This window comes from Sycon ciliatum, chromosome 13 (genome assembly GCF_964019385.1).
Source record: "Sycon ciliatum chromosome 13, ocSycCili1.1, whole genome shotgun sequence".
NCBI classification, from domain to species: domain Eukaryota; kingdom Metazoa; phylum Porifera; class Calcarea; order Leucosolenida; family Sycettidae; genus Sycon; species Sycon ciliatum.
In genome coordinates this window covers 12,690,357-12,755,356 of record NC_088655.1, presented here as the reverse complement: position 1 = coordinate 12,755,356, position 65,000 = coordinate 12,690,357, and the positions used below count along the sequence as shown (strand labels likewise).

At 48.4% G+C, this 65,000-nt stretch overlaps 2 protein-coding genes across 3 annotated transcripts in view; one reads left to right on the top strand and one right to left on the bottom strand.

Annotated features, from left to right (window-relative positions):
- Positions 1 to 7,201: 7,201 nt before the first annotated feature.
- Positions 7,202 to 41,828, bottom strand: LOC135829026 (uncharacterized). The gene is made up of 15 exons (XM_065341428.1): positions 40,712 to 41,828; positions 38,547 to 38,731; positions 31,341 to 31,448; positions 29,743 to 29,847; positions 28,770 to 28,865; positions 27,880 to 27,954; positions 26,968 to 27,394; positions 26,313 to 26,530; positions 25,405 to 25,611; positions 23,711 to 24,805; positions 22,729 to 22,831; positions 19,181 to 19,241; positions 17,255 to 17,334; positions 14,517 to 14,779; positions 7,202 to 8,437 (listed from the first exon to the last, which is right to left on the bottom strand). Coding segments are annotated over exons 1-15 (3,042 nt in total). The 5' UTR covers positions 40,713 to 41,828; the 3' UTR covers positions 7,202 to 8,419.
- Positions 41,829 to 60,424: 18,596 nt separating this feature from the next.
- LOC135829570 (uncharacterized) overlaps positions 60,425 to 65,000 on the top strand; it is a 22,354-nt gene continuing 17,778 nt past the window's right edge. The window contains exons 1-5 of one of the 2 annotated variants that reach the window (XM_065341965.1): positions 60,425 to 60,943; positions 61,356 to 61,436; positions 61,653 to 61,793; positions 64,246 to 64,321; positions 64,933 to 64,969. In XM_065341965.1, coding sequence (XP_065198037.1) covers positions 60,906 to 60,943; positions 61,356 to 61,436; positions 61,653 to 61,793; positions 64,246 to 64,321; positions 64,933 to 64,969 — 373 coding nt within the window. In that variant the 5' untranslated portion in view covers positions 60,425 to 60,905. The remainder of the gene's footprint in view (positions 60,944 to 61,355; positions 61,437 to 61,652; positions 61,794 to 64,245; positions 64,322 to 64,932; positions 64,970 to 65,000) is intronic. The other variant, XM_065341966.1, reaches the window with a different exon arrangement.

Here is a 65,000-nt window from a genome sequence, read left to right as displayed (position 1 = left end):
CGGCACGGTCCCAGACGTGCGCACTCTCGATACAACATAAATTCACGTGCATGGTATGATCAAGCGGTAGCTGTAGCTACGCAGTTTAGGCCAGTTTAGTCCTACATAACGTAAACCTCGGCATAACGCACGCTACGGCGCAGTCCCCGACGTGTACACTCTCATTACAACGTAGATTCACGTGCGCGGTACAATCTAGCTGTAGCCGTAGCTAGCCAGTTTAGTCCTATGTGCATATATTCTGCGGCATTGATGGTATCTGATGTCGATGGTGGCACAGTGTTTATATGTTTGCACGGTTGAACCTGCCTTGTAATACCCTTCATTTTGAGGTGCATCTTGTATTTTACACACGGTTTTCTACATAACATATCTCTCGATATAACATAATGTTTGCGTGGTCCCAGAGATTACGTTATATGGAGAGTAGACCTGTAGTTGGTGGTACGAGTGTTCAAACCCATTTGAACTTCATACTGTTCGTCTTCTTTTTGACATGCTCTCTTTCCATCGTCCTTAGCTTTTGTTTATTGAGAGCTGTTTTGGCTTTCTCCTATACCTCTGGGGTATGCCAAGTGATGGTTTTGAGAGGCTGGTGATGGCTGTGAGCGAGAGTTTGCCGATCGGCGTCGTCCTCGCTATAGCGATGAAAATACTAGTTACTGCGCACCTGGCAGATACCACAACACGTCGGAGCGTCCAGGAGCAAAGGAATCTTGGATTTTCACTGGAATCTAGTTCCTCCAGCATCGTGTAGCCCACCGTCGGTGAATGGCGGTCCAGAAAGGTCGAACCTGGTCTTCTGCAGCATCTCGCAGTCCTGCGAGGCACACTGAATACGCCTGTCATGTATTCTACAAATAAAAATCACGAAGTAGTGGACTTTACAGTGATGAGTCTATCCTGTATGCTGCAAAAGACGCAGGAAATGTGACTGGTGTCTGTACACTCAGTGACTGGACGCCAACACCCCAGTCTTCTCCTGCAGGATCTGTTTGACATTGACATTATGTAGTAGGTCGGCATTGACCTGGTTTGGCAGCTATCGTAATAGTATCTGCCTGGTTGGATGTAGCAGGTTGGTGTTTGCTCGTCGTCCAGTCCGGAATTTTCTTGTAACTCACGGTGAAGTACGCGCAGGGTTTGTGATCATTCCTGTTCACTTCAATATTATCAAACACAACGTTCCCTTTGTCACTCATCTTATCCTGAGTACTGAATTTGCTGACAATATTGCACCACACTTGTCACAACCTACCGCCACTGCTGGCGGTGGCGACTGGTTCGTCAATGGCGGTGACCAGGCTGACTGACTAGCTTCGAGACAGCGGCCTCGTTGTCAACCCCGCGGCAGCCTAAAGCCGGGTTGATTTTATCGATCCAGCCTCAGCGCCATGTTGACGATGCCCTAGTGACTGTGTGTCATGGATTGCCTTGCCATCAGCGGTCATTGCCGTCCACCTTGATGCAGCCCTCAACAACTGGCTCAGCCCATGGGAGTCTCAAGTGGACAAAGTTGTTGCCAAAGTAGCTCAGAAGATTGGTGCATCGTGGTGTAGGTGAGCACATAACTAGGACTTCCCAGCGCCTATTTGTCCAGGCTGCGATACTATGTGACATGCTGTACTGCACATTCTTTTCAGCACTGCAAGGCCAGCAGCTGGACCGACTGCAGGGGCCGCGCACATGCAGGCCGCCTGTTGCCAGTGCAGCATTCTGGAACGTTCCTTCTGAGATCCGTGGAATAATAACTTTCTTTGCTTCAAAGCAAGTTGCTTACCTTTCTGTTGTGCTCCCAGTTTCCTTACAACAATAACCTACAGCAATGTTTTATTTTCCTTTCCATTCCCCAACCAATGAATACTACGATGTCGATTCTATTTCTGAATACTTTAGTGTGTGCCCGCGCACACACACGTGTGTGTGTGTGTGTGTGTGTGTATACCTCACTCGCCACTCGAAGTTCTGTTCCCCATCACTGGAACACTGCCTGTTCTTTCAGGACCTGCCATCATCTGCGGATGGGCATTCAATGATTGTATTGTGTGTGTGTGTTTCATTCAGAATCAGATCCGCCATCGTTGCTATAAGAGAAAATCTGTGGGTTCACATCCAGTGCATTTGTAGATTTGCGTGCTTTTCTCGCCACGGGCGCATACATGGGACATTGTGTGTGTGTGTGTGTGTGTGTGCGTCTGTGTGTATGGGGATATTGTCTGTATCGGCTTTTGGTACTAATGTTCAAGTCTGTGCTTGCATGTGTGAACATGAAATTGTTCGGTTCTGTGCATGCTATTGCTATGTTGTATATTATTGTATGTATGTGTGCATTTCCACGAACAGTGTAGATGATCGTGGAGAGTGCATTCATCCCTCATCAACCACTTCCCCTTGGGCTTACGAGAGTTTTTTCTGCGTACCTCTCATTTTTGTTTGTTTCTCTCTGATACTGTATTGATGCCGGTACCTGTACCTCGATGTGTTCCTCTATATGCAGTCGCCTTTAACCTTCGGTCAAGTTAACGTTTATTGTGCTCTATTTATCGTGCGAATCAAAATAAACAATAATAACACAAGTCGTGCTAGAGTGACGACAAGTGCGTGTAGTAGGGTTGATGCGATGGGACGTTATAATTAGGTGGAACAGAACACACATTGGGCAGATTGATTGGGCATCATTGATTGTGCTCAGTCTAAACAGTGAACATAATAATTATCTCCAGTGACAGACTGTAGCGGCTAGCCTCCAATAGGTAGCTGGCACTAGTCGCTACTGCTTGTTTGACAGGTGCCGCCAGAACCCCTGTTGTGTCATGCTATAGACGCATATGCCCTATTCTGGGGCATACTGAGGTACTTTGATTTTGTTGACTGCATGTAGACAGCATCCAATAGTAGTACTCGTAGACCTTGGCTCTTTGTAGGTCAACCACCATCGCATGGACCGATCGATGACTATGCACTTGGAGGTTAGAATAGCCCGCGCTGAACAGATCTTGCCATGGCCCAGGGAGTGAACTCGCATACTCGACTATCCCGGTTTTAGTTAACCAGCATGAGTGGTGCAATTTGTCCATACCATGTTGTGAGCTCACAGTTGTTTGGGCAGGTTTTGAGCTGCACCACGAAACAAAGCGAAATAACGGCGTGACTGTAGAGCAAGGAAGCGGCGAGACGGCACTTCCAGGACGAGACAGGCAGTAGAGATGTGTTCACAGCACGAGCAACCTCTCAAACCCTGCCGGTACTCCACAGTTACAAGAAAATGTCGGACTGGACGACGCGCCAATGCAAACCTGCTACATCCACCCAGGCAGATAGCTGCCAAACCAGGCCAATGTCAACCCACTGCATACCGGTATGTCAATGTCAAGCAGATCCTGCAGGAGAAGACTGGGATGATATTGGCGTCCAGTGTACGGACACCAGTCACATTTCCTGCGTCTTTTGCAGCATACAGGATAGACTCATCACTGTAAAGTCCACTACTTCGTGATTTTTATTTGTAGAATACATGACAGGCGTATTCAGTGTGCCTCGCAGGACTGCGAGATGCTGCAGAAGACCAGGTTCGACCTTTCTGGACCGCCATTCACCGACGGTGGGCTACACGATGCTGGAGGAACTAGATTCCAGTGAAAACCCAAGATTCCTTTGCTCCTGGACGCTCCGACGTGTTGTGGTATCTGCCAGGTGCGCAGTAACTAGTATTTTCATCGCTATAGCGAGGACGACGCCGATCGGCAAACTCTCGCTCACAGCCATCACCAGCCTCTCAAAACCATCACTTGGCATACCCCAGAGGTATAGGAGAAAGCCAAAACAGCTCTCAACAAACAAAAGCTAAGGACGATGGAAAGAGAGCATGTCAAAAAGAAGACGAACAGTATGAAGTTCAAATGGGTTTGAACACTCGTACCGCCAACTATACCACTTTCAATAAATCGTGACGCCATTTTGTTTTAACACGCATACGGTCCATTCATTTCTTATTTTTAGACGGAAGAGAAGAATAGAAAGTCAGCAAGCAGGCAATGGCAATGGCAATTAGAGAGAAGCGCAGGGTGCATCGTTCTGGCTGCCATTGGAGATGGAAATAATTACACGTGCTCAACTGGACTACGTAAGCAGTAACTGTAAGGTGAGCAACAAAATTGTGTCAGAAGGTACCAGAATGAAGATTGCAATGGTTATAGTGAAATCAGAATTCTACTCGTCATAATCATAATGGGGTATTCACACGATAGGCAAATCCACGTGCACCGGAAAGTTGCTATGGTATTTTACCTGTGAACGAGAAAAGTGCCTGAAAGTGGCTGAAAAGTGAAAGCGAGCTGGGGCCCACTTTCACGATAATCGTGGCGTGCACGAGTACATTTACACCAAAAAGCGCGAAACAAGACTTGATTTTTTACGCAGCTCTTTAGAGCATGATAATTATCGTATGTGTGTTTTGAAAATTTGAAATACCCATGGCTACTGGTCGGTGAAGCATTCAAAAATGCAAACGTGCCTGTCGTCGAGTGCAGCTGTGTGAATCCATACAGTCACTTTTCTCATACGTCACTCCCTGTAAAACGTGCAAGTGCCTGTCGTGTGAATACCCCATAATGTTCAGTCCATACTTCTGAAGTACATGTATGTCACTCACATTTGGGAAAAGAACGAACCTCAGGCTCCCCACAAGCAACAGTTTCCAGGCGGTGCGCCGGTGCCCTTCAAGGGGGGTTTGGGGGGGACCTCCCCCGGAAATTTTTCAAAAAATGAAGCAAAATCCTGCATTTTGAGCGAAAAAGGGGGGGGGGGTTCCGGGCAACCATACAGGGCACGCGCCTGATTTAAAAAAAAAAACAGACTGAGAGGTACAGGTGGAATCCTGATAATTCGAACCTCAAAATGCCAGGAAAAAACTTCTGATTATCCGGACATTCTAATTATCCAAACATGAGCCGACAACACAATATGCATGTCAAAGTGCTCTCAGGGTCACGCAGAGTTGTGCTATGGACCTTAGACACAGATTTCACGGATACTGAACTGACCAGCACAGCCTGCTCATGCAAACTGACTTGACCAGTACAATGTACTTCAAGTAGATCTACAGTGAACTTCGAATTACACTTTGCTACTAATATACTTCGAATTATCAGCACAAATCCCACGCATTTTCTATGTAAGTGGAATCTGTGGGACTTTTAATTAACCGGACATGTCCAGTTCGAGGTTCGAATTATCAGAAAGTTTTATGTGGGAATCGTATTGATAGAAATAGGTCCTTGAAAAACTTCTAATTAAGCGGTATGTTCGAATTAAGCCATATTCGAATTATCAGGATTTCACCTGTACTACTGTACATGTACTGTACTTCCAATACAATGCCATTTTACCTTCTCATCAGGTGGAATACAGGGAAAAAAGAATTTGAGCTAGAACAATGAATTTAATACAGCAGAGAGGTGCCAGAACAGGACAAAATTAATATGAGAAGCCAGAAACAACAATGGTGAAATGCGTGACCTCGTGCACAGAAGAAAAGACAAAAAAGGTGCAAGTTAAGTGTGAAGAAACCCAACAAGCGTGCTGATGGAATAGACAAGCAATTTAATACAGCAGAGAGGTGACAGAACAGGACAAATATGAGAAGCCAGAAACAACAACGGTGAAATGCGTGACCTCATGCACAGAAGAAAAGACAAAAAGGTGCAAGTGAAGTGTGAAGAAACCCAACAAGCGTGCTGATGGAATAGACAAGCAATGCTTGTTTGCTTTTCTATTTTATCACAAATATGCAGTGCTACAAGTAGTGCTAAATCATTGAATGTTTAGAAGCTCTTTAAGAGCTTTGAAATTTTAGAAGCTGTTTTATTCACACAAAGAACTAATGCAAACAGAAGCAAATCAAATTCCCACTTAGGCCGTTAGGTGGGTTGTCGAAAATTCTGACTCGTTAGTTGTGTCCATTGCTTGTTAACTTGCATCATTTTTTGTCATTCCCTTTATGTGTATGAGGTCACGCATTTTTACCGCTGTTGTCTTTTGGCTGCTCTAAGTCTTTTTTTTTGCGCTATTCTATCACCTCTCTCCTGTATTGTTCTCATTCAATTCTTTTCTCCTGCATTCCATTTGATGAGGAGGTATTGAAAGTATGATCCCCGAAGGTATGATACTGAATTTAATTTTTCTTCGAAACTGTTACTTGTGAGAAACCTAATTTTTGTTCTTTTCCCAAATTTCTTAGATATAGTTAGTAATGCAGCACTTCCAACTCGAAGTCATGATGGAGGAATCAGCCGGCGACACTGTTACTGGCCATGTGTCGCATGCATTGGTTTAACCCTTGGTCCTCCCCTCTCTGTCGACTTTATGTAAGAAGGTTTATTTTCCTGTTCGAAGCAACAATACAAATATACAACAGCAGCCAAGTACATGTACGTGTGAACCATCTATTCCAGAACTGTACACAATGCCTATTGCCAAGAGTACATCCTCGTAGGCACGGTCACTGCAATAGCTCAGTGCACAACATGCACAACGTGCAAAGCCGTTCACACACGTCTACTTGTAGGGTGCCCGTGATCTCGGCACAGCTAGCTGTCTTGACCTGGCTAACTTAGGTCACGGTCATCAGCGGAGCTCAGGAGGAGTCAGAGTGACTGGCCGAGCATTATGATGAAAATTAATGTACATTGTACAGCACATGTACTCTTTAAGGACACAATAAGAGAGAGAGAGAGAGAGAGAGAGAGAGAGAGAGAGAGAGAGAGAGAGAGCTATGTGTGAAGTAAAATCACAATCATCGGGCACTGATGCCTCTAAAAAACAGGCAGCCTGGACATAAGAGGGAACGATACATGTAAGTCGATAAGTCTGTGTGACTGGGAGCTATCCAGCTGCAGCAGCAGTTCTTGCACAATAGCAGTATAAATGGCATAAGAATGCAACAGAAACTCAAGCTGGCAACCGTAGGTGCTAAAAATGACACACACACACACACACTTGTACTTGCTCACTGCCGAAACTGGTCACGTGGGTCTTCCTGGGAGAGGGGAGAGAGATACAAAAGGAATCTTGGAAAGATGGCTCAATTGGCTATTGAACTGCCCATCGGCCAACCCCCCCCCCCCCCTAAATACCCAAACTATGGGTGGACTTGGGAATGATCCCACTTATGGGACACACACACGCACAGAGGACTCTTGAATCTTGATCTTCAAGTATTACCGGTAGTATCAATTTGGAATGAGTGGTATCAGATTATCAGTACAGTGTGGACCAGCAGGCAGCATTATTTTGTCTAAGGGGTCGTCCACAAATATCGATGTTTTTTTAGAGAAGATATTCGTTCGTTTGGGGGGGGGGGGGGAGGGGGTTTGGGCCCTGTTCGTCTTGTCTTTGCAGAAAAAAATATCGAACTCTATCTATGGACGGGCACTGTTCGAACATGTAGTTTATGACCTACACAATGTGAAAGTCAACCTCGTATCATGTGCGTATCGTGAGCATAGCCATGGCAAGGTTGTGCGACCGTGGCAACATAAACCTAGGTGTACGGTGAAATTAGAGTGGCAGCTGGTCACGTTTCATGAGGAAATTGAACTTCATTAAAAATATCGAACCCTTGCATAAACATGTGTATGTTCGTTTTGAAGGGGGAGAAATGAACAAATATCGTCTTGAAAAAAACATCGATATTCACGGACGGCCCCTAAATACACTCTGAATTCAAAATAATTCAAACTTGAAAGTGAACTAGAAAGATTGGAAACTAGAGCTGGGAGAAATCCTCCAATCCAACCGAGGAGCAAGATGGCCATAGAAAGGTCGAGGTAGAGAGGAAGGAGAAGCACGGCGGCCATTAGTGCAGCCAAGTCCCCAGGTGGATAAGAATCACTACTACCACTTACTACCCAAATACATGTATACACTTGGCTGTACACACTGCAATAATTTATTAATTTCATCTTCTGTTGATGAAGTTTTGAAAGTTCTTCGAAATAAGTGAAAGAAAGCTTGTAAAATGTAAATAATTCTCAGCAAAGTATGACAGATTGTAAACGCTGTAGTAGCATTTTTCAATGATGAAGACAGACAAGCAATTTGAAAATTTCCACGATTCTTTCCTTTGGATTGGTCAATTGGCCACATGTATGCATTCCACCAAAGCCAAGACAATAGCGGTGCTAATGTTGTCAACAGCCACATAGATGGAGGGCAGCAGCTTGGATGAATGCCTCCGTAACACCCTAACCTCTCTCTCTCTCTCCTCTCTCTCTCTCACTCACTCACTCCTATCTCCTTTTGCGCTGCTGGGTCTGACGTTCCTCGTTGCTAGTGGAGCATTTCCTATGATTTGTTCGTCTCCGCACAAGTCTTCCATTCCGGTGCACCGCTCGACCCTTCGATCTGAACAGCTCTGTCCTCAGGTCTTCAGCTTGGCCTGTATCGTTTCAAACGGCATCAAACGTACAGAGATTTGTTTATTTATTTATTCAACATCTCTTGACTCGTCGTAAGACTGCCAATATTTATGAGAAGTCGGGTTGCATCCACCATATGACCAAAACTGCTGTAACGGCAAAGCAGCCACTACTCACACAACAACGTTCCTATTTGATGCATCACACAGTTGCATCTAAGTCAGTGCCGTGGTATGACACACACACGCACGTGCGCGCACGCACACACACACACATACCCACACATACCCACACACACCATGTACCATGTATACGCCCGTCGCAAGAGAAGCACGTAAATCTGCAAATGCACTGGATGTGCACTCACAGATTTTCTCTTTATAGCAGTGATAGCAGATCTGATTCTGATTGAAACAGATCAAGACAAGCGCCAGATAACTGTCTAATCCACACAACTGGCACACACACACACACACACACACACACACACACACACACACACGCACACACACAGATAAGTGTGCATGTGTGGTACGTGTTGTGAGGGGCCTGTGGAGTGACAAATACGTCACCTCACAGCTCAGATGGTTGGAGCATTACTCATGACAAGCGAGGTCCCAGGTAAGAGTGCTGGTGGGGTTGGCATTTTTCCACTTTTCTGACAGTCCACTTCCCTGACAATGTCCAAGGGGGGATGTAAAGAACTATCTTGAGGATCCTGCATTCATGCAACACCAGCCATTCGACGCCAGGTATACATGACCTCGGCTATACAGTACTATTATGAAGAGTAGATACTAGCAAACAAGAGTAGATGCTAGCAAACAAGAGTGGGTCGGCCAACGGCGGAATTCTTTCTTGATGTAGTCTTTTCTACGACGCACGTTCTGCGAGTCTTTTGGGAAGTTTCGCCTCCTGCACTTGGCCGGGCTTTACATTACAAGGTCGGTGCCCGGCACGTGCTTTCACACTGCTCCGCTGCAAGATGCGCGTGCTTCTGAAAAAGGTGACGTCAACAGAAAAATTCCACCGTGGGCCGGGGTATCTGCAGATTGTGCAGGAGAGATGCGGAGTTGCACACCCTTGTTTATCTACTCTTGGTAGTATGCTTGTGGTCCTTGGAAGTGCAGTTGTGCTCACTGAAATCCGACCCAAAGTGCAACCCTGACGCCCTGGACCAGTTCCGATTACATCATTGTACTTGTACATGTGTACGTCCAGCTGCATTCGTACCTGTGAAATTATCGACCACAACTAAAAACTACGCGGTCTTCAGACCCCTGTTGTGGCACGATTTCCTGGCCTTTTCGTGGAGACAACTAGAAGACTGTATTTACTTATTGGTTTCAACCACACTCTCAAATCAACCAGAAAACAAAAACAACAACAACGATCGCCAAATCGCTGTCATCAGCAAAACGTGCCCGCGTGCGTGCATTGGCTTACGTGTAGTCTACGTGTACATCAGTGTGCGTGCATGCATATCGAAGTGTACGAGTAGAAAAGAAGAATGATCATGCGCATGATGCATCGATGAGTCATACCACCACGTAACCATGGATATAAAATTAATAATGGCGACGCGATGGTGACAGCAAAGTTCCGCGTACAAAAGCGCAGGTGCAACAAGGAAAAATCAGAGTGCAGAACAAACAGAAATTCAAATCGAAAGGAGATAAATATTGTGGAGATGAAGCAAATCAGTTTGGTCTGTCAGAGGGTGCTTGCGCCCAGAGACAGGGTGACAGCAAACCCTGTCAGAGAGAGTCAGTGTACAGAATAGGAATACATAGAACGCAGCACGCAATGGAGTTGCTGTGGAGAGCGAGAATGCAAGCAACAACGTAAGTATTATCTATGCAACTGATTATATCGGCGTATCCGACAAACACGCACAACAAACACTGTATTGTAACAACACACTCGTAAATGATATCACAACAACACTCATTCTATTTCAGCGCAGTGTCCTGTCCAATCACACTCAAAATCACACTCGTAAATCTCGCACACTCCCTCCTTGACAACATGACAACTGACACTCATAAATCTCGCACACTCCCTCCTTGACTATTCAATAGTCAACTACATTACAACACTAGAATAGAAAGATGCGACTGCTGGTGCACTGCCATACTCACAACCTGTTGGCACTGATTAGCTGCTGTACTGCTCGAGATGATGTTTCAGTGTGGCGTTGAGGAGGAACGGACTCGACGTGAGCCCGAACATCACGCGAGCGAACCGGTACACCTGCACATGTCGCTCATTCGAGAACGTCCGATCCCACCACAGGAACCGCAGTGCATTCCGGTCGTGCTCGCATACGTTGAGCATGAGGAACGCCTTCTCAATGTCCCCAGTCAGGGCAACTGGATAGCACCGAAAGCGGAGGAGGATGTCTGGGATGTGCTCCAGCAATTTGCGGAGGCCCGACAGATCATGCTCATTGCTGATACCTGGCAAGTTCAGCAGGGCATCCATGTGCGCACTGATTATACGCTGCGGATCTCCGTACCGCTGCTCTAGACACTTGACTGCCGCTGCGTAATTCGCCTCTGTGAGGCTCAAACCACTGATCACTGCTGCTGCTGCTCCGTAAACACTGCTACGTAGGTATGTGAACTTATCCGTGTCTGTCAAGCCGCTATTGGAGTGGATCAGCGACTTGAACACATCAAAGAAATGCTGCCACTCCATTGCGTTGCCACCAAACTTGCCGAGCTCTAGTTTCGGCAGCTTCACTCTGGCAGAGCTGCCACTGGCCGACACTGACGACAGCGTACTCAACTGTGAGTTGGACGCTGACGCCGCCACAACACTCTCTTCTGTAAGGGCAGCAAGCTTCTCAGTACTAGTATTATCACTCGCGGCAACCTCAGTGATCGGGTTGACTGCTTTTCGCGAGTCTGCAGTCCTCTCTGAACTGTCTCCCAGTGTACTGGCGCATCGGTCATCACGGGTACGTGCTTTTTCCTCTGCTGGGAAATCCAATATACGGTCCAGTGTGCTGCAGAACGTCTGCAGCTTCAGTGTCCAGTCATCCGCCTCCATGACTTCCTCCTCAACGTCTCCATCACTGACGTCACACACTAAATCCAAGACCTCTGCGTCCAGAGCGGCCAGCAGCTCCCTCTTGCACGCCAGCAAATTGCGTGCATGACGCACAGACGCACGGACATCGTCGGCCAACACATTCAGATATCGAGCTTCGTCCACAACGTGCTGGAACTCGCCCATGCATCTCGTGCACGATCCCCGATGGCCCCCACGCACCCTGCGCTTCTTGCGCAAAACAAGCTGATCCTGCGTCTTTGCCGACGCTTCTACTGCTGGTTGTCTTGTCCCAGAGCTAGTGGTCTCACTCGTCTCTCTGGACTCCTCCTTCTCCTCCATGACTGACCAAATTTCTCGATTTTAAAACACTAATCGACTCTCGATCTCAAGCTCCACGATCCGGCTCGAAGGACCATGTGAAATTATCGACCACAACTAAAAACTACGCGGTCTTCAGACCCCTGTTGTGGCACGATTTCCTGGCCTTTTCGTGGAGACAACTAGAAGACTGTATTTACTTATTGGTTTCAACCACACTCTCAAATCAACCAGAAAACAAAAACAACAACAACGATCGCCAAATCGCTGTCATCAGCAAAACGTGCTCGCGTGCGTGCATTGGCTTACGTGTAGTCTACGTGTACATCAGTGTGCGTGCATGCATATCGAAGTGTACGAGTAGAAAAGAAGAATGATCATGCGCGCGCGCATGATGCATCGATGAGTCATACCACCACGTAACCATGGATATAAATAATGGCGACGCGATGGCGACAGCAAAGTAATTATTAGTTCCGCGTACAAAAGCGCAGGTGCAACAAGGAAAAATCAGAGTGCAGAACAAACAGAAATTCAAATCGAAAGGAGATAAATATTGTGGAGATGAAGCAAATCAGTTTGGTCTGTCAGAGGGTGCTTGCGCCCAGAGACAGGGTGACAGCAAACCCTGTCAGAGAGAGTCAGTGTACAGAATAGGAATACATAGAACGCAGCACGCAGTGGAGTTGCTGAGGTTGCCGCGAGTGATAATACTAGTACTGAGAAGCTTGCTGCCCTTACAGAAGAGAGTGTTGTGGCGGCGTCAGCGTCCAACTCACAGTTGAGTACGCTGTCGTCAGTGTCGGCCAGTGGCAGCTCTGCCAGAGTGAAGCTGCCGAAACTAGAGCTCGGCAAGTTTGGTGGCAACGCAATGGAGTGGCAGCATTTCTTTGATGTGTTCAAGTCGCTGATCCACTCCAATAGCGGCTTGACAGACACGGATAAGTTCACATACCTACGTAGCAGTGTTTACGGAGCAGCAGCAGCAGTGATCAGTGGTTTGAGCCTCACAGAGGCGAATTACGCAGCGGCAGTCAAGTGTCTAGAGCAGCGGTACGGAGATCCGCAGCGTATAATCAGTGCGCACATGGATGCCCTGCTGAACTTGCCAGGTATCAGCAATGAGCATGATCTGTCGGGCCTCCGCAAATTGCTGGAGCACATCCCAGACATCCTCCTCCGCTTTCGGTGCTATCCAGTTGCCCTGACTGGGGACATTGAGAAGGCGTTCCTCATGCTCAACGTATGCGAGCACGACCGGAATGCACTGCGGTTCCTGTGGTGGGATCGGACGTTCTCGAATGAGCGACATGTGCAGGTGTACCGGTTCGCTCGCGTGATGTTCGGGCTCACGTCGAGTCCGTTCCTCCTCAACGCCACACTAAAACATCTCGAGCAGTACAGCAGCTAATCAGTGCCAACAGGTTGTGAGTATGGCAGTGCACCAGCAGTCGCATCTTTCTATTCTAGTGTTGTAATGTAGTTGACTATTGAATAGTCAAGGAGGGAGTGTGCGAGATTTATGAGTGTCAGTTGTCATATTGTCAAGGAGGGAGTGTGCGAGATTTACGAGTGTGATTTTGAGTGTGATTGGACAGGACACTGCGCTGAAATAGAATGAGTGTTGTTGGGATAACATCATTTACGAGTGTGTTGTTACAATGCAGTGTTTGTTGTGCGTGTTTGTCGGATACGCCGATATAATCAGTTGCATAGATAATACTTACGTTGTTGCTTGCATTCTCGCTCTCCACAGCAACTCCACTGCGTGCTGCGTTCTATGTATTCCTATTCTGTACACTGACTCTCTCTGACAGGGTTTGCTGTCACCCTGTCTCTGGGCGCAAGCACCCTCTGACAGACCAAACTGATTTGCTTCATCTCCACAATATTTATCTCCTTTCGATTTGAATTTCTGTTTGTTCTGCACTCTGATTTTTCCTTGTTGCACCTGCGCTTTTGTACGCGGAACTAATAATTACTTTGCTGTCGCCATCGCGTCGCCATTATTTATATCCATGGTTACGTGGTGGTATGACTCATCGATGCATCATGCGCGCGCGCATGATCATTCTTCTTTTCTACTCGTACACTTCGATATGCATGCACGCACACTGATGTACACGTAGACTACACGTAAGCCAATGCACGCACGCGAGCACGTTTTGCTGATGACAGCGATTTGGCGATCGTTGTTGTTGGTTGTTTTCTGGTTGATTTGAGAGTGTGGTTGAAACCAATAAGTAAATACAGTCTTCTAGTTGTCTCCACGAAAAGGCCAGGAAATCGTGCCACAACAGGGGTCTGAAGACCGCGTAGTTTTTAGTTGTGGTCGATAATTTCACAGTACCACTTCCAGGGCGTCAAGGACCGTTCAAGTTAAAGGCGCCACAAGTGCACTCTGGGTTGGATTTCACCCAGCACAACTGTAAGTTTGAAATTTGTGTCGACCATTGTGCATGGCAATCGAGTCGGTTCCCAGTTCAAGGAACTGGGGTGCATGCAGCAAGCGCCGGAGGCAAAAGGTCACTCGCGGCAAGGGCGCAAGCGGGAACACTGTGAGTGGGAAGATAGAGGTCAGCAGTGCAGTAAGCGAGGCAAAAGGTCGGCAGGGAGTGCATGAATGGGTGTGTGTACAGCGGTGTGCATGTAGATGTGTGTACAGGAGTGTGTGCATACGGGAATGTGTACGGGGCTAAAAGGGGCTCATGCAAGACTACTCACCGTGGCTATGAGCTGATGACATGCCTGACGCGTTGCCACGCTAAACGTACTCTCCTCTATGAAGTACACCAAGTGGAGGCTAGTCGGCGGCAGGCACACGCTCTCGCGCATCCAGAACGACAGGATGCCGTCGATGTTGTCCGCGCTGACCGGCCCGGCACTGCCACACGTGTCCGCGTTCTGTGTCATGTGCTCCGTGATGACTTTGCGATAGTTCGTACTCTCATCCAGTATGTCCGTGACAACGCAGCGAGCCAGTTGATCTAGGAATGAAGCACAGTTTGCAGAATCACACAAATACAGTAGAGGCGCGCGCCGAAGAAAAAGAAAAAAAGAACATGGAGCCCAAGAACGTTCAGCCTGAAATGCTAAGAACGCCATAGCCTCAAGTTGAGAACGGAAGTTTGTGTTTTCTGGTAGCTTTGAAAATACATACTGAAGTAGGATTCAGCACGAATTGTTTCTAAGAATGCAGCCAGATTGCTGAATATACTGTAATGGGGTATTCACATGACAGGCAAATCCACGTGCACCGGAAATTTGCAGGGAGTGACATACGAGAAAAGTGACTGTATGGATTCACACAGCTGCACTTGACGACAGGTACGTTTGCATTTTTGAATGCTTCACCGACCAGTAGCCATGGGTATTTCAAATTTTCAAAACACGCATACAATAATCATGTTCTAAAGAGCCGCGTAAAAAAATCAAGTCTTGTTTCGTGCTTTTTGGTGTAAATGTACTCGTGCACGCCACGATTATCGTGAAAGTGGGCCCCCAGCTCGCTTGCACTTTTCAGCTACTTTCAGCCACTTTTCTCGTTCACAGGTAAAATACCATAGCAACTTTCCGGTGCACGTGGATTTGCCTGTCGTGTGAATATCCCATAAGTGGACAAATTTTCGGCCCATTCAAATTTCGGCCTCCCAGGGATAAAACACATTTCGGCTGCAACAAATTTTCGGGCTGTACTGCTGCTGCCTGTATACACTGTCCCACTGAACCTTGCAAAATTTTTTTTCGGCTGCAACAAATTTTCAGCCAAACATGATCAGGCCAAAAATAGCCAGAAATTTGTGGACGTACAGTAAGAGCGTGCCAGGCTAACCCCTTGGAAACAACGTATTTGGGAGCGCACCTCTACTGCACTCATGCTGGTGTGTGGACTGACATGTTTGTAGGCATCGCGTGGAGCTGTGTCCTCCTTAAAAAAGTTCCAGCCGCCCTCTTTCAGAATCGAAAGCACCACTGTACGCTGCATGGTTTGACTCACAAACACTGCACAGCCGTCTTGTACTTGTCTTGTGAAGTTGGATTTACACAGCAAGTAAATGTGTGGACAAGTGCCACACACTCACCTTACTGTGAACAACATGCAGAGCGCAAAGCAATACAGTCAGACCGCGCTTATCCGGTCCTCTTTTCTCCGGATCCCTCGCCATCCAGAAGAAAATAGCTGGTTACAGATTTACAGCATACATGATGCATCCACCAGTGTTCGGTTATCCAGCTCCCTCGCCTATCCGGATATTTTTTTGTGAAAAAAATGATGTGTGCGGTTAAGCGAGGTCTGACTGTACAGTACTGCCGGATGCCGGAGAACGCAGCGCAGAAGAACGAACAGGCTAGAATTTCACCAAGCACAGCAAACCAATGTATGCCGTAAAGTCGCGTATTAAAGCCGGGCGTATTCCTGTAGAAGCCAATGTCAGGGCTAGGCTTCTATTCACACCAGGCTTCTATTCAAACCAGGTGTTTCTATGTGTATCAACACTAAAACCAGGCGTATGTGCTGACAGCGTATCTTGGGAATCAGGCTTCTACTCAAAACACTACAGTACCTGTACGGTGACTCAACTGTGCATAGACACCATAGAGCATGAACGTAAAACGGCCTAGGCTCCGAGGCTGACCCTCCAGCTCTTCAGTACCCGACAGCACTGTATCACAGCAGCCTGACACTGCTGTGTCTGATGGTTGGAATGGGTCTCAGAGTCAGAGCGTGTCATTAGAAAGGTTAAGATGCACGTTATTTCAGGCGTGACGCGAAAGTTCAGCTCGCGTTATTTGGCTCGCGCGTCGGAAAACAACGCGAGTGACCTGCAGCTCAGGTCGAAATTTGTGAGTTTTACGCCAAATTTGACGTGATGTTGCGCGTCACGTCGGAAATAACATGCCTCTTAACCTGTCTATTGACGTCCCAGTGAATGATGTCTTCCCTTGTGTACATGTACAGGGGCAACATGGACCTAACACAGTGTACACTGCTGCTGGCAACTGAAATCCGACCACTGAGCGATGCGTTCACATTCTAGCGGTCTCTATTTCGTAGTTTTACTATCCCGTGTGGGGTCTTTGCGATGTGAGCGCACCGCTCAGGGATCGGATTTCAGTTGCCAGCCGCACTGTACATTCTTCTGCAGCATGCACGCCATGTGGACCCTGGACCACGCACACATCATGCTGATCGGCAAATCTCTGCTCAAAGTGTTACGCACGCAACACAATCGGATGTGAATTTATAGCTACCGTAAAGTCTTGTATAGAAGCTGCCCTCGAATAGAAGCCGCAATTTTGGGCCCATCAAATCACACATAAGCCTGGTTTTAGTGTTGACATACATAGAAATACCTGTCTTGTATAGAAGCCTGTCTCATATAGAAGCCTGCAAAATTTCACCAAGAAAGTCATAGAAGCCGCGGCTTTTAAACAAGACTTTGCGGTATGCATCGTCTTACCTCGCTCTGCTTCACTCAGGAGCTGGGTGAGGGCCGTGGCAAAGGACTTGATGTCCGCTAAGCTGGATAAGTCAAATTCTCTGCAAGGGAAATACAGGGAAATGCAGAAAAATTGGCTTTAAGTTACTTGTAGCGCAGGGCAGCGTAAGTGTGCTCTTTAGATGCATTGAAGGCTCAAAACCCAGCATGGGACAAGTGTGTATCTGATGTACACCGTGTGTTTCAAACTGTCAGTCGAGAGAGAGAGAGAGAGAGAGAGAGAGAGAGAGAGAGTGTGTGTGTGTGTGTGTGTGTGTGTGTGTGTGTGTGTGTGTGTGTGTGCGGAAGCGGAGGCTTGAATGGCTTGGCCATGTGGCCCGCATGTCGGATGTTCGTGTGCCCAAGCAGCTGTTGTTTGGCTTCCTACCGTCGCCTCGGCCTGCGTGTGGTCCCCGTCGTCGCTGGAGGGATGTGACTTCGGCTGATCTTCGGCACATCGGCATTGAACATCTAGCTTGGTATGGGATTGCTCAGGATCGATCTGCCTGGCGGGTGTCTGCCGTTGGGCCGAGCCTCGGCGGTCCTTCCCATGACCAATCTCAACGGGTGGACTGTCTTATCTGCCACCGTTCGTTTCGTCGGCCAGGTGACAAAGCAAGACACAAGTGTAGCGCAGAACGAAGTCTCCCCATCCAGGAACAGCGTGGTGCTGTGCAGTGTGGTACATGCAGGAGGTGGTTTCACTCTCGTGGTGGCTTGCGTGTACATCATTGTTTGCCCCTGGAACCATCGGAAGCGTCCGCGCCGGCATCACCTATTCCGCTCAACGTCCCAGCTTCTCTCTTGTGTGTGACATGCAATCGGCAGTTCAAGTCAGTGCCTGGTTTCAGACGTCACAAGTGCGACCGTGGCCATCGAGCAACCAAGTCTGATAGAGCGTCGTATGGTGTTCGCTGTTCTCGCTGCAGCCGTCAGTTCCGTCGACAGAGTGACCTGAGTCGTCATCTCCGTTTCTGCTCCTGACAATGACTCTGGCTCCTTTCGGAGTGGTGTGGCCCTTGTGGCAACCAAGCTACAGTAGTAGTAGTAGTAGTAGTAGTAGTAGTAGTAGTAGTAGTAGTGTGTGTGTGTGTGTGTGTGTGTGTGTGTGTGTGTGTGTGTGTGTGTGTGTGTGTGTGTGTGTGTGTGTGTGTGTGTGTGTGTGTGTGTGTGTGTGTGTGTGTGTGGTGTGTGTGTGCCCAGCACAAATCTAAAATGATCGGAAATTCAGCAAGTGCAGGGTGGCAATGTACATGCATGTGCAAGTGTGTGTGAGTGCCAATTTACTGGAAGAGTGTACATGTAAGTGCGGGACATTTTCTTTTTGTTTACGAAAATCGGGATCATGTCCCTCGGCAACAAAGAATGTCGAACGTTACGGGATGATGATGACGAGACTAGTAAGACCATTGGATAAACCAGTCTAACTACAACTCGAAAACAGTTCTTCGCTTCCCCTCTCTTCATGAATTTGTACATACCTTTGAGCCTCCTAAGTTGGGTAGTCCGTTGCCTTGCGTTTTCGAGTTGTAGTTAGACCGGTTTATCCAATGGTCTTACTAGTGCCGTCATCATCGTCCCGTAACGTTCGACATTCTTTGTTGCCGAGGGACATAGCTCGGCCACATCTTCGTGGCACATTCCTTTCCCTCATTGAAACTTTGTGCCTCTTATAGCCTTCGAAGTTGGAAGGTTGTTGGTTTGCGCTTCGTAGATGTGTTGGAACTAGGTGTCAGGTCGTCGAATGTCTCAATATCCTTGTCAGTGTTGTGCTTTGTTGTTGCGCTAGCAGTAGCTGACTGTATATTATCTCGTTACCTTGGTGGACTGTTAGTCATAACTAGTAACTTATAGGTCCTTTCCTCTCTACATAAAGTTTTATTCATTGCATTATTAAGACCGGCGTACCTCAGATTTCCATGCTGGCTGCTTCCATCAGGAGCATCATCAGCAGCATCAGCAGTTGCACCTACACGAGCAGCAAACAAGCGCAGAGATATCAGTGCTCAACCAAGCAGCCATTGTGATGTTCAGCCTCGCTTACTGTATAAGTACAAAGTTTCTTTTGGAATTAACTTTCGCTATATTCGTCAGGGGGCACGAAATAACTAAAGTTCGTACCAAACTATTTTTTTCTGATCGTTCGGGGTGACAGACCTCGACCAAAAACTAAATCTAGTACGAAACGAACATGCTGCTGGTGGAGTGATCTAACGAAAGATTTCGTGAACGAATTGTTTTACTTATACAGTACACATAGGCCCAGTACGGCTCCGCTGGTAATGGGTATGGGCAAGTTAAAATGATGAGTCAGCAGAATTCCGGAACAGATGATGGGTGCTAAGTACAGCGGTACCACTGATGGGCGCTAAGTACAGCGGAACCACTGATGGGCGCTAAGTACAGCGGAACCACTGATGGGCTCTAAGTACAGCGGAACCACTGATGGGCGCTAAGCACAGCGGAACCACTGATGGGCGCTAAGTACAGCGGAACCACTGATGGGTGCTAAGTACAGCGGTACCACTGATGGGCGCTAAGTACAGCGGAACCACTGATGGGCGCTAAGTACAGCGGAACCACTGATGGGAGCTAAGTACAGCGGAACCACTTATGTGCGCTAAGTACAGCGGAACCATTGATGGGCGCTAAGTACAGCGGAACCACTGATGGGCGCTAAGTACAGCGGAGCCACTGATGGGCGCTAAGTACAGCGGGACCACTGATGGGCGCTAAGTCCAGCGGAACCACTGATGGGCGCTAAGTACAGCGGGACCACTGATGGGCGCTAAGTACAGCGAAACCACTGATGGGCGCTAAGTACAGCGGAACCACTGATGGGAGCTAAGTCCAGCGGAACCACTGATGGGCGTTAAGTACAGCGGAACCACTGATGGGCGCTTAGTACAGCGGAACCACTGATGGGCACTAAGTACAGCGGAACCACTGATGGGCACTAAGTACAGCGGAACCACTGATGGGCGCTAAGTACAGCGGAACCACTGATGGGCGCTAAGTACAGCGGAACCACTGATGGGCACTAAGTACAGCGGAACCAATGATGGGCCCTAAGTACAGCGGAACCACTGATGGGCGCTAAGTACAGCGGAACCAGTGATGGGCGTTAAGTACAGCGGAACCACTGATGGGCGTTAAGTACAGCGGAACCACTGATGGGCGCTAAGTACAGCGGAACCACTGATGGGCGCTAAGTACAGCGGAACCACTGATGGGCGCTAAGTACAGCGGAACCACTGATGGGCTCTAAGTACAGCGGAACCACTGATGGGCGCTAAGCACAGCGGAACCACTGATGGGCGCTAAGTACAGCGGAACCACTGATGGGTGCTAAGTACAGCGGTACCACTGATGGGCGCTAAGTACAGCGGAACCACTGATGGGCGCTAAGTACAGCGGAACCACTGATGGGAGCTAAGTACAGCGGAACCACTTATGTGCGCTAAGTACAGCGGAACCATTGATGGGCGCTAAGTACAGCGGAACCACTGATGGGCGCTAAGTACAGCGGAGCCACTGATGGGCGCTAAGTACAGCGGGACCACTGATGGGCGCTAAGTCCAGCGGAACCACTGATGGGCGCTAAGTACAGCGGGACCACTGATGGGCGCTAAGTACAGCGAAACCACTGATGGGCGCTAAGTACAGCGGAACCACTGATGGGAGCTAAGTCCAGCGGAACCACTGATGGGCGTTAAGTACAGCGGAACCACTGATGGGCGCTTAGTACAGCGGAACCACTGATGGGCACTAAGTACAGCGGAACCACTGATGGGCACTAAGTACAGCGGAACCACTGATGGGCGCTAAGTACAGCGGAACCACTGATGGGCGCTAAGTACAGCGGAACCACTGATGGGCACTAAGTACAGCGGAACCAATGATGGGCCCTAAGTACAGCGGAACCACTGATGGGCGCTAAGTACAGCGGAACCAGTGATGGGCGTTAAGTACAGCGGAACCACTGATGGGCGTTAAGTACAGCGGAACCACTGATGGGCGCTAAGTACAGCGGAACCACTGATGGGCGCTAAGTACAGCGGAACCAGTGATGGGCGTTAAGTACAGCGGAACCACTGATGGGCGTTAAGTACAGCGGAACCACTGATGGGCGCTAAGTACAGCGGAACCAGTGATGGGCGCTAAGTACATGTATTAGATTGAGAGCGTGTCGCTAGTACATCGCTAGCAGGCTGTACCGCGACATTGCCCAAGCATCTTAACTGATGATGTAATCGCATAACCTCTATACCATCACCGTCGTGGAATCTCCATGCAGTGTGCAATTTACTTTATGGAAGTACAGTCAGACCTCGTTTATCCGGATCCCCCACCATCCGGAAGAAAATCGCTGGTTACCGATGTGCAGCATATGTTATGCATACAACATAACCGGACCTCGCGATCCGCATACCGGTGCATGATTTTGTGTACAAACTGGTTAAAATGTGTACAAAATGCTTCGTCGTATCCGGTTGCATGTGGCTGGCTAGCGCTTGCAGAAGCTAGTATCAAGGAGTTGTACAAGCAAATGAGGTACTTGACCTGCTGGGTGTGTGCGGACAGCACTCAGTTGCATGCACTTGTCATTTTTCTCGCTTGTTTTACATACTGGGCACGCTAGTTGTACTGCATAGGACCTGTCTACATGTGTGTATGATGTCACTGCTTTTGACATGCCACATGCATGTACAGTATGTGTGTTCAGTTATCCGGTTACCTCGCCTATCCGGATGTTTTTGTGGAAAATAGATGTGTGCGGTTAAGCGAGGTCTGACTGTACTAGTATTAGTAGGCCATCCTTAGACACTCTTCACTAGAGTCATTCCCTCATAAAATGTATGTTCTTCTTGTTCTGCAAGGACTACAGTCAACTTCGCTAATAACGACTGCGGATATAGCGACAATTCGCGAATAACGACAGAATTTCCATGCCCAGAGCAAGTCCCATCTACTTCAAAGTATCTGTAGTACATAAAATAAGACTTCGCGAATAAGGACACTTTTCTGATACCCCGCTGAGTGTCGTTATACGCGAAGTTGACTGTACTGCACTAGCGGTGTATTGGTTGCCAGCGGAATGTGTAGGTGAAACAATCAGATATGATTCACGGCCCGTTAGAGATGCGTCCTCTTATGGTACTGAGATTAGTGGCCCTGTAGCCGACTTAGGTCATGTCTTCCCTCAGCCTCGGAGCTGCCTCCACTGCCTAGATACTTACAGGCAACGAACTCATGCAAACGCACTTACTACAGAATGTCAGGTGGCAAACAGGAAAACAGGGGGAATTGGACTCCTGTTCTGATTTGAACAACAGTTTCCCTACAGGAGTCTCTGAAATGAGCGTGGCACAATCCAGCGAGCACGACAACAACCAGCCCACAATGAATCATCACTGCTTAGTCTTAGACACCCCATCGTGGCTTGTCCAGCTTACCACTATCACTACTGGCAGTGGATAACATGTCCGTCTGCACGTCCATGTACCGGCGACGATGGCGATTGTCTTCTTCAAACTCATTCCCACTACCTTCTCGACTCTGGGTAGGAAAGAGGAGAAATAGGGACCAGAAATCAAATTTAGAAGTAGCGACTTCGGCGGTATTACAGTAAAACCTGTGACTAACGACCACCCCTTGGGGCCAGGGAAAGCGGTCTTTAGTGGCAGGTGGTCCTTAGTTAGAGGTTTGCACCGCACAACCACAATATGAATATGGGACCGTCCGTCCGTGCCTGGCGAAGTGGTCGGTAGTACCAGGCTGGTCGCTAGTCACGGTGGTCTTTAGTTACAGGTTTTATTGTAGTAAGGAAGTTGGTTGCTCCTACGCGGAACACACGCTTCCTGCCAAACTTGACACTTGACACTCGTGTGCTCCGGATGGCAGTCGTGAGTCAGTCAAGTGTCAAGTTCAGCAGGAAGCGTGTGTTCCACGTTGGAGCAGCCAACTTCTAGAAATCAACTGTAACCGGAACTGGTAGTTTTCCACTCATTGTCATGCACGAGTACCGTGAAGCAAGAAACTTTTTTTCGCTGCATTCAGATGTTTCATTTTCAAAGAAATACAATGATTCGCGATGAAATTGTTTCCAACTTTAATTATTACATCTTCACTGGGATCACATCCACAATCAAAGCACAACACAGTTTACATATCAATTCGCAAATTCGTAATGGTCACGAAAATAACAAAATTTGATTTCTATTCCACTTTACAGGAGAAACATGGATGCAGTGAATGGGATTTCGGTCTTTGACCACTTTGTGGTGGGTCTGATCTACTCACCTCCCACCGCTTAGGAGCTGCATCTGCGCCTTGATCCAAGAGGGTGGTGGCGTTCCTGCGGATGCGGAAAACTGGGCCTTTGGCCGAGTCTCACGCGAACCGTGAAATTTTTTTTTTTTACAGGAGTTTGCTCACCTTCTTCTGTTCAGTTTTCAGCACCTGTATAACGTCTTTCCAGTCTTCTGTGTTGTCCCGTAGCTGATCTAACATCCAGGATGTTGTCGCGCAGTAGCCTTGTGATGTTTTGACTTGGTCCAGAATCTCCTCCGCAATCTGTTTGTTTGAGCTGCTGTCATCTCCGGTCTCAGGCGTGGGTTTGCAGGCGAGTTTCCTCAGCAAGTCACCAGCATCGCTTAGCTCGCTGAGCGCATCAACAAGTGCTGCCTTTCCCTCAGTGGACAGTAGATGAAGGTGATCACTGGGCAGGTGGAGGAGATCCAGTGCATTGTCCGCCGCTGGGGGTTGAGCACCGAGCGGCGTGAGCGGTTTGTTGCCAACTAAACAGCTTACGACGTCATCGGTTGCGTAATGCGTAAACGACAGGGGTCGCTGGCCTGTACGAATGTGCTCGGCAATAGACTGAGAGCTGAGCACATACTCTGCTACGATGCTTCCTGGGCTGAACACTGCTGTTAGCTCCAGGAGGGTCTGGCGAAGAATAGCCATTAGAGAGTGCATGGCAGCTTCTCGATCGGCTTCACCGCGCACAATCACGCTGGCTTCCAGCAGACCCGGGTGGAAGGTGACGCAGCCAAGAGTAGCGCTGCCAAACGCCCGCGCCTCGACCGTATCGCGCAGCATGGTGCACTCTATGCCAAACTTCTCGTGGAACTGAGCGCGCACGGCAATCTGCACCTGCGTCGGCAGGCCGGAGGCGAACGGTGTGCGCGTGTCACAGACAAACAGGCAGCCAGTGTGTCTGCTGAGATCGTCATCCTTCACCCAGCCGCCGACGAGGGACGATCCGCTCACCGGCTGCTTGAGCCGCGGCGGCAACATGATGGTGGAGCGATCGACGGCGCACAGCCGCAGTCGTATCAGCACCTCCACTATGTCCACGCCGAACACGGACATAGCATGGCTGAGTGGTGCACTGCCAGAGCTGTTGAAGGCAACGCGTGGTGGTGGGTAGTGAGGAGGTGAACACAGTGTACCGAGGATGTCAGTCAGGAACCAGGAGGGCTCGTTGACTATGGTTCTCTTCAGGCCTTCGTGTTCAAACAAGATAACCTGTGATGGAGAAAGAAATAGAGATGGTGAGGGAGAGAGAGAAAGAGAGAGAGAGAGAGAGAGAGAGAGAGAGAGAAAGAGAGAGAGAGAGAGAGAGAGAGAGAGAGAAAGAGAGAGAGAGAGAGAGAGAGAGAGAATGACACAGGTAGATGGGGGGGGGGGGGGGTAATAGAAGGAGGGAGATGATGGGGAGGCACGAGGGAGGAAAAGCCACGCGAGGTTGTTCATTTTTTAAACTACGCTGTATGCTTTACATTCCCGGGATACTCCCGCCATACTTGAAGCAAGTTTAGAGTGAATACAAAGATGGTGTCAAAGCCCACCGGTGTGAAATGTTCTTTGTCATCATGTCGCAAAAAGACTGCCCTTCGTTCTCACACCGTAACCTTCGGGTTGTGATTCATCCTAATTCATTAGCGCATTGTGAGTGACAGCAGTCAAACGTTATAGCATATACACCCAATGTGGACCAAATCTTTGATAACACAATGTCAAGTTATCCGACCCCCCCCCCCCCCCCCTCTCCAGCATTCATCAAGATGACCCATTGCATGCAGTTTGAAGATGATAAGGGTGGAGCGACGTACTCGTATCATTACCTCGTGACATGATGCTAGAATGTCCAGTGCATCTTGCAGCATGTGTTGAATGTCGTCTGGTTCCACCAAACAATCCACATACTTCATGTGTGTCATAAATGCTCTGATAAACTGAGTCTTGCTGGAGATGGGTGACTTGAGAATGGAGCGGATCTTTGGCAGTGCGGACCGAAGCTTCTCCAGGACAGCGGGATGGAATGCTGACATCTGGAGCAGACATACACAAGGTGGGAGATGTTGACTGCAGCATGCGACAAATACACTTTTGGTTGCCTATTACCACCCTCGATAGCGGGACGGTCCCCGGCCAAATCGAGCTGGTAGGCAGGTATGGCACAGGCTTCTGCTGGCACACAAAAGGACAATCAATTCATTCTACCCATGACCAGTTCCCGTACTGTCCTCCTCATCACATGGAGTTTACTCTAATTTCAGAAATTTTCGGTGCTCAATAATTATCTTCGGTGTGAGAGCAAAAGGCTAGGTTAGGTGAACTGAAATTTTCGGTACAGGGAAGCAGTTCCCCATTGGATTATACGTGTTAGTGTTTGTTCGGTGTATTGAAATTTTAGGTATGAAACAGATGCACCGAAAGAAAATAAAAGTACACCGAAAATTTGTGAAATTACAGCAGTTTGCACAAGGGACTTTCTAATACATTTCACGGTTTGGACGAGACTCTGGTTGGACTGAGTTTTTCGCATCCGTAATAACGCCATCACCCTCAATGATCAAGCTGCAGGACTTTCTAAGCACTATGATGACTTCACCCCCCCCCCCCCTCCTCCCAATTTTACGGTTTGCTTGATGCTCGGTTAGACTGAGTCTTCAGCATCCATAGGAACAACACCACCCTGTAAAGATCTAAGGCGCAGGTGCAGCTCCTAAAGCGGTGTGCGAGGACTCACCCCAACAGCACGGGTTATTGCTTCGGAGAAGGCCACGCGGAAGAAGCACATATCCGTGTCCCAAGCTTTTAGCGTGTTGACGAAGAATGGCTCCTGTAGGTTGAGAAGTGAGGCATAGTCTGCTTTGACTTCCTGATGGACAAGCGTGCCATTCTCTCGTTCTGACATACTGGCCAAGTCTGCTCGCGAGAAGATGGTGAACGTCAGCAGTCGCTGATCTGTACAGGGAGTTGGTGTGTGTGTGTGTGTGTGTGTGTGTGTGTGTGTGTGTGTGTGTGTGTGTGTGTGTGCGTGTGCGCGCGGTGCGTGCGTGTGTGTGTGTGTGTGTGTGTGTGCATGTGTGCGCGCACACGTGTGTGTAAAATAGGAGGAGTGAGACAGACAGACAGAAAGACAGACAGACAGTCAGCCACACACAATCAGTTTTGTATGATCACTGACTCCTGGCTACAACCAGAACCCGTTGGCGTTTATGCAACCTCGGCAAGTGCAACGGACAAACGTGCGGCAGCTTCATATGGTCAAACACACAGCCAACTGGTTCTGGCTATAGTCTAGATCCCTGTCTCTTGCAATGAGGCTTCCACCCTGTCACTTCACCGTGCTATGTCACACGCCAAACACAACACACCAGTCACACAACAGCGATCCGAACCTTCAGCGGGGTTTCTTCTTGATAGAGTTGCTAGCATCGAGAAGCTATGCTTGAGCTCCAGAGCCACCTGTGTGCGTGACTGCATACATGAGCACACCACTATGGCTATGCTGGGAACGTCCGTCGTCGTCTGCCGTGCAAACAGGCAGTAGGCGGGAGAGAAGGCATTGTTGCCGGGCAGCTCCACACAGCGCATCGTCATGCCGTCCATCTTGAAGCTGCCAACGGCCATGCCTCGCGTTCGCTTGCCGTCCTCGTCCGACCACGCTGCGGCCTTCTTGTCGCCGTGCTTCAGCGTCCAGCGGGACGTGGCCATCGACTCGACGAGAGTCGTCTTGCCGCTGCCAGGCGCACCCACAACCGTCAGAGAAACGTCGTAGATGAAGCTCTGCTCGCCGCAACCTAGGACTCTGTACAGCCATGATTTCTGCAGTCAAAACAAGATACAGGACACATGTGAGATGCAGACATTACTAGTAGAGGGTAGGGTTCTAGCAGAGGGTATTGTAGGAAAGTGCAGCACCCACTCTGATGGACTAGTTTGACAGGCTGTTTGACCGGCCATTCAATGAGCTAGACATAGTTAAATGGAATTATGGGGACATGATGACAACATCAGGCCACGATATGACATCATCGGGTGACATGATGATGTCATTTTGTGGCCTGATGATGACATCATCTGGTGACACGATGACTGGCATGGGAACTCGCGAAGGCGACATGGTAGCTGATACATGTACATGGACATGCATATGGTTGCCAGTAATACATTCACGAAATTTAGCTGGAACCCCTCCTGGATCCGCCCCTGGCATCCTAGTGCTTGCAGCACTGCTAGCACACTAGAAATACCTCCGCTCATTCTATAGCAATAGCAGCACAATATTCACATCAGAAAACATTACCAACCTCGACAAGCCCAGTGGCATGACGCGAGGCACGTCCTTTCGTCTTGTCCACCGACTCCTTCAGCAGCTTTGTCACCTACACCGCACAGAAGAACCAGAACACAACTGAATCACATGTGTGTCAAGGGTGTTTCAGGGAGGTTCCACCATCTTAAAACAGGCAGTGTAAGCACAGTACTGGCGGGCACCGAAGAACTGGGACTGAGGTCAGGGTTCTAGCCTAGAACGTTCTTATTTTACGCGAACACAGCCGTTTCGTTCTTGTTCAATGGCACAGTCATGCTTTGCAAGTACATGATTGTACATGTACATGTCGTAGTACAGACAACTTGGCTAATAACGACTGCGGATATAACGACAATTCGCGAATAACGACAGAATTTCCATGCCCAGAGCAAAGTCCCATCCAACTGTAACACATATAATGAGACTTCGGGTATAACGACACTTCGCGGATAAGGACACCTTTTTTGATGCCCCGCCGAGTGTCGTTATACGCGACGTTGACTGTATGTACGAAAGTCTACATGACAAAACGGTGTCATTGTGGACCGTACATGCATGGATCAGTACCAGTACATGGCTGTTGATGATAAATGCACACCTGCCAGTTCACCCATGTTTTGACTTGCCATGAAATTACGGAAATGTACCATCCAAACCTGTGCAGAGTTATGCTGCTGAGTGCACATTGGTGAAATTCTAGCCTGGCCGCTCTTCGGCGCTCTGTTCTGCGGCGCCCGACAGTACTGCAGTGATTATCTACAAACACACACAGGTTATTGATATAGCGGGGCAAATACTGCCGGGTTTACCAGTGAAAACCTGACGAGTGGGGAAAAGCACGAATGCCTCATGGACAACTCAACCCACGACCCACGCGATTGGTACCTTTTTGGTGTACTCCAGCTGATCAATGTGCTGCAGCAAGTTTGGCAAACAACCGGGTGCCTCCAGCATACAAAAGTCCAGCGGTGTCTGCTGCAGCTATGGCAGGCATACGCAGGACAGTGCAGAGAAGGAGAGAGAGGAGAGAGGGGGGGGGGGGGGGGGGAGAGAGAGAGATACAGACAGACAGAAGGAGAGCATGATTTGCTTCTAATAACCTTTATATTTACAAGCAAGTCTAATAAATGAAGACTAAGACGTCTACAACTGGTCTTTCCTAAACTAAGGCATGCTAAACAATGCTAAACAATGCTAAGCAATAAATTGAGTTTTGACTGGAAGATTTGACTGCGCTAAGAATTGAAATGCTAAATATCCCTACTGATGAGTTTTGAGTGTGAAGCTCAAAGTCTCAACTACAAGTACATGTACAGTCAACTTCGCATATAACGACACTCGGTGGGGCGTCAAAAAGGTGTCCTTATTCGCGAAGTGTCGTTATACCCGAAGTCTCATTACATGTATATGTATTACAGTTGGATGGGACTTTGCTCTGGGCATGGAAATTCTGTCGTTATTCGCGAATTGTCGTTATATCCGCAGTCGTTATTAGCAAAGTTGACTGTATATGTACTGTACTTATGGTCCGTTCACTAAATTGATCTCTGGATAAAAACACCAATTCTTATTCGGCCAGAAATGGGCTTTGGACCAGCATTTCCGTATCAATGCTAAACCCTGCTGAAAAAACTTCCTTACGGTCCACCTTTTGGAGAAATAGACACCCAAAACATGAAGGAAGTGCATTCCATACTGCATAGCCAAAACAAGTTAAAAAAAAGTCTACCGTTGACTCCTTTATGGCCAAAATCAAGATAATCATTTTTTTCTGAATGGACTTTTAACATACATAACTTAACATGCATGAGCGGCACGGTGTTCAGAAAGGCAGCCACACACACAATAGGCACCGTACCGAATTCAGCTTGGTCAGGGAAACATTCTTCGAGAGCAGCAGATCTACTATCGTGTTGTGGTGCTTCCGAATTGCGTAATGCAGTGGTGTTTCTTGGACGGAGGCCTGCACCAGAAAACAAAATGATGAGATTGGAGAACTCTTTTCGTCTACTTTGAACTCGGATATTGAGCCAATGATTATGTCATCGTGGATAAATATAGGAAGGACAACATGTTACGAGTTATGACCAACTGACCACCAATGTAACCAGATAATATACAGTCAGCAAGTACGACAACAGGGCACACAACCTTTCACCTACGCTAGTCACCTATGCTAGTTCTTTCTGATATATTCTCCCTGACCAGCTGAACACCACCCCATGATCAGGTGTCAGATGTAGCTCGGTCGCGGAGGATAGATAGCAGATCCACAAGCCGGCTGTCAAAAGCCGAAGTCCCATTTGCTGAATCTGCTGCTGTGGACATTGAAATCCAATAGATTGACCGGGGCCGCCCCCCCCCCCCCCCACTGCCTTAGCAAGTACTCGTATGCGCACTGTAGCTCACGTACACACTGCAAAAAGCACCAGCAGTGTTCACGGCTGCAAGGCCAGCGCCCCGTGGCCGCTTGACTTCTCAGCGGATTTCAATGTCCACAACAATAATGTTACCCTTGCACCTGTACCTACATGTGCTGCACTGATCAGTCCAAAAAGGACGAAACAGTTCTGCCCGTAGATGGAGTATTTCGCTCCTGCTCTTGTAGCAGTTGAGCACTCTTGTGTGGGATAGTGCCTTTGCTGTTTGCGTTATGCAGAGCTCACTGACTTGTCAGTTTGAGCACTCTGGCAAGGTACGTTCGGGCCCGGTTTAAATCTGGCTTTGGAATTTATTTTTCATTGCTATCAGGTTTGGCCTCATTTCCTCTGTGCTGCGCTGATGGGTCCACAAAGGACGAAACAGTTCTGTCCGCAGATTGCGTATGTTGCCTATGCAACCCTTGAGGCAGCAGAACAGCTGCTGTAGGAAATTTGCACGGTATCAATTACACAATTGCAAATGCAATCGCCGAAGTTGCAACAGCCTCTTTTTCGCATCGCAAATACAACAGCTGTTAACGAAGGCCGTCGTGCATATGCGATGTAGATGTGGCTTCTGTTGCGGTGACGCAAAACAAATTTGTTCTCAAGTGTCAATTTTCGCACCAGGTGCTGTGCGACCTTACACCTGTCAACACTAAGCTGTGCACTGGTACACATTGCTAACTGATCAACTGATCAACTGATCAATGTCATCAGATTACACACTATGCACTACCATACCAAGTACAATGGAACTGTACTGTCGGGCGCCGAAGAACTGGGGGGGTCAGGGTTCTAGCCTGGCCCGTTCTTATTTTTAGCGAACACAGCAGTTTCGTTCTTATTTGATTGTACAGTCTTACATGTACATTTTTGCAGAGTTATACATCTGATTGTACATTATAGTGTGTATTACGGTTTCCGTTCTTATCTGAAAAACTTCCCGGCCTACACCTTTCTTAAGAATTGGGGAAATTCTTGCCTGGCCGTTCTTCGGCGCCCGACAGCACTGCATGCATGCACATGTACTTACTGAGTTGAGATGATAACGCCTGTTCAGGTCAGCATCCGTCACCTGGCTTAGGAGGTACTCCAGGCATGTTACGCTGGCATTATGAATAGCAATCAGCAGAAGGCCAGCCTACGCACAAAGCACAGCATATGCAGCACATAGATGCATGCACGCGTCCACACACACACACACACACACACACACACACACACACACACACACACACACACACACACACACACACACACACACACACACACACACACACACACACACATCTCACATACATGCAGGCACGTGCACACATACACATACATGCACAGATACACACAAACACGCGCGCGCGCGTATGCACGCACATACACATGCACACATACACATGCACACATACACACACATACACACACAGATAAACCAACACATGTGCACAAACCACATTACTTGAGGAAGTTGAATGGGAAAGGAACCTGCAGAAAAAGACTGTACACCACCTGCACTCAAACTTAAAGGGGAAGTATACCCAAAAATCAAATTTTCACCAGTTGTAGTCTTCTGGGTGCTGAGTCGAATGGTCTTGGTCCGAGGAAGCTGCGACGCTCCCTTCCTACTTGAATCCCAATCGAACTCGCGCACTTCCACCGAAACTGGGTGACTGCGCCCTACTAGATGGGGATTTGTATGCAAAATGTCACTAAAAGCGCCATTTCGTTCTTATAAAAGCACGGATGACCGCGATTGGCCCATATGTTGTAGTCTTTTGGACGCTGAGTCGACTGGTTTTGGTCCGAAAAGGCTGCGACGCAGCGTTCCTCCTTTATTCCCAATCGAACATGGTTGAACAAGCGGTCACGTGCTCCTGGGTGCCCAAATCACCTGGTCACCGCGCCAGCAGGCGACAACTTTCACACCAAGGTTCAACCCGAGTTCAACTCGAGTGACAGGACTGCACCCAAAAAAGGTCAAACAGGCTAGTAAGTTGTACCCTGCAGGCACGGTGACCAGGTGACTGGTGTACGCAGGAGCACGTGACCGCTTGTTCAACCATGTTCGATTGGGAATAAAAGAGGAATGCTGCATCGCAGCCTTTTCGGACCAAAACCAGTCGACTCAGCGTCCAAAAGACTACAACATATGGGCCAATCGCGGTCATCCGTGCTTTTATAAGAACGAAATGGCGCTTTTAGTGACATTTTGCATACAAATCCCCATCTAGTAGGGCGCAGTCACCCAGTTTCGGTGGAAGTGCGCGAGTTCGATTGGGATTCAAGTAGGAAGGGAGCGTCTCAGCTTCCTCGGACCAAGACCATTCGACTCAGCACCCCGAAGACTACAACTGGTGAAAATTTGATTTTAGGGTATACTTCCCCTTTAACATAGCCCACTTTTAAAGCTTTGATGTAGTGGTCATCCAAGCAGAGGCCTTAGATGGCCAGGCGCAGATGGCGATGATCATGAAATGCCTGTAAATGTATAAGACAGCTAAGCACAGTGATTTGTATTGATGGCAGCATGTCGTTCTACAGCACACACATACATACACACACACACACACTTGTACTTGTTGCTCACTGCCAAAACTGGTCACGTGGGTCTCCGCGGGAGAGGGGAGAGAGACTCAAAGGTCTTCTTTTGAGCAGTACCTGTTCCTGCTCGGCGCATCCCCCTGGTTTCTGATATCTCGAACGTGTACTTAACTATCTCGATCACCCCCGCTAACGTTATTGCCCCCCCCCCCCCGCTTGTTTTTCATGATCCATTGCTTCTTGCCTCCCCGGTTAATTTCCATCTAGTTGTTTCTGGCTAGTACCAGTTCTAACGCACTTAACAATCATCCTTATTGGCGTCACGCCATCGTGGAATAAAAGAATAATAAAAGACCCCATGTCTCCAAACAGCCTTTCAATCTTTAAGCCTGTTACCATTGCCCGTGTGCGTAAGCTCCTATCGTCAATACCCACGACAAAAGCTACTGGCAGTGATGGCTTGCCAGGAACGATTCTTAAATCCTGCGCTGACCTTCTTGCACCCTCACTGATGCTCATCTTCAACAAATCATTGTCCGAAGGCCAGCTGCCACCGAGCACGAAAATCGCGAACATCACTCCCGTCTACAAAGGTGGTGACCCCAGTCAACCCACCAACTATAGACCTGTCTCTTTGCTCCCTATAGTCTCCAAGCTGCTTGAGCTTATCGTCCATGAGCAACTCAGTCAATACCTGGCTGAACATAATCTTTACCCTTCCTGTCAATTTGGCTTCAGACGCCAGCACTCTACAGAGGATGCTCTCACAATGGTTACAGACAAATTCCTAAGAGCCCGAGATGACGGGCTGTCAACTGGCGCTGCTTTCCTGGACATGTCAAAGGCCTTTGACAAGGTCCAGCATCAGACACTTGTCGAAGACCTATTCCAGCTTGGAATCTCCGGCACAGCCCTGAACTGGTTAAGCAACTACCTCTCAAATCGTCAACAACAAGTCGTCATCAGCGGCGATAGCAGCTCATCTTTCACATGCTCAAGTGGGGTTCCCCAAGGGTCTGTACTGGGACCACTATTGTTTGTCATATATGACAGGGATGTCGCCAGTGAAGTGCATCAGTTTGCCGTCCAGGTAACCCAATTCGCGGACGACATCATGCTACACGATAGCAGGAAGGACAAGGTAGTGCTGTCACACAACCTGTCTTCAGCCATCACCCATCTCAGCAACTGGCTTGGTGAGCGCAACCTAATCCTGAATAGTCGAAAAACACAAAATATTGTTTATTCCTGCCAATAGTCATGACGACGGGACATTGAATGTGCACTGTGCAGCTACACTCCTCCAGCAAGTGACAAGCGCCAAGTACCTGGGCTTGCACATCGATGACGACCTGAAATGGAACACAATGGTTGACCATATAGCCAAGACAGTGTCCTCAAAGATTGCCATTCTCTTCCGCCACAGGCAGTGCCTCCCAATGCCATGCCGCTCAACCTACTTGAGATGTATAATTTTACCCACATTCCTATACGCATGCAACAGCTTTTCCTCTTCCCTTTCCTCTGCACAACGTGATCGTCTTGAGAAACTTCTCAAGTGAGCTGTGCGTGTTGTCTGCTCTGCTCCCTTCCCGTCTGCAACTGCCCCTCTTTTTCAACGCCTCAGCATTCAACCCCTGCAATCAATGTATTGCCGCAAACTCCTCCTGCTAACCTTTCGTGTAATTCATAATAACTGTAGTGTGCTTCTTCATGACCTCGTTACACCTCTGTCACACACCCGTCGAACGAGGAGCACAGATGTTACCCTGCTTCTTTGCCCGAGGATCATATCTGCCGCTGCCACACACAGCCCTTCATATCAATGTCCCGCTCTCTGGAATAAGTTGCCTGCATCTATACGATCACTGAAGAAACCAGGTCAATTCCGGACCGCTCTCTTACCCCACCTGAAAAATTCACTGACTTACGTTGCTCACCGATCAAATAATTATGCAATCTTTCCTCTGCTGTCTTAAATCCTACTCTATTTTTTATTTTTTATTTTAAAATCTTTTCCTTACATTTGTGTGACTGTAACTTTAGTCGATCTCATGTAATAAGGCAACACTGCCTGTTTGTTATTCGACGTTAAATAAACCAATCCAAAAATCCAATCCAATCCGTCCTGGGATCCAACTGCAGTTACCCCTGCCCCCAGTGAAGGTAAATCAGGCTGGATCTGATTTAGACATCACTAGCACCATCGATTACACAAGAGTTAATCTAGCCAGAAGCAGTCCATGGTTAACAGGTATGTATACTTCAAATAGAAAGTATATGAACCCTGGAACCAACAAAGGTGGCAAGTACAACATTACACCTTCAAGCAGCAGAGCCCGTTGGCAACATACCCAACACAATCAGGCATAAGTGTACCTACCAACCGAACTAGCTGGCACACACACACACACACATACACACACACACACACACACACACACACACACACACACACACACACACACACACACACACACACACACACCATTGGACGCCCATCGCCAGAGGCGATGATAGCGATGCTATAGCAGAAGCCATAGCAACTTGTGCCGGGATTGCACCATTCAACAGCTTGCAAGGCTGAAGAATTGACCGCCACTATTCAGCCTGTGTTGTGAACCCTCTGGTTCTCTAAAGTGTCAGGAACGAACGACTCCACACGGCACGAGGACAACTATTTATTCTCGACAGTATATTTCACTTCCATCGACTGACTAAACAATGAACAATGAATGAATGAATGAAAAAACACTAAAATCACCAGGTAGTTATAGCGTGGAAATGACAGCGTATATGAGAAAAGCATACACATACAACATACAACTACAGCGCACACAGCAAACCGCACATAGCGCATGTAGCGTATACTACGTCGTAAACATCAGCGGTACGGCGGAGTCGGGATACAACTGCATTGAAACGAACACAATGTCACAAGCGAGAAGGCCTTTCAGTCTCGAGAACTTGTGGTTTCACAACATTCTCCCCACCAAAGGGCTTCTCACCGCCGTACAACAACTCACAAGTCAAACGATTTGGGGCTTACTACGCGTCATCTGCTGCTGCGGTGGTGGCCATGGTAGAATATCACTAATGCCCACCACTTCGGCCAACTCGATTTCGCGAAGCTTGCCGCTGTGGGCTGTTGCACACGACACTGTCACCGATCCACTTCGACATGGGGCGGACGCTGGACCAGACAACCTACATTCGATCTCCGTGTTCCACACAGTCTCGCCGCTTACTTCTTCCGTGCTAACCAGTATCGCCCTTCTCATTTCCTTAGCTTCTACGCCTTGCGCTTCTACGTCTTGCGCTTCTATGTCTTGCGCTTCTACGTCTTGCGCCTCTAACTCTTGCGCCTCTACGTCTTGCGCCTCTTACTCTTGCGCCTCTACGTCTTGTGCCTCTACGTCTTGCGCCTCTACGTCTTGCGCTTCTACGTCGTTCGGCCAAGACTCCAGCTGCTTCTGAGCGTCTCCGACCGATGTCGCCATGCACTGTACCGACGCAGTGGGCCTTGGATCCGATCCTCCCACTGGCTTCAAATACTCTTCTGACCGCTGCTTGTCTGTAAGCAAAGTCTTACACGCCTTGTCCGGCGTCCTTCCGGGCGAGGCAAGCAAATCTCGCTTTGCTTCCTCATAGTATGTACTGACGGCGATGCGCTCGTCCATTTTCTTGAGCTTTTCGTTAAACTCTGTGCGGAGCGCACCCTCTTGCCGTCTAGCACTGCGCTCTTCAAACTCCTCGCTCTGTCGGAGCCTCTTCTCCACGTATTCTCTCAACCTATCGCCTTCAAATCCATACCGAATTCCGCTAGCGACAAAGCTGGCTTCAATGATCCATAGTTCCTGTGCCATGCTTGCTTTGTATCCTGGCGTGGTCGCCAACTGTTGTGAACCCTCTGGTTCTCTAAAGTGTCAGGAACGAACGACTCCACACGGCACGAGGACAACTATTTATTCTCAACAGTATATTTCACTTCCATCGACTGACTAAACAATGAACAATGAATGAATGAATGAAAAAACACTAAAATCACCAGGTAGTTATAGCGTGGAAATGACAGCGTATATGAGAAAAGCATACACATACAACATACAACTACAGCGCACACAGCAAACCGCACATAGCGCATGTAGCGTATACTACGTCGTAAACATCAGCGGTACGGCGGAGTCGGGATACAACTGCATTGAAACGAACACAATGTCACAAGCGAGAAGGCCTTTCACTCTCGAGAACTTGTGGTTTCACAACAGCCTGGTCTACACCACACAGCTATGAAATCCACACACACACGCACGCACGCACGCACGCACACACACACACAATCCTACACACACAGACACATACGCGCGCACACACACACACACACACACACACACACACACACACACACAGACACACACGCACACACGCACACACACAGACACACACACAGACACACACACCCAGACACACACACACACGCACACACACACACACACACACACACACACACACACACACACACACACACCACACACACACACACACACACACACACACACACACACACACACACACACACACAATCCGCACACGAAGCACAGAAGCCATATAATTTCGACTAGGCCTTTCGTACCATTGCTCTTCAAGTCGAATACAATGGTGATTAACAAGTAGGGGTGTGCACGGGTAGTCGGGTACCTGTGCTACCCGTGAGGACCTCGGGTAGTCGGGTACAGGATAGTACCCGAAAACCCGAAGTCGCAGACGACATCATGTGCAGTGCATGTGTTAAAATTCATGACATGAATTTTTACATTGTAATACTCCGCATGTCTACCCAGTGTGTAAGGGAAGGGGTGCAGTGTGGTATTACCATGGAAACATTACCCGACCGGGTACCCGTGCTACCCGTGGAAACCTACCCGAACCCGATACCCGAAGAAAACGCTACCCGACTCAGCACTATTAACAAGGTAGCAAGCAAGTCCTTATAACCGGCACTTTGGTGGTCAGAGCATGGACAAAAAGAGCACTTGAAAAATAGCGCTAGTGGCGCCAACAACATATTTGGCGGTCAGAGCATAGACCAAATAGCACTTTAAAAGATAGCGCTAGTGGCGCCAACTACACAGTGAGACAATGAATATTACCAGTATCAGACAACAGTGGGGACCACGGTACTACAATGTCAAAACACTGACAACTTTCGCACACACTTCTTTTGCTTGCACACACACACACACACGTACGAAAGGCCTAGTCAAAATTATATGGCTTCTGTGCTTCGTGTGCTGATTTGCTTTCCTCCAACCAAAAATCTATACACACAATCCTACACACACACCATTGACCATTTGACGTCCATCGCCGGAGGAGATGATAGCGATTCTACAGCAGAAGCCATAGCAGCTTGTGCTGGGATTGCACCATTCAACAGCTTGCAAGGCTGAAGAATTGATCCCACTATTCAGCCTGGTCTACACCACATAGCTATGACCTGGATTTTTTCTGGCCACACACACGCACGCACGCACACACACACACACAATCCTACACACACACACAATCCTACACACATACATAATCCTACACACACACATAATCCTACGCACACACACATAATCCTACACACACACATAATCCTACACACACATAATCCTACACACACACATAATCCTACACACACACATAATCCTACACACACCTGAACAGACAGCTCTGAGCACTTGTACGAGCGTCCAAGCACATGCAGGTGCTTCAGATGAGACGATTCAAATTCCGGGAAGCCCAAAGCTAGTTGCTCTTTCAGGTCTGATACAGCATCAATCTCCACCAACGAGCAGCACGCCTTAAACCAATTGTCCGAGCGAAGTGTTGCTATGCCGGACACTGCAGAATAACGAGCAGAGGACATACATCCAGTACAGTGTTCCTTGGCCACGCAACCAGCCATACACACGGAGCCACACAATCAGGCACATGATCCGTCACGTGACCAGCCACATGGAAATTCACATGACTAGTTACATTGCCAGCCGTGTTACATGTATGTACAGCCAGACCTCGCCGCTTAACCGCACACAATAGTTGTCCACAAAAATATGCGGATAGGCGAGGGAACCGGATAATCAAATACACATACTGAACATATGAATGACATATGCTGTAAATCCATAACCAACGATATTTTTGCAGATGGTGTCGTGAGGTATGGGGATAAAAGAGGACTGGATAAGCAAGGTATGACTATAGTAGGGCCGGCGCCACTGGTACGGCTGGTGCAGTCATGGACATACCAGTTTTTACCCCAGCGTTCATGGGCTGCTCTATGTGATTGTCTCGAAGCACCAGTAGTAAGGTATCTTCAAACACTCCTTGCTAGGGTCTCTCCCCCTCCCCCCCCTCACTAAACTGTTCTTCTTGTCCAGTGAGGTCTGCTGCGCTAGCTGTCATATCTGCGGCTAGAGGAATGTGAAGCTGAAACAAGCAGATACGAGGCAGAGAGGTAGAGGCAGGGGAATTCCCCATAATGGATATAGGATCAGAGTACATAACTGTTAGGTGCAGTCAGTTCAGCCAACAAAACCAGGTGCACAGATGAGTGCGATATCCGTGTGTGGTATCACAGGCATGGCGGTGGCCTGGCACATGCGAAACTTCCTAAGCTGGTTGTGTTTCTCAACGCAATTGTATAGCCGGTGGTAACGCGGACGTGCAAACTTTACTTACTCACGATCACCTCACCCTCCACAAGCAGGACACATAGGTGTACAATGTACATGTGCAGTGGACATGTGCAGTACAATGCTCTCCCAGGCCTGCAAAGTTCACCTGTTCAACTGACTTGTTTTCGTCTACTCAGGGGAATTCCCCATAATGGATATAGGCCGGATCGGAGTACATAGTAGGTGCAGTCAGTTCAGACAACAAAACCAGGTGCACAGATGAGCACGAGATCCGTGTGTACTCACAAACACTTCATACTCCACAGGTAGGGACTCAATGATGTACATGTACAATCAAGTTGGACGATTTGACAGCATGCTAAAAGGTGGAGGATGCACTGAGAGCCTGTGTCAAAAACAGTGCTCCTTGCAACATGCTGTCAAGCGTCCAACATGCTAACCCATCAACCAAGGTTTACATTATAGCTGTTACGGAATACCATGTGCAATCATGTACTTTAGTGCTCCACCACTCGGTATTGAGCACTCTCTTGGACAGCCTGGAACCTCTCTGTTTTACTTTAGTACGATGTAACTGGCACAGTTGGTTTCGCTGCGGCTGGTCCTATTGATGATGAGTACGATGTCGAATACACGTACTTGCAGCCAATGTGTATGCTTTCAGCTTCTAAGTGAGTGCAAGCAATGCCTGTTCTTGTTCTGCAAAAATGCTGCTACAGGAGAAGTGTGGTACTCCCTACACAGCTTGTTGCTGCCTCTTACACCAAGCTGCATCTTATACCAAGCTGCCTCTTACACCAAGCTGCCTCTTACGCCAAGCTGCCTCTTACACCAAGCTGCCAGTTACACCAAGCTGCCAGTTACACCAAACTGGCTGTTACACCAAACTGGCTGTTACACCAAGCTGCCTGTTACACCAAGCTGCCTCTTACGCCAAACTGGCCGGGCAAATGAACTACAGTACTGTCGGGCGCCGAAGAATGACCAGACTAGAATTTCACCAAGCACAGCAGTCATACCGATGTATATACGGTGTCTCAACTGTGCATAGACTATAGACTATAGGACGTACATGCAAATAAGAACTGTCTAGGCTAGGAGGCTGATCCCTCAGTTCTTCGTCGACCGACAGTACTGTGCAAGAATGATGGAATTCACCAGTAGTTAGTGTCTTCAGACTTACTTGTTCAGCTGTTGTACCCCTGCTGCTGATCACACAGCGCGCCGTGGCGTCAACGACCACCCAAACGCTTGCCTCCAAAGAGTCCTCTACGAAGACTCCTCAATGAAGATTCCTCTACGAAGATTCCTCTATGAAAGATTCCTCTATCGCAATGTTGGTTTGTCTCTCTTGGTGGTGACAATGCACATGCATAACATATCAGCTGAGAGCTTGCAGACCAAGCAGCGCTCCAGGAGAGATCCAAGAACTGAGTAAATCCACCATCAAAATGACGAGTTTTGAGTTTCGACTTGAGAGCTAGGTCCTCATGCAGCACCCACGCGAAAGCCAGGTCCCAGCAGTAGCGTAATTTGTGATCTTGACCTTCAGGACAACATCCGGCACTGCGTGGGGCGCAAACAAACTTCAGGTGCGTGTATCTGTTGTGCGGAGTATCACAAGCCAAGCACACCAAAATCACAAAGAGCTTCGGAAGGTACACGAACGGTGATGCCAAGGTAGCGTGCTGTTACAGGGTCGGTGGCACTGGAGAAGATTTTACAATTTACAACTTGCTTGTCATCGGTTGGTGGTTACGTTTCCCTCTCGGCCTCCCTCTCCGATGCAGACAGGAGAATGCTAGTGCGGTGAAGGTCGAACACTACTCAGCTGCTATAGCACACGTTTGTCAGAGGACGGCTCCAGCGCCGACTCGGACTGCTACCGCATCAATAGCTGGCGGTGTACTTATGTTGACCGACGAAAAGGCTTCTGGCAGTTTGACGACGAAACCTTCTGCCACAGAGACAACAAATTCTTGACGGAGACGGAGGTCCTGAATCCGATATAGAAAAGCGGCGACTCTTCCCGCTTTTCTGTTAGGACTGTGTGTATTCTGTAACTCCTGCAGCCTGCCAGTGCAGGTCTCCTCCGTCGGTGCTAGTACCGGCTTCTGGCTTATGAAAAGGACAAAACTGCATTGGGTTTCCAACGAAAGCCTATTCGGCATATGTTTACAAAAGCACTACGCTCGCACTCTTCGAATAATAATAATAATAATTTGATAGTTAGCGTAGCCAGCATGTCCAGAATGCCCATGCTCCATACTCCATCGTCTGCTTCCGAACAACAGGCGCATCAATGCACAGATTATTACCATTACCATGATTACTATGAGTACCACGAATACCGATTTTCCTTCACTGATCATCAGTGCAGTCGCAAGACAACGACAGCCTGTCGGGCACTTCCTGAACACAAGCAAAATGGCCGGGGAAATTCGCGCGATCGCCTCGACTTGCACTGTTCCTGTGAACATGGTGAATGCGCGTTGAAAACACGCTACTCGTCCATCTGTGATTCTTCTTCCGGATCGGAGTGCAGACGTCCACCATGGACCATGCATCATTGCATGGTCTACCAGGTCTACTACATGTAGTACTATGCATGGTGTAGATCTCTCAAGTGTACTGCGTGGTCATCCTGCTGACCGCGGTCTATGTGAGACAACAACAGAACAAGCGATGCGCAGCCGTGTGTCCATGTCATGGGTGGTGTCACTGACCGACTTGATGCCTCAGCCACTGTGTGCATCAGCGCTTAGGTAGGGCCCGAATATGCTTGCGCATATTTTCGCATATTTGGTCCTTTTGACACAAGGTCGCATAAAGTAGCAAATGTAGCATATTTTGCTACAAGGAGCGAAGAATTCGCATAATTATAGGGCAGATTGCGGGAATGGACAAGGAAAATTACCACGGCACGCTCGGTCAGGGAATACTTCCAAACTTAGCCCGGAAGGAAAAATGCTCATCCAAACACGGGGCGAAATTTTGACCCGAGAAGAGAGTGTCCGCGACTCAAGGTCGCATAAAGTAGCAAATGTAGCATATTGTACCACATGTAGCATATTTTGCTACAGGGAGCAAAGAATTCGCATAATTATCACTGATATCAGTTCATATTTTGAGCATATTTCGAGCATATTTTTCTGCTTTTGTGTGATTTCGAAGCATATTTTGAAGCAAGTGGCCAATATGCGAAAAGCATAATATGCGAAATTTTTTAGCATATTTGGGCCCTCCCTATCAACGCTGCATGGTCAGTGGTTCTGCAAGTACATAATCATGGTAAGTAATGTTACTAATACTAGTAATACTACTATTATAAGTGTGATGATTCGTGGCGACAGCCTCGCAACGAACGCGTCCGCAGCGGCATCTATATCTGACCTCATTTCATCAAAATTATGACGAAATTCGGACAGTAAATAACTATCCGGCATGATTTGGTTAGGACGAGGATCTAGACTAGTACTACTGCTAGTAGACCTCTATGTGGCGAGTCTTTCCAACGGATGACTTACCTATTCTTTCCTTATCAATCCCGGAGTGGGCCGGAGTCTTTGCAGCGATGCAAATCATGCAATGTCCTGTATTCCCCAAGAACAACTAAACACAGACCGTCAAAATGACGTGTTCCAGGGTCGAAGTTCAACAAATCATGGTGAGCGTTTCGTGTTTCTTCCTGTTGGATACCATTCTGAATCCAAGTTCTTGTAGTACAATCAAGTACAATCCTGTAGATCATCTTCATGACTGTATTACACTTTCTCCCGCTCCAGACTAGAACTAACTTAGAAGTCCAAACTTTGAAGCCGTATCTTTGATGTGCTTGAACATAATAATAATACTGTGCGTGAAGCTCAGAGGCCCGGGTGTTAGCTGCCATATTTAGTGTTTCACGGAGCCAGGATCAGGAGCCACTATACTAATCAGTGACTAAAATAGCATTGGCAGGTGACACTTTTCTTGCGTCAAATGTGGCAAGCCGGAAAAATAATCGTGCCCTGAGTAGAGCCACAGGATCTAGGAGGTCACACAAGGACTGACATGACTGTGCAATATTATGTATATGGAGTTACATGTTCATGTAAGTGGACCGTATGCGTGTTAAAACAAAATGGCGTCACGATTTATTGAAAGTGGTATAGTTGGTGGAACGAGTGTTCAAACCCATTTGAACTTCATACTGTTCGTCTTCTTTTTGACATGCTCTCTTTCCATCGTCCTTAGCTTTTGTTTGTTGAGAGCTGTTTTGGCTTTCTCCTATACCTCTGGGGGATGCCAAGTGATGGTTTTGAGAGGCTGGTGATGGCTGTGAGCGAGAGTTTGCCGATCGGCGTCGTCCTCGCTATAGCGATGGAAATACTAGTTACTGCGCACCTGGCAGATATCACAACACGTCGGAGCGTCCAGGAGCAAAGGAATCTTGGGTTTTCACTGGAATCTAGTTCCTCCAGCATCGTGTAGCCCACCGTCGGTGAATGGCGGTCCAGAAAGGTCGAACCTGGTCTTCTGCAGCATAACCGTGTACGCCTGTCATGTATTCTACAAATAAAAATCAAGAAGTAGTGGACTTTATAGTGATGAGTCTATCCTGTATGCTGCAAAAGACGTAGGAAATGTGACTGGTGTCCGTACACTGGACGCCAATATCATCCCAGTCTTCTCCTGCAGGATCTGTTTGACATTGACATACCGGTATGCAGTGGGTCGACATTGGCCTGGTTTGGCAGCTATCTGCCTGGGTGGATGTAGCAGGTTTGCATTGGCGCGTCGTCCAGTCCGACATTTTCTTGTAACTGTGGAGTACCGGCAGGGTTTGAGAGGTTGCTCGTGCTGTGCGGAACACATCTCTACTGCCTGTCTCGTCCTGGAAGTGCCGTCTCGCCGCTTCCTTGCTCTACAGTCACGCCGTTATTTCGCTTTGTTTCGTGGTGCAGCTCAAAACCTGCCCAAACAACTGTGAGCTCGCAACATGGTATGGACAAATTGCACCACTCATGCTGGTTAACTAAAACCGGGATAGTCAAGTAAGCGAGTTCACTCCCTGGGCCATGGCAAGATCTGTTCAGCGCGGGCTATTCCAACCTCCAAGTGCATAGTCACCGTGATCGATCCATGCGATGGTGGTTGACCTACAAAGAGCCAAGGTCTACGAGTACTACAATTGGATGCTGTCTACATGCAGTCAACAAAATCAAAGTACCTCAGTATGCCCCAGAATAGGGCATGTGCATCTATAGCATGACACAACAGGGGTTCTGGCGGCACCTGTCAAACAAGCAGTAGCGACCAGTGCCAGCTACCTATTGCCAGGCTAGCCGCTACAGTCTGTCACTGGAGATAATTATTATGTTCACTGTTTAGACTGAGCACAATCAATGATGCCCAATCAATCTGCCCAATGTGTGTTCTGTTCCACCTAATTATAACGTCCCATCGCATCAACCCTACTACACGCACATTTCGTCACTCTAGCACGACTTGTGTTATTATAATATTGTTTATTTTGATTCGCACGATAAATAGAGCACAATAAACGTTAACTTGACCGAAGGTTAAAGGCGACTGCAGATAGAGGAACACATCGAGGTACAGGTACCGGCATCAATACAGTATCAGAGAGAAACAAACAAAAATGAGAGGTACGCAGAAAAAACTCTCGTAAGCCCAAGGTGAAGTGGTTGATGAGGGATGAATGCACACTCCACGCTCATCTACACTGTTCGTGGAAATGCACACATACATACAATAATATACAACATAGCAATAGCATGCACAGAACCGAACAATTTCATGTTCACACATGCAAGCACAGACCTGAACATTAGTACCAAAAGCCGATACAGACAATATCCCCATACACACAAACGCACACACACACACACACACACACACAATGTCCCATGTATGCGCCCGTGGCGAGAAAAGCACGCAAATCTACAAATGCACTGGATGTGAACCCACAGATTTTCTCTTATAGCAACGATAGCGGATCTGATTCTGAATGAAACACACACACACACAATACAATCATTGAATGCCCATCCGCAGATGATGGCAGATCCTGAAAGAACAGGCAGTGTTCCAGTGATGGGGAACAGAACTTCGAGTGGCGAGTGAGGTATACACACACACACACGTGCGTGCGCGGGCACACACTAAAGTATTCAGAAATAGAATCGACATTGTAGTATTCATTGGTTGGGGAATGGAAAGGAAAATAAAACATTGCTGTAGGTTATTGTTGTAAGGACACTGGGAGCACAACAGAAAGGTAAGCAACTTGCTTTGAAGCAAAGAAAGTCATTATTCCACGGATCTCAGAAGGAAGGAACGTTCCAGAATGCTGCACTGGCAACAGGCGGCCTGCATGTGCGCGGCCCCTGCAGTCGGTCCAGCTGCCGGCCTTGCAGTGCTGAAAAGAATGTGCAGTACAGCATGTCACATAGTATCGCAGCCTGGACAAATAGGCGCTGGGAAGTCCTAGTTATGTGCTCACCTACACCACGATGCACCAATCTTCTGAGCTACTTTGGCAACAACTTTGTCCACTTGAGACTCCCATGGGCTGAGCCAGTTGTTGAGGGCCGCACCAAGGTGGACGGCAATGACCGCTGATGGCAAGGCAATCCATGACACACAGTCACTAGGGCATCGTCAACATGGCGCTGAGGCTGGATCGATAAAATCAACCTTTAGGCTGCCGCGGGGTTGACAACGAGGCCGCTGTCTCGAAGCTAGTCAGTCAGCCTGGTCACCGCCATTGACGAACCAGTCGCCACCGCCAGCAGTGGCGGTAGGTTGTGACACTGGAACTGAAGTGTGGTGCAATATTGTCAGCAAATTCAGTACTCAGGATAAGATGAGTGACAAAGGGAACGTTGTGTTTGATAATATTGAAGTGAACAGGGATGATCACAAACCCTGCGCGTACTCCACCGTGAGTTACAAGAAAATTCCGGACTGGACGACGAGCAAACACCAACCTGCTACATCCAACCAGGCAGATACTATTACGATAGCTGCCAAACCAGGTCAATGCCGACCTACTGCATAATGTCAATGTCAAACAGATCCTGCAGGAGAAGACTGGGGTGTTGGCGTCCAGTCACTGAGCGTACAGACACCAGTCACATTTCCTGTGTCTTTTGCAGCATACAGGCTGAGACTCATCACTGTAGAGTCCACTACTGCATGAGTTTTATTTGTACAATACATGGCAGGCGTACACGGTGTGCCTCGCAGGACTGCGAGATGCTGCAGAAGACCAGGTTCGACCTTTCTGGACCGCCATTCACCGACGGTGGGCTACACGATGCTGGAGGAACTAGATTCCAGTGAAAACCCAAGATTCCTTTGCTCCTGGACGCTCCGACGTGTTGTGATATCTGCCAGGTGCGCCGTAACTAGTATTTTCATCGCTACAGCGAGGACGACGCCGATCGGCAAACTCTCGCTCACAGCCATCACCAGCCTCTCAAAACCATCACTTGGCATCCCCCAGAGGTACAGGAGAAAGCCAAAACAGCTCTCAACAAACAAAAGCTAAGGACGATGGAAAGAGAGCATGTCAAAAAGAAGACGAACAGTATGAAGTTCAAAATGGTTTTGAACACTCGTACCACCAACTATACCACTTTCAATAAATCGTGACGCCATTTTGTTTTAACATGAATATCGCGGGTTGAGTAGACAAACATGTACATACCGGCATGTCTGTAGACAAACACACTTTTCGTGCGAAACACCGACACAAGTGTGTGCCAGTTTAGGATGAATGCACCGACAGTCTGTAGACTGTGTAGTCTTGGATACACTGTTGCTGAACACTGTGAAGTACCAGCCTACATGTAGAAATTACTGTAGTTAGCAATATGGCCGCGTGACACAGAATTACCAGTCAGTCTGAGGCTACTAGTACTACTAGTACTAGTCACTCTGAGGCCTGTGGCTTTGAAACTACATGTAGGGAGGCATGAAGGATGCACACCGCCACTGGTTACTATCTACCTGCAAGACTTGCGGCACAGAATGATCATGTGATAAGATTGTTGTAACATGCATGCGCTGCTTACTTGACATGCTGGGTGTAATATCAGGAAGGGAGTTTGTGTGACTTCCTGATAGATCTACATGAAATACCATTTAGGCCGTTGGTTGGTTGGCTGTCAACATGGTTGCAGCCACGTGAAATGCAATGCATTGTATGGACAGGAGAATACTGTACTTCGAAGTCACCGTGAGTCTGCTTGCTTGTGTGGACTATTATTTCTGGTTATGATGGCAAAACTGCCTGCCCTCATGCGAAGCTCGATGTGTTTCTCGCAGTTAGAGCACTTTTAAATCCGCTCCACGAGCCGCAGTGCCAAGGCTCACACCGGCGCCTGCAGACATCATGTGGATTTTTGGACTGCACTGTCACAGGATATAATTGAAATGGAAACTCGGCGCTACTCTTGGCTTGCGGGTCGGATTTCTTGGGCCAAGGCTGAGGCAGACCATTGTTTTCTGGGCCCTGGCTCCCTACTCCCCTTTCTGATTTTTGCACCACAAACTGCATGCACCATAACCACAAAAATCGTGTACATGCACAAATGTATGGACTTGGAAATGATAGGATGAAGATAGCTCAATGCAAGACTTGTACTGGTAGAGCTGCGGACCAACTGAGCCCATTTTGCGTACTCGTGGTTGGTAACTGCATTCCTTACACTGATTGTAACATAATATCTGATGTTGCGAGTGGTGCGGTGGTCTGCAGAATATGGATATGGACTGCCTAGCATAATAATTTTTTTAATAAAGGTAGTCAACCAACCCCCACTTTAAGTCCATGGCTGTAATGAATATGCAGTGACGTCACACATAAAAAATGCAGTCCACCCTGAAAAATTTGGGCATGGGTCTCCCAGCAGCACAGGTTCTGAGCCCCTGCAGTCAGTACCTCATGAATCTACCCCCCCCCCCCCCCCCAGTCTCATGAATTGTTTCATGCATATTCCGCATTCAGCCTCATGTGTAGTGCGTGTGGGTGTCCCGCTCCACTTTGTAAACCATTTCGTTTCTGGATTCCAAATTCTCAATTCCGGTGGGGAAACGATGGAGGTTCCCAACCGAAATCGAAAAGTTGCCAATCCAAAACGCAATGCTACACAAAACTGAGCCCAAACACCAACTGCACACACGAGGCTGGTGGCATGCAAACATCCAGGCAGTAATAGCACAAGCATGCTCGCACACAAGGACGCTACCTAAAACGAAGGAAATCCGGAAAGATGCCATCGATCAATACCTTTCCGGATTTCTTTCGGCACAACAGCATGCAAGAATGAATGCACAGCACAATCCTATCCCGCTATATCCCACGAGAGTGGTCAGTGTTCTGTTCCAGCCCTGGGTAGCCGCCCACAACCCTGTTCCCGACGGATGACGATGGTCTTGTGCCGACACCATACTTGCGACGACTCGGCTCAGAGATGAGCCAACTGGAGGACGGCGCTGAGCATCAGCCATTGCAGTGCCATGGCAACCTATTATTAAACATTCAAACTTCGCAATGCAGTGAAGACTCAACAGCTGACTGCACGCATGTATACCATCACGTCAATAAACATGCAGTTAAGTTCGTTCGGGGTTACGGGATTGAAGCGAAATGGACTACGCACAAATAGCGGGCACCAAAACTACGACCAGCGTTAGCTTGGCTTCAAATGGAAGTTCAACTATTATGCAGAACGCATGGTGCTGATAGTCTGCTTCAAGCCATATCAACGAAGTACAAATTTCAAAGATCTCGTCATTCATTCATGAAATTATGGCAGAGGACAATGTCGTTGGCCTGAACTAATTGGAGCTGTAGTTGAAGCCCGGACCAACAAATCATGCTGTATAGGATACTAGCACATGCAAGTTCAAAGACAAACCATTTACCTGAAAGGCAGCTGGGTGGGGACGCTTCTGCCGGATCCCCACCCTGGCCCGACGACCGCAACTACACCTGCGTTGACTAGGGTGAGATGGCTGCTGGTGTCGACGGCTGTGGCGGCGAGCTGCTGGAAGGTAAGGGCAGTGGCAATGGGGTTAGACACGAGATACCTAGACTATGCACACAATGCCACACACAATCACACCATGCAACACCACCACAGCGTAGCGGCAATAGCAACACACCACACGGCAGCAGCAGTAGCCACACCAACACACCTCGCCATGCAAACCCCATGCACATGCAACATGCAAACCCCATTCACATGCAGCCCCTCATGCACCACTAGCTAAATGCACTCATACCACCTCACCATACTTATCTGTAGAGCGTCTCTGGCCAGTCTTGTTGTCCAATGATGGCGCCGACTAGGAGGGAATTGCAGTGATTAGTGTAATGGCAGCCCCATCCCAATGGGTACGGACATGCACAGGGTGACAAACTTCATCCCTGTACTTGGAAGGGGCCATTCGGTGGACAAGAGCCCTGCTCACCCTGCGGAAAGCCTACTCTAAACGGGTGAGGGAAGAGGGGATAGAAGCCCTGGAATTGTACTGATGGGGTAGACAAACTCCCAGCTGACCTTGAAAAATGTCGTACTGAAGTGTCTAGTGGACAGGGCCACCTGCTGAAGCAAACCCGGGAGGCACAGCACTGCATGCTGGGGTGCAAAGGACTGAGGGAAGTGGGGTACATCATGCAGTCATGGCTCTTCAATTCAGGGATAAAGCATGCACTATCCAAGAGCAGGCAACTCTTGCTTGGGCATCCCCATGGTGAACAGCTACATCCTCTGCAGGAAAGGGCAATGATGCAACCCCTAGGGCATGGAGTGGGACCTTGCAACAAACCCTTTCAACGGATGGAGTCATAATTATGATTCTTCAAACAAACCCCCATGGCATGCACATGGGCATTATGACCTTCCCCGTGCAATCTTAATGGTGAAGGTAGGTGAGGGATAAGATCACGGCATGTACGCTATCATCCCTTCCCATGTACCCCCACACTCACTTACAATGGCGATGGGCGATCCCACCGGGTCCATGACGAGCTGCTGAGGAAGGGCAGTGTTTAGTCAATGGCATGCCCCTACCAACATTGGGCAATCAGACTCCCATGTAACTGTACTAGGGAAAGGAAGAGTGGGCGAAACTACCCTGAGGGTGAAGTAAAGCCCGTTGGGAAGGTCAGAGAAGCCCACTGGGAAGGTCAGAGAACACTCCCTGAAAAGCTTGATTTCCACCTGTAAAAGATTCAGGTTGCAACTTGAAACCCTCCTTCAGGGAGGAGTTGGGGGTTGAAGAGAGCATGCATGTTGCAGACTAGTTATCCCTTGGGAAAGCCCTACTCCCACTGAAATCACGGTTCAGGAACCCGGGGGGGGGGAGTGTTTCACATGCATTTATGCACCAAAATCTCTCCCTCACCAACATGCACCGCTCCCACCGAAAAGGCACTCCGTAGTCCTAGCAGGGGATCATGCAGGTTCCACACTAGGCTGCCCTTGGAAAAGCCTACACAACTCCCACTGAAATCACTGTGCAGGATCCCCGGGGAGGTGGAGAAAGGCTTCGCATGTACAACTCCCACTGAAGTCACTGTAAACCCCTGGGGAGGTGGAAGAGGGTTTCACATACATCTTTGTACCCAAGCGTGGGTCTCCATTACCAGCATGCACTACTCCCACTGAAATACCCATGCAGGGAAGGGGAGAGGGCATTAGTACTTATGTAATTGTTGAATACATGTATCAACCCCTTAGCTATTGGAATCACCAACCTACCACCTTACCCCTGTAGGTGACGGTCAGCTTGCGAGGATTATGCGGCAGTGATGACTATGGCAGCAGCGGCGATGACGGTGGCTGCGACCTGAACTACCTGCACCGGCCACGCGTCTAACCTGAAGTGATCAAGGAAGCACACAAAGACAAAAACACAGCAACCATTACAGACACAAGAGCAGACACGGCTACAATGCCTCACAGTACAAATCATCATACAGTCAAGAGCAAGCATGCACAAGCTATGAACTCAGTTGCACAAATGAAGGCCTCACTCAGGCAGGGAAGAGCATTCAAGACGAGAGCCAGAAATGGGACCAAATCTGAAGTCCATCTGTACACGATGCGCCACAGGATGTCTTCAATGTATGTTGCAAGTAGTCAAGGGGCAGCTAGAAATCAACAAACCAACCAGCGATACTGTACCTTTGGGTCACCTGGAGACATTGTCCTTTTTTCCGAAAGCAAAGCACATTCCTGTTTTTTATTTTTTTATTTCAGCGAATCCTTTCGGATTACAAGTGGAAAGGTTTTGAGGATAACGGACGCCGAGAAAAAGTATCGTCTAAAAATTGATCGAACAAGTTGCCGACAGCAACTTCACAGGCTGGTACTTTTCTGATCTGAACAATAATATTCAGATCAGTGTCGCAAGTATGGTGCCACACACAAGACCATCGTCATCCCCCCCTCTCTCTCACACATACACACACACACACCACTGTACCCCCCCCCCCCCCGGCCACCCAGGACTGGAACAGAACACTGACCACTCTCACCCTGCCCCATACCCCATTTTTGGAACTTTAGGAATGAACCGTGAACAGTAGTCACAAGGCAGAGATGATCCTGGGCAACGGAATACATAAAGCACACAGAATAACACACACGCCAACACACATGAACATGCAGCCACATTCACCAGCAGCAAAACACAAATAGTGTCTCAGAGATGCCGTCTCCTCACATAATAAAATAAAATAAATTCGACGGGTTCGCGTACCGGGCAGGTCAAGAACAAGGAGTCGTACAACTCCCTGGTCAAGAACCACCTTTCCGCTTCCGTGGGACGCCACCACCCCATGATCAGGCGTCAGATGCGGCTCCTAAACGTTGGGGGAGGATAGATCAGATCCACCAACCATAGGCCAAAGGCCTAAAATCCCATTTGCCACATCCATGATTTACTCATGCCAGGCCACGAGTTCCCATTTAACTGTGGGTCGCAGCACGGTTGGAAAAATCCTTCCGCTTCCAAGCAGGACTTGAACCTGGTACCTCTCGTTCATTAATCATGGTCTTAGACCAACCCTGTTGTGAAATGATGTGTTGTTTTCCTGTGTGATGGCATTCCCCAAACTGTCTCGTCTAGTCGCGTGCATGTGTGATATGAGCATGCGCGATTTTGTAGTCGAGAGTCCTTTTGTCAGTCTTCTTGTTTGTCCCTTTGAGTGTTGTCTCCATTTCCGTAATGTCAATAATAATTATGTAAACCAAACTAGTCTTGTCCTTTGTGTCCTGCATCCCGGGGAACGGAATGGCTGTGATTCCGTTACAACGTGGTGCCGAAACCCGGGACGCAGAGGATGAGTAAGTTTGTCATGAGTCTGTTCGGCGTCGTCAACAACTAATACAAGTAATAGTACAACTAGAGAGTAAGCGTGGGGATGGAGGAGAGACGAGGAGCTGGTGGAAGCGGAAGAAGACGCGGAGAGGAGGCAGAGAAGGTGGTGGACCGGCAGAAGCTGGGGACTGGAGCCTGGGACGGCAGGTACCGCATGGAGCGTGTGGCCGTGGCTCGCCAGAGGCCAGTGGATGAGTCTGGCATCACCGACTGTGTGTCGTCCTTTGTTGTTCGTCTTGTTGTTGTCTTGCTCGCTTAATTGTCTGATCATGTTTCTCTCGCTGTTCAGTTCGTTGCTGTGTTGTTGAGTTTGGTTGTCGGTATGTTGCTCTTCTCGTCATTCTGTTGTTCTGCATTAATTTGCGTTATAGATTTATTTTGCGCTGCTGCGCGCATATTGTTATTTGTTGGAGCTTTGGCTCTCGTGTTTCGGTTATCCTTGTGTGCCTGAGTTTAGAGCGTCGGCTCTTGTGTTTTTTGGTTTGGCCCTGTGGTGCGGCTTGGTTGAGAGCGTCGGCTCTTTTGTCTTGGTTTGGCCCTGTGTCGTGGCCCAGTTTTGTTGTGCTACAATGTAAGCTGTTGGTTGGTTTTGGTTTTTCTGTTTTGCTGTGGTTCCTTTTGCTGTTGTGCATGTGGAACGTGGTGTCGGTTTATTATTTTGTGGAATGTCATCAAGGGGGCAGGTGTTGTGAAATGATGTGTTGTTTTCCTGTGTGATGGCATTCCCCAAACTGTCTCGTCTAGTCGCGTGCATGTGTGATATGAGCATGCGCGATTTTGTAGTCGAGAGTCCTTTTGTCAGTCTTCTTGTTTGTCCCTTTGAGTGTTGTCTCCATTTCCGTAATGTCAATAATAATTATGTAAACCAAACTAGTCTTGTCCTTTGTGTCCTGCATCCCGGGGAACGGAATGGCTGTGATTCCGTTACAACCCACTGTGCCTGCCTGCTCCTCACATGGTATTTGCAAAACTCGTCACGCAAATTGGACCCACACAAAGCAGTAAGCAAGGTTCTAGCCAAAAGGGGTAGAAAGGTGTGTGTGTGTGTGGGGGGGGGGGGGGCGCCCCCTACTCTGATGGTGTACCACCCTACTCATTTTCGATTCTTGTGCCTTAAGAGGTCTGACAACGAAAATACGGCCTCAACTCTATCTTTCCGGGCGCTTGCTGCAGCCATACGTTGCTTTTTGTGTGACAAGGCGATAGTGGAACATGGAAAAAGAAGGGTGAACTGTTTGTTTCCCCTGCTCAATTCTCCAGGCTAGAACCCTGTTTAGGTATCCCTGGCAAAGCACACGGACCCCAAGAGTCCTCATAGCCTGTTTTTATTGCCCTACCTGGACTCACTTATTTCACCACCACCCCTCCCCCTCATTGAAACCCTTCACAGGTGACCAGGTAACTCTCTGGGAAGGAACTTCTTGCATGCATCCCCAGGGTTCAGGATCATATTGGAAACATCGGCATCTTCCCATTACTCTTGGGCGCCAACACCCATCCAAAAGCAAGGGCATGAACCAAGTGCCATGCAGCCTGTATTGCGTACAGTGAGAACACACAGTAACTTGGGTGTCAATGGTAAGGGTCCAGTGTCTAACGTGTGGTCTCATCTGGTCGAAAGAACAATGCTTCCACAAAATCAAAGACACAAAGGTACCCTCAGATTAACAAAAGCACAGAATGGATACTTGCGACCAGTATAACGCAGTGCTTTCTTGAGCATCATACAGTAGAAGGTGGTCTTGAACAATGATGGGAGCCATCGCAGACTTGATCCTTGACCCTACATGTGGTCCGACCAGCACCTGTAAAAGAACCGACATGTACGCTCACTCTCGCTTTCTCTCTCTCTCTCTCTCTCTCTCTCACACACACACACACACATACACGGCACACATACACGGCACACACACCAGTGCAAAAGAAGAACAAGAATTATCACCCCCAGGTTGAGAACACAGCTGTAGAGTACAGAGAAGCTAGCTTTGCGAGGTACGCATAGTTGGTTCTAGTACCATGCACACATCATCATCATCATCCACAGCTAAATCACACACCATCTCAATACTTCACAGCCATCGTGTAGTCATGTCCCATCCCTCTCTACCCGGGTGGCACCACATCCGGTGATTTTAACCTCTACAACCCTCAGCAGCGACAAAGTTTAGGATTTAGCCTTACACAGCTGGGATCGGCGAACGTAGTACTACAGTGCTGGCAACTGAAATCCGACCCCCTGAGCGGTGCGCTTACATCCCAACCCAACACGGGATGGTAAAACTACGAAACAGAGACCGCTAGAATGTGAACCCACCGCTCAGGGGGTCGAATTTCAGTTGCCAGCACTGTATATTGGTCCAGCCATACCACATAGACATCCACACTAAGGTATGTGTATGATATGGAGAGGATATTGTGACCTCGTCAACGTTGAAATGGGTTGATGGCTAAACAGCTAGTCTGGCGACGGCCTAACCAACCATACCGGTTCCGCCGTCCATGACGACAGCAGAACACTCCTGAACACACGTGTCGGCACACCGCTGCAAACCAATCACCATGCTTCCTTTTTGTCGGAAGTGGCTTTATCCCTTCTTTTTGATTTAGGCTAAGGCCTGTGGTGAATCCCCAAATGCACCCCCCCCCCCCCGTTTCCTTTTTCGTCGGATTTGGCTTCATCCCCGCACAAAATTGTTTCAAGATGTTTACAGGTGGGCTGGAAGAAGGTATCTGCGTTGAAAGCATCCTACATCTTCCTATGTTCTTGAGCACTCTGTGTGCATAAATAATCATGGATACGAAAAAAATGTTCGGCCTAGGATCCAGAATCCAGGAACAAAGAACCCTCGACAATGCATTGTTATTCTAAGGGCACACTTTCTTGATCTATCAAAGCTGACGAGGACAATTTGACAAGTCGAGAGCACAAAATAGCTAGAGATATTTGTAGGTACACTTTCTGTCCCTTCCAGTGCTTGGGTTTGCCTCGTAGACCTACCTACCCACTCATCGATCTTGACAGACTCACCTACGCATGGATGACCCCCATTGGACATACATAAGCAGGTGGCTTTTGTGATTTTCATCGCTTACCTACTCGTACTTCTGAAGTAGTTGCTAGGTCATTTTTCGAAGAACGCTTTATCGCTCTCTTGCTACAACACTACCTTACTGAACTTTCCTGTGATGAAACTGCTCCTTCCAGTCAAAGGAAATATTTCTGTGAAAATATCCGGTTGCTACAGTAGGCCACATGTGAACACAGTTTTGTCAACATAGTCCAAGCATACAAGTGGAATTCATTTCATGTACGATGAAGGGTGATGACAGAACAAAAAATTCAATATCATCTTTGACAGGCCCATCGATTTGCAATAGCAATAGGTTCTTCTTTTGAACAGACAATACCACATGACAGGTCCGGCATGGACCTGCTAATGTCTGAAATCATATGCGGTCTCGTCTGGTCGAAAGAAGAACCCATTGGTGCCACAAAAATAGGCACCCTTAGACAAACAAAACCACAGCACGGAGACTTGCGACCAGTATAACGCGGTGCTTCCCCGTGCATCACGCAGTATAAGATGATCTTGAACTATGATGAGAGCCATCGCAGACCTGATCCTTGGCCCAACACATGGTCTGAACAGCAGCAGCACCTTCTGTAAAAGAACTGGCATGTACTGTAATCTCTCACACACACACAAGATACGGGTTCCGTTGTCCCTAACGTCAGAACAGTTCTGAACACACATGTTGGCATGCCAGCGCCCCACACAATTGTTGCCCGGCGTTTACAGGCTGGCTGGATGTAAGTTGGGAGCAATAGTGAATCTCCGGTGAAAGTATTTACCTCTTGGTAGGTTCTTGAGCACTACGTCTGCAAAAAATGATGTTGGATATGAACATTTTGGCCTAGGATTCGTGAAAGAAGAACCATCCGCGATACATTGTTCTTTCAAGGGCACATTCCCTTTATTAATCAAAGCTGACAAGGACACTCGACTAGTTGAAAGCACAACATAGCTACACAGCACTGTAGGCACGGTTTCTGTCCCTTATGGTGCTCGGATTATGTGCCTTGCAAACCAACCAACCCACCCATCTTGGCAGACTCGCCTACTGATGGACGGCCCCTGTGGACATACACAGGGAGGCGCGGCTTTTGTTTATCATCGGTTACCTAGTTGCTAGGTCATAATTATTTGAACAACGGCTTATCGCTATCTTGCTACAGCACAAATACAGAACTTCCCTCTGATTCGAAATTGTTCCTTCCAAACGAAGGAAAACATAGCTTTGAAGAGGGGAGCTGGGCGTTGCTTCCAATTTGCCGAAATCGTTAAAAGACAAGATCTTGCTTTTACAACAAAAACGAATCCGCTTGCATGCAGACTGATTCCTTTCCAGCAACCATTTGTTCATTCAACACTACCATTATTATTATTATTGGGATTAGTTTGGGTTAGCTTTCAGTTTAGCATTAGCGGTTTACCATTATCATCATCAACGCATTAGGTTAGTACAGCAAAAGAAGAGAACGAATAGAAATCATAAACTGATAAGGTGCAGCGTTAAGCTGCTGGACAAGGAATCAGTCAGCACTGTTCTCAATCGAACCAAGTGGAGCTTCTGACGCAATCGACTACACTGACACTTATGGAAGAGTTTTTCCGTGGCGTTTCCGCCTGTCTGCGCCGTAGCATGACCTCGCAACCGGATAACCGATAGCTAATGCTAGGACTACAGTCGTATCGACTACGACAAGTAGTATAACCCCTCCACAGACACACACACTTCATGCACAGTAGGAGCAGGAACCTATTGCCAGTATTGGGAGGTGCACGGAACCGAGTCGAAAGAACTTTCTTTCTTTTTCGAAAGTCGAGGGAGGGGGACCCTGCCAAGGCACTAGAATTTATCCAAGTACATGCGGGACCACAGTACATTACCACGTGGTATTCTTCTTTGGCGGTTGGAACCGGTTAGCCCTGTGAACGCACAGTGGAACACCGGCAATGGCCACATTATGATAATATGGATGCTCAATTTGCCCAAGCAATTCGCATTGAAAACAGATAGATTTTTGTGTATTAGAACACCTATGTGCAATCACGTACACGGATTATTAATTCAACGCCTATGGCTATAACTGGAACTCACCAGGAAACTCGACGCCTAAGAAGTTGAACTCGCGGTTCACGTGGTAGGGCAAACCCTGCAGTGGCGCGGTAACTGGCTGGCCGGTGTATGCGTTGCAGACTTGGCAAAATAAAAAATATCTCGCCAGACCAAACCAACTGTGCATCGATCGATGACCAGAGAAGATGCGAAGATCCATAGCCACTTGCATCCATGTGCTTGCCCACGAGGAGCCTGCTCGGAGGTATACACCTTGAACAGTTGAAGGTAGGAGCACCTTAGCGGTCCCGAGTTGCTGCAAGTCATACACAAAAGATAACGTCCCACCAAGTCTTACCAAAAGCAGGCATCACTAACACAAGTGGCTGGTGAGAAACCTCACGAGGAACACGGACAAGTAACACAAGCAAGCGGGATTTTGTCAGGAGAAGAACGAATAAGTTTGCCGCTTATTGTACGCACGCACGCACGCCCGCCACAACACACGAAGATGGAGTGGGGCGATAGAACGGTCCTTTTCACTTCGGACCTCTTACTTACCAGTAGTTCGGCACAGATTCGGAACCTTTACAACAGCACTCCGCCCGACGTGCTGGCTGCGACTATCTAAATCTTCGCCGACTTCATTCGACGGCCATTGCTACCGCGCAATGCGTGGGAGCTGAACGAGTTAGCGACGACCGATTCGGCTCAATTTTTCACAAGACGTTCATGATAAGGACCATAGCTGAGCCGTGTTATGATTCTCCCCAGGAAAACTGGTTTTGCTAAAGCACTTTCGAAAATTCAGGAGGAAGAGAAAGACAGCTTCCCTTCGCGCACCAAGAACCAAAACTGAGCCTGAGGAAGAAAGTTCGGGATCCTTCCCACGCGCGGCTGACGACGCGGCTGGCTGCATTCGCGCGTGGGAAGCGAGCTGATCTAGCTCGGTAAACCGATAGATAGCGCAGGCTGGCGTGGCTGTGTGGCGCGGGCTCGTGAAGCTTTCCGGGAAGCAGAGCGCTGATTGGTGGGACGATGTTCGACACTTAGCCTGTCGGCCAGTTTCGTGCCAGGCGGGTCAAATCCTGAACCGAACCACCGATATGCATGGTCGTCGGGTCAAATCCTGAACCGAACCACTGTCGCACCGATGCATGGTCGTTACACACACGTACACACACAGTCATGCTGAGTCTGTTTTTCGAGATGCCTCACTCGTGTGTACAGCCACAGACGGTCAGTACATCAGTCCGATGACTCAATGAACGAGGGAAGCTTCACAGCAGACAGAGGTCACGGAGACAGCCCTGGCACCGCACCTGTGATATTGCTCAGTACAGCTACAGATCAGCGGTCACCAGGGTCATTTGTGTGACTGATAATATGAGAGACTCGGAGGGTCTTCTCACCTACACAGGCTAAAGCCTGGCTCAGTCTACCATGTCTACCAGGTCCGTCTACTACCAAGTACCAATGCCAATGGCAATGGCCTACTCATGCCGGAGTGTTATGTGTTGGGACTCGGCACTTCGGCGCCCAGTGTGCTTCGCACGATCGGATTTCATTGATCAGCACCGTTTGTACGTATGAGATGACCCTCTATGTTCAGGCGTGGTCAAAGAAATCCGACCCCCGCGCCGAAGGCAGCGGCAAGGCTCATGCAGCCGCTGCAGCCCTCGGATGGGTACAAGGGTGGAAACGCACCCCAGATGTACCGAGTCCGTACCAGGATGTGCTCTTGACTTCAGTCTGCTGCAGCGTCCGATACTATTACTACGGCGATAGTCATGGCCTTTCCTTCACGGCTTTTCCTAGATTGCTATTTTCTCAAAGTCAAAACGGTGAAAAGGCCTGCTTTTCAAGGCTCCCTGTACTCCCTGTACTGTCTGTATACATGTAGCTGTACTCAACCTCGACGCGTACGACGACGAAGACACACAACTGCCACAGATAAGACTGGACTAGACTGGAGCTAGCAGGTGTCAGTGCAGTCAGTACATGCAGCAGGTGAGTCATGGTAGTCCTTGGCAACAGTAGGCCACGAGACGCGGTGATCTTCGCGGTTCAAACACAGCTGAGCTAAACAGAATGATGTCGATGAGTGACCAAGCCCCCGACTCCTGACCGGCCTGAACCTCGGGCTCGGACATGACGAACATGACCGTACATCTACTGTCCTGACACCAGATTGTCACCCACTGCGTCACCTAACTATGGCTAGGCTGCTGTGCTGGGGCCGATGCCATGTCGACATGGTCGAGTCGTCCACCTACTCCTACGACCATGACGACTAGACTCCAACTCCACGACTCGACTCCACGTCCAGCCGACTTCGTTTCAGTAGAGTGGCGGTGCTCGCCAAACCTTGTGAAGGCATTGCATGGTCATTGCATAGACGAGTAGGCTACGAGCATGCGACAGCTGTGTAGTGCAGATTACATTCCGTAGTAGATCTGCTGTTAGCTGGTAGGAGCGGTCAAAAGGAATTTCTGCTCTTGCGATAACAAAAAATCAATTATTAGACTGTGTTTACCTAAGTCAGTAAGTGCAGTGGCGAGCGAGATTTCCAGCTTTTCAGGACAAGCGGTAGTTTATTGGTGAATATAGTCCGCAGTCTGCCCGAGATGTGAGGTTGCCAGAGTAGGAGAGGAAACGCCATAGCAAAGTAGTTAGTAACTTACTTCACTCTTCAGCCTGTTGGCGGTGGAGGCAAGCATTTCTCGACGCCTCGCCTCGTGGTGAAGGCCGTTTGAAGCCGCTGCTTGGACTACCAGGATCTCTCCTTGTTTATCGGATGTCCCTTCCCTGATCGCTAGACCAGAAGCTGCTCGTGCGCATGGGAAAGAAGAATGAGTCGCACGCGGGAGTTCAACTTGCCTCGCTTGCCGTGAGTGGGCACATTGAGAGACTATGTATACTACTAGCGATGTGTAGTCGCGGCAGAGGACGCTGTGAAGTGGGTGGTGTGTTGTGAAACGGGCGGTGCGTTGTTCACGTACACGTGGGCGGTGCGCCGTGTTGATAGAAACGAAAACAAAACGAAAAACACGTACCGCAGATGTTCGTCGTTGGAAAGAACAATACTTCTCGTTTATTTCAAATATTCAGCCAGCGAGAAGCATACACATCTCCACTGGAATCTGCCACTGCACTTCCTTATAAGAATAGACTGTGTGTATGGAGCGTGCTTGAGCACAGGACCGGGGTAGAGGATGACTGAATATACTATAGCAGGCTCAGGGTGTCAGATTACATCTGGAAATTGGTTTAATTTGTTGCCTTGTTTGCTTGCTCATCAGGAACACAAGCCATCGTATTGTTGCGTCGGTGTCAACGTTGCAAGCGGTGACCCGTGAGCAGAATGAGTTCAAGTCGTTCCTGTAAGTGTGCTAGCAGTACTCAATAGTGTCACTGGCAATGGAAACTGTACTGGAACCTGCACTTCATCTACTGCTTAATCTACCTGGGGTGCGTCTATCTTGAGTATACATTACCCCGGAATTCCACATAAGCACTCGGTGGAGATCTCAAAGGTACGCTTCAAAGTGTCGTAATTCAAAGCAAATGTTCCCCGTTTTCTTGTTGTTTCTTGCCAGCGGCACACGTCGGCAAGACATCACGTCTGCAGTGCTCCGTGATCCGATTATGTTTGACGATGTCTTCTGCAAGCAGGGGCGCTTGGAAGAACAGAATGCGCCGAAAGCAGACTTGCCGCTGACGTGTCGCCCATACAATAGGTGAGGATGAACTGAATGTGTACTAGCCAGCGTTGGCTATGCTTGTGTCCCTGAAGGGGTGGTATGCGCGTGCGGATGTGTGTGTGTGTGTGTGTGTGTGTGTGTGTGTGTGTGTGTGTGTGTGTGTGTGTGTGTGTGCACTCTTGTGTAATCAATGGTGCTAGTGAAGCTTGTATCAGATCCACTCTGATTTAGCCACCCACACTAGTACTTGTAGCAAGTATTACCTTCACTGGGGGCAAGGGTGACTGCAGTTGGATCCCTGGACGGATACCCTGATGCCGTCAATCCCTTTTCTGCACCTGGTCCTCGCCCACTTACTGAGGTTTGGTGAGGCCATAAGTGGGATCATTTTCCAAGTCCACCCATAGTTTGGGGATTTCAGGGGGTGTGGGCCGTTGGGCGGTTCAATAGCCAGTTGAGTCGTCTTTCCAAGATTCCTTTTGAGTCTCCCTCCCCTCTCCCTGGGAGACCCACGTGACCAGTTTTGGTAGTGAGCAAGTATAGGTTGTTGTGATCTCGAACTCCTCAGTCACTGAACTGATTTTATTGTAGAGAAGACACAAACTTATAGAGTGTGAAGAAGAGTATAGCGAGATAGAGAGCGGTGGAAGGAGAGCCACTGGACAGCTGGATAGTGTATCAATAAGCGCACGAGGGGAAGGCTAGACAGTATGTCTCTAGACATCAATAGGTATTGTACGAAAGGCCAGTCAATAGCACTAAAGAGTGAAGTCCACCACAACACAGACAATAGCTTCAGACAATCATGACAGGCATGATACGGATGATATAACATCTCCCCTTTCAAGCAAAGAGTGAAAACAGAGGGCAAAGAGGCCAAATAGACTGGAGCATTTGATACTAGAGCCAGCAGAGAAAGAGCGCAACCATGCGTTATGTGGAAGGAGTGTGAGCACAAAGAGCAAGACGCAGAGATCACAGTGCGACTCTACGAGTACAGAATACAAGTCATGTAGAAAGTACATGGAGTTGCATGGAGAGTCCATGTCAGCATCGCACTCACGAACAGAATGACTGTTTGGTGCTGTGGTGGTACTTACACAAGTTACAGTTACACCACCCACGGATTTCCGACTTGTGTCACGTTGGCGCTGTTGCACGTTGACACACGCGGAAGTGACCAAGTAACAAACGGTTAGTTTCTTGCGAGTCTTTGGCTGTAGCTGAGCAATCACGCCAAGGGTGAGCTGCACCACCACAGACTCGATGGATCGTTACTACACTGAGGCAACGGTGTCGGAGGTCGAGCAGTACGACGTGTTGTCTGCCGCGTTTGCGAGGGGCGGTGAACCCGGGAGAGACTTTCGGAGCGCCATCTCTGTCCTCTCCGTTCGCAGGTAAGTTTCGGCCTGCTCGACAGTTGTGGTAGCAGTCCGAGGCGCTTGACGGAGGAGGAAGACTTGAGCATCGGCCGGGAGGGCCACGATCAGTTGTTCTCGAACGAGGAGGTCATTGACGTCGGCCGAGGACTATGCAGGAGCTGCAATGAGACTTACACGAGGAGCTGCGACCGGTAGGAACGCGGAGGCAGGGAGGCTGCTTAGAGGCAGACGGACGGATTCTGCTTAGAGGTAGACGGACGGATTCTGCTTAGAGGCGGACGGACGGATTCTGCTTAGAGACAGACGGACAGTGAGGCAGACGAACGGTTTCTGCAATGAGGCGGACGGACGGTTTCTGCAATGAGGCAGAATTGCTAGAGAGAGCCTGAGTGAGAGGGCTAAAACGGGTAAAGAGGAGTACAGTTTGAGGACTACATTGCAAGCAACTCGGCTGGATTCGTAATCAAGCCGCTTCTGACACCATGTTGTGATCTCGAACTCGTCAGTCACTGAACTGATTTTATTGTAGAGAAGACACGAACTTATAGAGTGTGAAGAAGAGTATAGCGAGATAGAGAGCGGTGGAAGGAGAGCCACTGGACAGCTGGATATTGTATCAATAAGCGCACGAGGGGAAGGCTAGACAGTATGTCTCTAGACATCAATAGGTATTGTACGAAAGGCCAGTCAATAGCACTAAAGAGTGAAGTCAACCACAACACAGACAATAGCTTCAGACAATCATGACAGGCATGATACGGATGATATAACGTAGGTGTGTGCAGGAGGAGGAGGGGAGAGAGACATGTACATATTGATATGACATTCTCCGTACAAAAGAAAGGTTCCAGGCTGTCCAAGAGAAACTAGGCGGGGAGAGAAACCAGGCGCTGGGTGAAATTCTGAGTTTCACCGAATTATTCATCCTCGTCTACTTGTGATAGTCTCCATGTATCTTTGTCACTTACCCTGGACCGTGGCCATTCACATGTTTAGGTATACAATCAGGACGTTTATGCGCCCTTGAACCTGATGTCTAGCATGTGACTGCAGATGGCAGCGGAAAGTATTGAATATGTTTCTGATCTTTGCTGTCTGTGCACCAGTCTTCATGATAAGCATCTCCGGCGGATGTTTGTACGTGATCCAAAGCTGCGGAAGCATCTCGTCAACCAAGGACTGGTGAGTTTGCTGCGTGTGTTCGTGCAAACAAATGCGCAGGTCATGTTTCTCAATGCTAACAGGTAGGGGTGACATGATGGATGTAGGGGTACTTTCAAGTGTCTCCAGGATGTTTGTTTACATATTTGAACTCTGCACCTGGACTGGTTATCATTTCTGAACGTGTGTAAGGATTCTGCTCTCTGAATGTGTGTGTGTGAGTGTGTGTGTGTGTGTGTGTGTGTGTGTGTGTGTGTGTGTGTGTGTGTGTGTGTGTGTGTGTGTGTGTGTACATGTCTGTGTGTGTGGGTGTGCTGTATGTATGACCAAAAAGTAAGGATTCTCTCGCCAGAAAAAGCCACTTCATAGCCGTGTGGTGTAGACCAGGCTGAATAGTGGCGGTCAATTCTTCAGCCTTGCAAGCTGTTGAATGGTGCAATCCCGGCACAAGTTGCTATGGCTTCTGCTCTATCTTCGCCTCCGGCGATGGGCGTCAAAAGGTCAAGGGTCAAAAGGTGTATGTATGTGTGTGTGTGTGTGTGTGTGTGTGTGTGTGTGTGTGTGTGTGTGTGTGTGTGTGTGTGTGTGTGTGTGTGTGCATGTGTATGGATATTCCTCATGTGTGCCATCAGATCACGGAAGACATGCGAGTCTGCAGCTCAGAAAAAGGTGAGAGTATTTCCTGTATCAAGTCCATGTT

Bases quoted from the DNA above. Each gene is read 5' to 3' on its own strand.
- LOC135829026 (XM_065341428.1), bottom strand. The intron at 27,955-28,769 runs GTACCAATCGCG...TGTGCGGTGTAG, and splicing joins AGCTGGAGTACACCAAAAAG to GTGACAAAGCTGCTGAAGGA. The intron at 14,780-17,254 runs GTAAGACGATGC...CTTCATTCCTAG, and splicing joins CCTGAGTGAAGCAGAGCGAG to ATCAACTGGCTCGCTGCGTT.